This window comes from Acomys russatus, chromosome 8 (genome assembly GCF_903995435.1).
Source record: "Acomys russatus chromosome 8, mAcoRus1.1, whole genome shotgun sequence".
In the NCBI taxonomy this organism is placed as follows: Eukaryota; Metazoa; Chordata; class Mammalia; order Rodentia; family Muridae; genus Acomys; species Acomys russatus.
In genome coordinates this window covers 26,062,346-26,134,434 of record NC_067144.1, presented here as the reverse complement: position 1 = coordinate 26,134,434, position 72,089 = coordinate 26,062,346, and the positions used below count along the sequence as shown (strand labels likewise).

Here is a 72,089-nt window from a genome sequence, read left to right as displayed (position 1 = left end):
AACCAGGAAAATGTGCTTACTGTCTGAGGAGACATCATTTGGCAGAGTGGGGGTGAAGTGGAGCCGCTAAAGCTTTCTGATTTCATGGGTTGCAGGTTAACAGGTTAGACCTGAGGATTTGAAGGACGCTATTGTAAGGAGCTGGTTTGCAACCTCCAAAGATGAAAGTACATTCTTACTACTGAAGACACAATGCACTTCAGACACAGAGGGCTCTTAGCTGAAACTGACCTGTATGGCTCCTCCCTGAAGACTAGCTTTCATGGTACTGGAAGTACCACTCAGGCTTTCAAAAGAAGGAAGCAATCAGCAGTCCTACCAAGCTACTGTATCCTTAAACCCCATCAGTGACCAGCATATCACAATTGTCCTAAGGGTGCAGTAGTGGCATGTATACCTAACTAACATCTCTCTAACCGGACTTATGACTCACTCAGCAACAGGGAGACCATGCCTGTTACTGGAATCCTAGCTTACTACCCTTGGCTAGAGAAGTCGCGGATACTGGAGAAGAACATTCAACCATCACTTTACTAAACCAATACCATCACAGACTACATTCTAAATTCTTATCCTTATGCCCACAGGTAAGTGCAGTCCTCACCGTCACCAAGAAAATTTCTGTTTGCAGCAGACCGGTAACATTACAGAATACCAAAGCCAATAAAAACTATAAGTTATGAAGTTCAGTTTCAAGGAATACATCTAAAAACCAACTTCTGTACCTAAGGCCTAGGAAACATAGCAGAAGTGGGGTTGGAAAGAGGCAAAGGTTCAAGAAGTTTGCTGTGACTGCCTCTCCTCATAAAGACAGATGCTACACCCATAAAGCCTCACCAGCATGGCTGCCGAAACATGAACAAAGTAAGAATAACAAAACCTTCACGTCAAAGTGGATGGGGAAATCTCAATAGACTTCAACTGGACTGAAAGGAGTACAGGCAACTAAGGAATGCCGAGAGTAGGAGAAATAGTCTTACCCACTGAAGAGTACAACAATTGGGTACCCAAACAAATGGTTAGTCCTGAAAGCATGCTTGCAAGCAACATTATATGGACTGTTCAAGTTATAAGTAGGAATATTTATGGATATACATATATACATGCAACAATTAATAAAAAAAATAGGCGATGAGTTTGAAAGAAAGCAAGGAGGGGTATATAAGAAAGGTTGGAGGGGGAAAAGAGAAGGGGGTATGGTGTAATTATAAGCTCAAAAATGAAAGAAATGATTTAAAAAATAAATACAAATTAGAAGGCTTTTTAGAAGAAAAGGTTGGTAACAAGGCTGTGAGTTGCTGGTGTTATAAGCGTGGTAGATGTGATGAAGCTGACTCCTTTAGCCAAGGATTTAGTCGAGATGTTCTGTCCTGTTTGCTCCCCTTTCCCAATTATTGAATTAAGATCAAACAGCACCTTCTTTTTTTCTTGTTTTCTCCCTTTTCCGTTATTCATCACAACAAAAGGAGGCAAGAGACAAGTCATGTATACCACATGCACCTACACATGAGGTGAAAAGGAAAATTATCTTTCAAAATGTGCATACCGATGTGTGGTATTTTGAATGTAAGGAATAGCAGGTTTCTTTCTGTAAATGTAAAATGAGATAAGAAATCTCAGACACTAACAGGATGATCACAGTGCCAGCCCATATTGTCCCTCTTGTCATCGACATACCAGCAATTTCCTTGTCACACAGCGTTAACATGTACACATTTCAGTAGTTACTATAGAAGAATTCCCACATACTATACTGGAACAAGATATTCAGGCATGTGGCATTAATGCAGACAGTCTGGTGTTTGGGATTTTTATCAAGTAAAAGAAACCAAAGCCAGATGTAACTAGGCATTATTTGTTAAAAACAGATTTTCTCAATCATAGTGGGTTACTTTGAGTATAGACTCCCAAAATATGAACCATTAATCACTAAGAAAGGGATAAAAAAACGTTTTCTAACATTTTTCAAGCTATTGCTTCCTCTGGTCTGGGAATAAAAGTTGAAACTTGGTACATAAAAATAGTCACCAAGCTTGGGCATTTCTCACTCATCCACTTTACATAACATGCATCATGGGGGGGGGGGGATAAAAAAAAACCAAACAAACAGCAAACACCCTCAGCCTCCTTTTCCTTTTCTTTCTTACAGCTTCCATTTTCCTCCATCCTGGGCACCTGGCTGCCATTTCCTGAATGCCAGTGTGATTAATGATTGCCAGAGTTAGCAGGTGGGAAGGTAAGTTCCTCTGTCTGAGTCTGACATTAGCCAGTAGGATTTCTTGTTATTTCCTGTAACGCTCCATTCAGCTGATCACGGAACGTTTAGATACAATGAGAGAGGCACTTGGTATTAGTTCAATACAAAGATCTGCATTAGAGATTCTCCAAGACTCAGCTGAAAGCATCATTTGTGAATTCATTTACCAGTCTCCCTAAAACCTCAACCACAAAAATACTGACAGATTGCTTCCACAGCTCATGTCTTGTGTTTTGTCCCCAAATCTAGCTGCTGGACACTTACTAGACAGTGTGAAATTTCACAATAGATCTTCCCTAACATTGGTGTGAAAATTGGCTTCATTATGCTATAGACTGAGGTAAATTCCTACCGGGTTTGTAAAGAAATCCTTGCTTCCTTTTGTGCAGTGTCCTGAATTGTGGCGGGCATGCTCCCTGGAGCAGTTCCCATTATTTGGGGACTATTTTCAAGTCAGAAACCAGTGGTGTCTTTAGACTGACTGTTCTTTTCTTCCTGTGGCAATGTGTCTTTTGGTCATTTTGCCTCTCGCTAGAGCCCAGCAGGTGGCCGTGGCAAAATGAGTAAAAATCAATTCTATTTTGTTGGTTGTGGGTAATAAAATAAGTTATTGTGATGATGGAGAGGGCCTGGAAGTTCCCGGCTGTAATGAGGTTTATGGATTATCTGTGCCTGGGTGATCAAGGCTCACCTTTCCGCTGTGGGGAGCTGGGAGATGTCTACGGAAGAAAAAAAATCAGGCATTATAAATGTGTTTTGCTATCACCCTGAGTGTTCATTTTTCTTTAATCATAAAAGCAGCGGTAATAAGAGCTCAAGCATGACATGATATGCAGGTCTGGAATAAGAGCAGAACTTTCCCTCTCCCACGTTCTGCTCCCAAGAAATAATCTGTCTTGGGATGTTCGTATTTTTAAATTTCTGGTTAATAATCTCTACTGATACCAATAATATTCTTTTTTCTTAGAGAGAAACCAAAGAACTCATGCCACTTAAACTACCCTGTTCCTCCTCTGTTTGCGCTTGTTTTAATATTTTACCTTTTCATTGGCTACTTTTACAATTCTAAAAAAGTACTATAAGTGCTTATGAAAATATATTTAATATATATTTCATATATATAGTAGCATCTATAACTCACTTGTATATATCTACCATAGGTCATTTTTTACTTTCTACCCTGTAAGATAAATATGAATATTTTTTGTCGATCTGTACATTGTTTATGAATTTTATCTTAAAAAGTCAAAATTAAACAAATTGTATAAATATTCATCTAACATAATGCAGTATGGATGGACCTATGCAGGAGCTAAAGTTTTCCTTGCATGAAAAACAGAACCGTCTTAGGAACAGTTCTAGTAAAATGTCTAAAATCATGCTGTTTTTTAATTTATTTTGTAAATATATAAAGAATCTTTAGTACCTTCATATATAATGGATATGAAGAGTTTCAGCATTTTATGGATTTTATATTATTAAAACAATAATAAAATTTCACTTAATTCCAAAATTATTTATGCTCTGTAGCGGGAGTTCATTCTCTTCTTGGGAACAATGGTTTCCCATGTTCTCTGACTACCTGCTTTGATGTGGCTTAACCATTTTCTGGATTTATTTCTTCAAAACATTGTCATGTGGAGTTTAACTCCACAGTTCTAGAAACCTTTATACTGATCTTTCCTGAATCTTCTTTCAACTTTTACTGCTTTCTCCAGAAATACTATCTAATTTATTTTGAGATATGTTGGACAAAAGATTAGAAGTTTTCATATGCCTGAAAATGTAGTGCCTTTGCTCCCGTATCATGTTGACATTTGGGCTGGGTATGGTATCATGTGTTTCTGTTGAGCATATGTATGAGTATATGCATAGGCACCCATGTGAACGTGTTTTAGAACATTTCCTGTATTGTTATTTGGTGTCTTGGGTGATGGATTAAGGGTTGATGACAATTTGATTATTGTGTTTGTTAATAATGCCCTTTTCTCTTTTGCTCTCAAAAGTTTAAAATGCATTTCCCCCATCTTTGAAATTTGAATTTTTTGTTCCCCTTACTCCACATTGAGCCAGAGCTGAATGTGAAGACTTAGATTCCCTTTACTTCTAAATGATGATGTGTTACATTAATTTGAAGTTTGCTCTTCTCTTCCACAGTCCTTCTATATAACCTCTTTCTACCATTTTATATATTGTTTCAGAATGCTAAGGAAAAATTCAGTTCTACTGTGGCCTACTTCTTAATCTGTTTTCTGTTGCAATAAGAAAGCGCCTAGGTCTGGATAATTTATGCCCAAATGAAGCTTATTAGCTTGTAGGTCTTTCTGTCTAAGACCATGATACTGTCACCTGCTTGGTTTCTGAGAGGGCCTTAGGGCATATGTTTCACATAATGAGTGAGAGTACACATAAAGATGGAATGTTTGTGAGAAATGGAGAGGAGATTTTTGTAACAGCTTATTCTTTCCTAATTAATTTAAGTCTAGCTTGTAAGGCCTAACACAATATCTTGAGAAAAACATGATTTCACCTGTGACCATTGTATCTCCCCAAAGCACCTTTCAATAAGCCCTATCTCTCTCTTTTTTAAAAAAAAATATTTTATTATTTATTAATATACAGTGCTCTGCTTGCATGTACGCCTGCACACCAGAAGGGGGCACTAGATCACATTGTGGATGGTTGTGAGCCACCATGTGGTTGCTGGGAATTGAACTCAGGACCTCTGGAAGAGCAGGCAGTGCTCCTATCTTACCCTCTGAGTGAGCCATCTCTCCAGCCTGAGTCCTGTCTCTTAAAATACCCAGCACACTGCAGAACACACATCCAAACATGTCAGTCTTTGCAAGACATGTCACATCTGAGCCCTTCACTTACATTTTAAAGAAGGCAATTATACTTTAAACTCCTCAAAACTCTTTATTTACTTTTTGTAATTAATAACTCTGTGAATCTCTCTGAACACACTAAATAAAATATTTTCAAATTTTGAATCATTGCTTATTACGATCAGTGATTTAGTACTTCTCCTATTTCGATATAGATGTGTTTTTTTCTCTCTCAAAATCTAAATCTCATCAGTTCTAATATATCCATTCATCTGGACACCAAGATTTTTAGTAATTCTAGGATCAAGATACATCCTTGAATTAATAGTATTTCACACCTTAATTGAAGTATATTCTTTTCAAATGCCCCATGAAATAATATGCTCAATTATAGATATCATTTTTGTTATAATAAAGCACCATCCCATGGGCTGAGGTCTCTGAGTGAATAAAAAGGAAAAAGTGAACGCCAAGATTAATCTCTCTGTCCTTCCTGATTATTTATGTGAAGTGACTGGCTGCCTCACACTGCTGTGGTGGCTAGGGCTACTGTCTTCCCACCATGAGCCAAATAAGCCCTCCTTCCATTCCTCCCTCCTTCCCTCCCTTCCCTTCCCTCCCTTCCTCCTTTCCTTCCTTCCTTCCTTCCTTCCTTCTTTCCATCCATCAGATATGTCACATAAACATTAATTCACTTCCCATTCTTAAGTCTTCACCAGTTAATTGGCATCAGATGTTTTGAATTCAGCCAGATCTCCATACCACAGTGACAGCATTTTCTTTAGTGTTTTGATTCATGCTGTCCACTTTGACTTACATCGATATGATCAGACTGACCTATACTCCTTCTTCAGTTAGCTTAGATCAGTAGTTGTCAAACTTGTCTGCACATTGCAGTCATCATGAGGGCTTCAAAAACCACTGACCTCTGTATCTCACTCCCAGAGAGTTGGTTTTTCTTCTGGTCAGGGCTGGTTAAATCTAAATTGTAGCAAAGTTTGAAAGCTATCAGCCTAGAGCAGCTCTGAAATTGAAAACATCAACAGGAAGCAGGATATAGTATCGATCGAAACTGTAGCCAAATAGCCTGAGTTTATTTCCCAGTTTTTTCCACTTAATATTGTGTGACTTTAGGCAACTGCATTTCTCTGTGTATCTGATTTAAATCGCTGCAGTAAGGCCAGTTTCCTTGCAATTGGAGGAAACTGCAAATCGGGCTGTAACTGTAGTAATGGCCCATGAGATCATTATATAGATCTAGTACATTGATATTAAACAGTACTTAGGTCATACTATTATGTAAATGTAAAATAAACACATTGCCTACTGGACTTCATTCTTACCTCTTAAAATCTTAGTCCCTTACTCTTCAACAGTCTGAACACTTTGTTTTCTCAGTCCGTCTCCAGCTTCATCATTTTCATAAGTATGCTGGACTCTGTAGTCTGTACTCTTTGCAGCATCCTTAAGTTCTTAACCCTATTGTTTTGTGGAAGATACAGCCACCCATGAACTCATCCTTACTTCTCTATTCCTCAGACTATTGAATATTGTTGAGGGGGAAAAAAATGGCGTCATTATAAATTTAGTGTCTCATACCCAGTGCTCCACACCGGAGCAGTGTTATTGCGACACTTTTTTCATATGCCTTTGCTGGATTCTTCCTTACAACGAGGGTTCATTCAGCCTCTTCCTACAGACTACTTGGGAGGGCTACTCCTCTCCATCTTAGCAAATAGCTCTGTCTTCTGTTTCTCTAGCAAAGACGCCAACGATCCGTTCGTGCGTTCAGTCTTCCTTCTCCTAGACCCAGAGCAAGCATACCTTCTGCCCAGGAAGAGTTTATTTTCCCTCACTTCCTCTTCCTGTCTCTCCTCTCTCTGTGCTTTCATGTTCCTTTACCTGGATTACTTTTCATCTTAGTCATAAGCATGTCTAAGCCTCTCATGGAGAAATCTAACTTCTCTAAACACCACAATCTCTATGCCCCCCCCCCCCGCACTTCATAGCTAAACTCTTGGAGGAATGGTGGACACTTAGCTCCTTCCTTACCTCAGTTCCCCTCTCTTTGTTCCTCTGAAATTAAATGACTCTGTCAATGAGCCAATAAAGTTTTATGATGACATAACTTCTAAATTTATTGATTTTTTTCCCCAATTTTCATCTCACTCACTTGGGTTTGGCAAAGGGTATATTTTCCTGTCAAATGGTACCTTTTCTGCCTTCTAAAACATTGTTCTCCTGTGTTTTTTCCACCTTAATGTTCCTTTTCAGACTTTTCCCTGGGTTTACTCACTTGTGCCTTATTTACCATTGCTGTGCCACGTCATGCCACCTTGGCTTCCCAACTCTGTATTTCTCCTCTAGCGCATTGTTTTCAGTCAGAAGCTTTCTCTACAGCCTCTAACTTGTCCTGACCCCTTGTTTCTTTAGATACAGTTGCCTACCACGATTTTTTTTCCATCTGGAAGTTTCTGGCAATTGCTAAAACTGAGGGGTGTTCTTTCCACCCCCCATACCAACCTTGTCTTCCTTCAAGCATTATTGAATTATTGTAGTACTTAGCATATGACTACCTTAGTGAGTCACTTGTAATACTAAAGTCTGTAATCACTCTACATCATCCTCGCTTACTTCACACACTAGGCAAATCCCTGTTGCCAGTTGCTTCCACTTCTGTAGCCATTCTCCTCTGCTCCCTGCCCTGGCACCTGTCTCTTGTATTGCTATATATAAGTTCAGCATTTGGGTGCTCCTATCTTTGACTTATTTTTCTACATTTCCTCGTGTCTTCCAATCCTTCCTTTATCACAATTCTTCTCAAGGCTCATGTTAAAGGATGTAGACACTGAGCTATTCTACAATTAATGGTAGAACACTTATTTTCTGATCTCCTGTAAATCATTATGGAGAAAGATGTGGCCTGATGTGAGGTAAGCATAAGACCAGCTACATTGAGTGTTCTGAAGCCCACCCTGCATGTGAGGAAAAGCAAATGACATTTCCTCATAGTGGTGGGCTCTTTAACTCCAATTTGAAGCCACGGTAGTTGCTTGTGAAGGAAAAATAAAAGATTGAAATTTCAAGAGATTACAAATCCACACATGTAGCTCTTATTTCTAGTAAATCAAATTGTGGCTTTTAAGATAAGTTCCAAGATTATCACTTGGAACTCAGCAGGTGCACAGACTCTTGGGCCTTCCCCACATATGCAGATGTAAGGAATCAGGGATCTGATAGACAGATGCTGGTGATGTGTTGGATGAAGCACCCTGAATGGTTCTCAGCAGGTGAAAGTTGGAGAACTTCAGGCCTGGATTCATATCTCCCATACAGTGGTACTGAGGAACGGCTTCCCTTTCCATCTGCATCCAGCACTTTTCATTCCATAGTCTTTCAAAGCACTCACAAGTCCAAAATCAGTCCCTGGAGACCAACTAGAGAATTTTCAAGGAGTTTGTTTTGGATAGGGCCGTGAGGAGTCTAAGCAGGACCAGAAAATGATGAATATTCTAATTAAATATAGGCAACATAGGTGATAAAGGAAATATGTGAATCTGGCTGTCACTTTTGCCATGTCCCATAATGGCATGTATTGAGTGAGCACGCATCAAGTATTTTCTGGCATATTGCTCTTGATTCTACCTGAGGCTCTGTGGCCAATAGTGTAGTTTAGAAGAATGGAAAGAAGCTATCTCCTCGTGCTTGGAACAGCATGGTAGATGGTTTATATCATATCATCTGGATTAGAATTCACAATGGAGTCTCTTTGTTGTGATTAATATAACATCAGAGTGGCAATGCTGACATGATCTTTTATAATGTTCCCCAGTCACCTGACCCTAGCTGGTTTCCCTAAGAAGGCCATGTAACATAACCTAGTCCCTTTACCTGGCTTTCTCACAAAGTATTATGACCTTATTCTAAAGGGTTAGGCCTAAGCCCTGGGCCACAAAGTAAATACAATTGGTAAGATAGCTTCTGTTTTAGATTCAAAATAACCTCTTACAGTTGCTTTTAGAGCAACTTTTCACTTGTGTGTCTAAGGGATATGACTGTGGGAGTCAAGGTTTGCAGGGGAGCTGTCTTTCTAAGGCTGGTGAAGCATGTCCATCTTTAGGAGAGTGGACCATTGCAGGCATACAGAACACTGGGCTCATGAGCCTGAGAGGTCCGGGAAGCAAATGACACACCACGGAGCACTTACATTTCCAGCTGCAGTGTTAGAATCCCCGTCCTGGTTAGCAGTTCAGGCTTTGGTATCAATGACTACAATTTGTTGCACAAAAAGGAAACTGGAGGTATGGGCAGGTGAGCTGCCTCTGTGTCTGGCAGGTTATTGGGAAGGGAGCTGTATATCTCCCGGTGCTGGAGAGCCAATACAGAGAACACCAGCCTGGGGTTCCTTATGTAGAAATGGTTACTGAAGGCCACATGGTTATCAATGTGGGCTGGATATCTCAGTAAATTTTCCATCTTCAACTCTGCTAAAACTGGAACATTCTCCTTGAACCTAATGAATGCCAGCCAGCAGGGTAGGAAGGCATTGAGGGCAAGGTGGGGGAGTGGGGGCCGGGGATGAGGAAACATTAGCTATTTCCTGAAAAACAAAATTTCCCTACCCACTCTGCCATGGGAACTGGTGTGAATGAAAATTATCACAATAGCAGAAAACTTCAAAGACAGATTTATGGGGTTCCCGGAAACCAACTGCTTATGTGTTCTAGTACAGGTTATTAGATAGCTGCTGTCGTCAGAGGAGCCCAATATTCCACAAAAGACAGATCGTGCCCAGCTTATTCTCACGGACGTCATCAAGAACAGTCACAGTGAGACAGTGGGAAGAAAGGTCCAGTGTCCCATACGTCTTTCCTGGACAACTCCAGTTGGGGATCTTTCAAGTTTAAAATTTTCCCAGGATTACTGAGGCCTCTCAGTGGAAATAACAGGGCTGGGAGCAAAAAGTGCATTTTATTATGGGTATTGGACTACCAGAGATAATTGTTTAACATTGTTTATGGATGATATGTATCCTGTAGGTAAAACTCCCTAGACCAGAAATAGATATATCTTGGGCCAGATTGTCTTCTGTGATTTGTGTGCGTGCGCGCGCAAGCGTGCGCGTGCGTGTGCATGCATATGTGTGAGTGTAGTATATGACATTAGAGATTGAGCGCAATGCTTTGTACATGCTAGACAAATGCTCTGCCATATAGACAAATACTCTATCTCCGTAGTCCCCCTTTTATTTTTATCTGGACAAATGATTTCTCTAAATTGCCTAGGCTAGCCCTTCTCTCACTCTACAGAAAAGGCTAGCCTTAAGCATGAGCTTCACAAGCCTCTACCTCACAAGTAGTTTGAGTCACAGACCTTATCCAGCAAGCCTGGCTGGACTGGAATTGCTTGAAATGAAAATGGCTAGTGGCCATTTTGAAAATCACTGAGTTGGTTATAGCCCAAATGGAAAGCACTCATGGCATCCCTCTGTGAACTGGAAACAAGTGTGACTTGCTTAAAATGACGGGCCCACTCTGGGGAGAGCATGAGGGCAGAATATGTTTCCCTTCTTCATGATTGGACCTTTGATAACTACAGGAAATTCAAGACACACTGTGATACTCTCTTTCTTTTTCAGGGTCTTTACCTTGGCTATTAGTAAGTGAGTAAGACAAAGGCACTTGCCACGAAGCTTGACAACCTAACTTGATCCTCAGAACCCACATGATGGAAAGAGAGAGCCAACAGCCACAAGAAATCTTCTGGCCTCTACACATATGCCATGGTACATGCCCCTCATAAGAAAGTAAAAATCCAATTAAAACTTCAAACATGTAACTTTTTTTTAATGAAGTGAAGGAAAATAAGAAATAGAGAATGGAAAATTAAACAAAGAGTAACATTTTCTGACTTTTACTGAGATGTAGAATGTGCACTGTGGTCAGGATGAGAACACAGTGATTTATTTGATGACTCGTTTGGATCTGGAAGGATCCGAGGGAGAAGTTTCCAAGTGTTGGCATATCTCTGAATAATGGGTGTGCTCCTTTTAGTATTCCTTACACAGGGCTGAGCAGGAAAGCAGTTCTGAGAAATGATGCTGTGATTCTCAGCCCACAGTTTGCAGAGCTGAAGACATATATATATATATATATCCATTGCATAGGAGGTCCCCTAAAACTGAAGCCTCGGGAATCTCTGTGGTCTCAACTTTCACCAAGTTTATAGTTCCCCAAATGGTGCATGGGCCATGGAAAGCACAACATATAAAGATTTGCAGGGCATGGTCTACTATCTGAATCATATCTTCTGAAAAACCGGGGAAAAAATTCAGCCTTCCATCCTCAGACAGAGCAGTTTCCTTTCACACCTCTATTTGTACAAGAACCATGGCATTCTCCTAGGCACCTGCCACGTCTGGTCTAAAGCATCTATTAAGCACCCAATAAATATGGAATGTATAAATGAATGAATAAACAAGTAGGAACCTGAAACACAACAAATATAATTTCTTTACCAAGAGTATTATGTGGAGCTGAGACCAAGGCTGATAACTAAATATAGAATATTTGGCCCCTGTCTCCTCAACAGCCTGCCACAAATTCCACCTCAGATGAACACTTTTTTTTTCTTTGTTTTGCATCAAATAGCTATAGCTATATATAAAGCGAACGCCTGGTGAGTGGGTGGAGGATGGTGTTCACTCTTATTTAGTGGAATGTGAATATGTCAGAATCACAGAAAATAGAAAAAAACGAGGTTTATGCAAAGCTGTCAGTTTCCATGCCTGTGTTTAAAATATGAGATGGTGCCGAGATGGTTCTCTTAATATTCGCATCCATTTTTATCACATCAAATATGACCATTAGCAAATAGTGTTTGAATGGTAGCTATTTCCTGACTGACAATAGCCATCCGGTGGTGCCCACTTCTCCATATGCTTGAGACTGATAGAATTCTGATAGTCTGAAAAACAGTGGGAGGAAGGAAGTAATTAAAACTGAGGGGAAGCTGCGGGCAGGGGATAGGCACCAATTTTATCTCATGCAAGAATATCCCTGTACCTATTCTTTTGAAATGTATGGGTGGGGCAGTAATCTTATTTTTAAACCTATTTTATATCCTCAAGTTAACAAGCAGTCTTCCTCGTAGGATATGTCAGAAAACCCTGAGCGTGAGCACTGGTGTTTAAAATAAGATTATACTGTTGATTAAGAAAACAGGAAAATGTTAGGTCTGAATTCTACAAATGTAGAGAAACTAGAAACGCAGACAGTGCAAACCTGAGTTCTGTATCTCAACCTTACGGCAAGTTCCTCGCTTCCCACCAACCCAAGCAGCACTTGGCTGTCAGCAGCCAGTCCTCTTACTTAGTCTGGCAGGGCAGGGCATGGGAAGTGGGAAGGAAGCCTGATATCAGAACCTCGGAGTGCTGCAGAATCTTCTTGGGCAGCAGCTTTGCCTAGGAAGGGTGAGAAAAAGAAGGTGGTAGGTAACAATTTGTGAGCACTGAAATGCCAAAGCAGGATGCCCTACATTGTATTGTGTGTGCATGGTGTGGTGTGGTATGGTGAGCTCTGCGTGCGCGTGTGTGTGTGTGTGTGTGTGTGTGTGTGTGTGTGTGTGTGTGTGTGTGTGTTGTAGGGTGTTGTGTGTGTTGCATCCATCTTGCTGCTTTCACAAGGTTCTCACACTGCCATGGGAACTCCTCAGATAGAGCTAGGCTGGCAAGTCAGGGACCTCTGCAGGTCTATCTTCTGATCTCCATCCACCAGTGCTGTAGTCACACTCGCCCATGCCCTGCTTTTAGTATGAGTGCTGGAGGCTCAAGCACCCTGACTCTCTGAGCCATCACCTCAGCCCCTAAAATTACAATTTTAATTTGAAGGCTAGCCAGTTATTAAGAAGTAATTTGTTCATTAAATTCCTGTCCTGTTCTTTCTCGGCATCTGGTTAGAGGATACGATAATCTGTAACCAGTGTGGTAATGAACATAAGGGGCTGATATGGTCTTCAGGACTCAGTGGTCTTCTTTATTGTGCACAGACTGAGCGGAGAGGGATCTAATCCCATAGCAGAAAGGTGTCCCAAGATAATGTCTGGGACCTCACATGCACTATTCATATGGTCTCCTTCTACTCTCCTTGCAGCCATTTGAGTTTTATATCATTCTGTAAAACCACTGAGCTTTTGGACTTTACCTGTTGTAGCAGAGATGTAGCTGGTACTTCCATTCCTTTCACAAATATGACTCAGATGATCCCATTTACCATGTTCTCGAATGTTCTTTGTCATTCTTGGAGCATCTTCCTGCCATTGCCCCTCCCATTCGGGGCATGCAAGTAATCTATTCATTCAGAAAGTCACAAATGCACTTGTGGCTAGAATACTAATGACATTTTAAACAGCTGAAGGATCAACAGAGGTTTTTTTCTTGTTTTGTTTTTCAGAAAAGGTAAAAGAATTGAAGGAGCACAATGAACAATGTGCTTTGTCGTTATGACAATTTATTCCCCCTCAATGATATGTACCTGTATTTTTAATTAAATTTCAAGGCCCAAGTTCATGCAGCCTTCTATCTTGCTCTTGAAAACACTTGGATTTAATTAGAGTAATGGGGCAATTTAAACAGTGTTGAACTCTCAGTCTAAAGCAGGGATGTTGGAATGAGGTATTAACACAAGTGACCCAGCTCTTGCACACCTAGAGTGTAACCCTGGGGACTGAACACTGGATAAGGACTAGAGAAGAAGAAAAGCAGGCGTTCTGGGGGAGAATGTCCTCATGTTCTATTTGTTTGATGTTCAGTATTTGGGTTGTTGTCTATTGTTTGTTTGTTTTGGTGGTGGTCGTAGGAATTGAACCTAGAGCTTTACATATGTTAAGTGGGCCCTCTCCTCAAGCTACATCCTCACCCCATTTCCTTTTGAGTTTGCCGTGAAGTCTTACTCAGGCTGGACTGTCACTCATTCTGTAACCCAGGCAGGCCCCGAATTGTGATCGCCTTGCATCGGCCTGCTCCTGTCAGGATTGTAGGCCTGCATCACCAAGCTCTGCTGCGTATTTGAATGTTTAGCTATGCAGCCCCCACATTCACTTGGGGGAGTAGACTAGGTCACTGGACCCCAGTCTAAGGCAAGAGCCCCCTCTAAAAGACTAACAGTCTCCCGCATATGTTTTGCCTAATGCTTGTTATCAATCTGCCTTTTCTATTGCCTCTACCCAAGGACGAAAGAGGGATCCTTTCTTCAACAAGGATGATCATCCGCTTTCTACACATTCTCACATTTCTGCTGTCTGTGGGTTACGTAGCAAAAATTCCACCTAAGGGTAGAACTTCTCAGGCAAGATGAGTGAAAGAAATAAGTGAACTTGTGCATACAGCTGTATCCAGAGTTCTGAGCCTCAGAAACAGTCAGCCATAAGATGGCCACTGGCTGGCTCAGACAGGAAGAAAGAAAGTCTGTCTACTTGGCTCTGTCAGAGTCTATTGGTGAACTATTAGAGTCAGAGATACAAAGCTCAGGTGCCTCTCCAATTTCTGATTTCTGAGAGTGTTCTCCCAATTGTGCTGAGTGACCCCTCATCTAGGACATGTTAGGCATCACAGGCAATTGCTAATTTGTGCCTTTGACACCTCCACTTCCTTCCTCTGATGTCTGTGAGTTAAGCTTGCCTTTCTACAAGCGTACTTCCATTCCTCATGCATACTGTGGTCTGTTGTTTCTGCAAACAAGATGAAGGACCAGCCCTCCTGACAGTTTAAGATAAAAATTTACTAGAAAAATACAACTCATTCTAAATTACATCATTCCTAGCAAGCACATACTCTTCCTTTTTATTTACTTATTTACTTATTAACTTATTTGCTTATTCATAATGTTGATGTTGAACTTAACTGTATGATGTACATGAGCTAATGGAATGTAAACACATTCTACCACCTTCTAGAAATATTGGGAAGCATCAAAAAGAGTCTGTCAATTATTTTTCTTGGTTTTTCTTGCTCTGAAAATGGTACCATTTGCACAGAGATTTTTGTCATTATTCTACTCAGGAATTAAAAGACATATGGAACAGAGCCAAGTGGAATCAAGCAGAGACAAGATGTCTGTAGTCAGCACTCCATCATGTTGTCTGTTGCCCCTAAGAGTCTAGGTTTGTTTGTGATAGAAGCAAAGCTGATAAAGTATGAATGACTCAGTCATAAACACTAGAGAAGATTCTGTAGAGGACAGGTCAATATTACTGGGTCAACCTCTAGGGCTTTCACACTGTACCTACTCTGATATAATAGTCCTTTCCCTGTTTCAAAACCCTAGGGTACTCACAAGTTCCTGAAACAAGACTGTGGCGATGCAGAGGAAGGAGAGTTTGTGTCCTGGTTGAGACTGACAGGGACTAGCTTGAGACCTCTACAATGAGCTACAACAATGGTGAACACCCATTGTCTGCACTTTCAGCAACTCAGCACCTCACAGGTAGGCTATTTCTTATGTATACTGCATACAGCCACAGAGATAAACATGGCTTCTTATTCCTCCTTTGTTCTAATTGTACCCTCAGCAGATTGGCTTCTTAGAGAGATTATTTACAAGATGCAAAGTCCCTTTAAATTCTGCCCCTGTTGGGTCTTCATGTGGGTCTTTCAGCAACTGGAGTGGGGCCCTCTTGGACTCTGAGGCTTGCCTTTGGATCCTTTTCCCCTAACTGGGCTCCCTTGTCAGATCTTAGTGGGGAAAGGATACACCTAGTCCTGCAACAACTTAATGTCCCAGGGCCTGTTGGTACCCATGGTGGACTTTCTCCTTTGAAGAGAAGAAGGGAAAATGAGGGAAGGGGTGGGGGTGGGGCTTGGAGGAGAGGAAGGGGGACTGCAATCAGGATGTAATGTGAATGAATAAATAAATTAAAAAAAAAAAATGCTCCTGAGACTCAATGGTGCTCTTGCACATGAACCTCTGTGCTCTCTGAGAAGCTTCTTAGATTCTCTAGTTCTTACTTGAAGCCTTTGAACTATTCTTTCTCCATGAGTTAAGCAGAGGTCAGCCTCTCTACCTGCTTTATGCTAGTCCCTGCTCTGGCTTAATTATACTGAGGGTTTTAATCCTAGCTCTTAGCTTTATTCTGGGAGGTTATCTGGTTTTCTCTTTTTAATCTTTTTCCTTCTTTTTCACCCAATTAAGCAACCTGTGCCATTCTACCACAGAAAGGCAGTTCTATAAATATCCTTTGTGTATTTTGGCACACTTGGGGAGCATAAAACTTGAGAACCTTTCGCTCTCTCCTGTATCAAGTATGTTTGTTGTAGTAAACAAACAGCCTTATAAAACAGAAGCTACAAGTCAGCTGAGGTCAAAGGGTAGCTATCTTTGTTGTCCCTTAGAATAAACATAATGTCTTCCTTTGGGGCAGAGACTGGGTAAGTTTGCTTTTAGCCTACTACAGAAGACTGAGGTTTCCTAAGTTCTGTGTTCCTTAGATGTGACAAACCCCATTGTGTCCACCCTACAGCATTTCTCTATGGCTTCCTATGTCATTCCAGAGATCTTACAAACCACTGGATGAACATGAATCTTGTGCTACCTGCTGTTCAGTGGGTAATAACTCTTTGTCTCTCTGACAGAGTCTCAGGCTTCTGTCAGCATCTATAAAATAAACTCTTGCATTTTTAACAGCACTTGACATATTTTTATCTCCTGTAAGCTATAATTAGTAATAAACTAATATGTATAAGTACACATGTTTATGTTTACCATATATCTTTTTAAAAACAGGGTTATAAAACAATATATCCAGGATACACACCATCACTATAAATTTCTTGCCCAATAAAAAGCTGTTGAATGACCGAATGAATTTAAAATTATAAAAAGGATTATATACTATCTGCTATAAAATGTTCAATACTTTTATACTTGTTGGTTACTGCCAATACTCTAAGTAGATGAGAAGAAAGTCAACCTTAACCTCAGGTGTGCAAACCAGCAACCTAAATCTAGTCAATACCTCCCAGCAGTGAATGTGCTGGCTTTACAAGAACAGATGAAACATTTCATTCCTGCCTGTCTGACATTAGGGAGACGGCATTTTGTTTTGTATTCTTTGACGCTCTCATGTACGACTTCATCAACACTGAATCTTACATACCCATTGAAGTGTGTGTGTGTGTGTGTGTGTGTCTGTGTTTGTGTGTGTGTGTGTGTGTGTGTGTGTGAGAGAGAGAGAGAGAGAGAGAGAGAGAGAGAGAGAGAGAGAGAGAGAGAGAGAGAGCTGCTATTTTCAAGGAAGTACTAGGCCTTAACACTTTAACCACATAAGTTTTTTAAAAATCCAATAAAATAAAAATATTAAAGGAAAGCTGGGTGTAGTGGTGCAGACCTTTAATCCCAGCACCCAGGAGGTAGAGGCAGGAGGATCTCTGTTTGTATAAGGCCAGCCTGGTCTATGTAGTAAATTCTAGACCAGTCAGGACTGCATAATAAGACTCTGTCTCAAAAATAAGAAATAATAAATGATAGAGTTCTCTTCACATTAGCTTAGATTTCTCCTTGCACTGCTGCTTTATGAAGAATAAAAGAGATCTGGCTAGGAGCATGTTAACATCCTAGTTTTAAAGCTGGAGCTAGAAGCCAGGTGTTTTGAGTCTCTATTGGCAGGTCTTAGATAGACCAACCATGTATGGACAACTATAGATATCCTTTAGTAAAATGTACCAGACCCAGAAGAGAAGAAAAAGGAGGTGCAAAGAGAAGAGTACATAGAGATTGTGGGAAAGGGGTTGGGAGTTGCCATGGCAGCTTCAAGTCCCCTCCCCTCCCCCCCAACCCCCCAACCCCCAGAAAATTAGTTCTGCCTTGCTTAGTGGTGGAAGACGAGCACCTTTTTTCTGTGAGTCTCCACAGAGGCAGTGGGTGGTTTTTAGATTAAATATATACCCTTGTTCCAGGGTCATAGCTGGAGAGTTGGCTCCCCTTTATTTATTCAGGAAGCAGCGCATTCCCGCTGAGTGTGACTAGGCTTCCTGCAACTGTGACGCTTAAGCACAAGAAACCCACTGCTTCCTAAAAATAATCACAAACCAAGCACGTTCACACACCAAACATTTTACATGTAAACCGGCTCAGCTAAATTAGAGTTATTTTACAATAGTTGGATTTCCATGTCAGTTACTTTAGAAGATGGCTATAAAACCAGAGAAAGTAGCATTGCACAGTGGTGTCTATTGGCCTCCAGAGCCTTGGCTAGAGGGTCCCTTCCATTTGAGGTTGCTAGTGGAGTGTTTCAGGGATCTTTACCTTCATGTTACTGTAACTTGAGGCCGGAGTGGGGTATGTGATCATATGATTGTCTGATCTGGCTAATTAATTCATAAATTGAATAGTCTATTGTGTGGAAGTTACTATACAAAATGATAAGGATATGGGGATAAATAGTCAGAAAAAGAAAAGCCACCTTATCTGCAAGTTTCTGATAGAGAAGAGAAGGCCTGAAGTGACAATTTCAAAACAGGGTGATAAGTGTTGTAGCCATTGTCGAGGAAGCGTACTTAGTTGCAGAAGAGGGGATACCATATCTATAGATGCAGGGAGTGACTGAAGTCAAAGGAAACAGATGATGTGTCACCTCACTTTTGAAAGACCTAGTAAGAGTTTGTCAGTTATGAAGCATTACAGAGTTTGTCATGGAAGAGAAATTATACAAGCTGAAACTATAAGGCAGTGTGTTACTAGTGATGTGTTCAATTTAGAATACATGAAAATGACGGTATTGGTAGGAATGTGTGTGTGTGTGCCTGCAAGCACATGTGTGCACATCCCTGTGTGTAAGAGTGTGTGTGTAAATGTGCGTGACTGTGTATGTGACTGTGTGTGTGTGCAAGTGTGTGTGTGTGTGTGTGTGTGTGTGTGTGTGTTCAGGAACTTTTTCAACACCAGGGAGCGGCTGTGGTATAATTGCAAAGATTGTAACCCATTAAGACATGGCATATGTTCTGCTGTCCTCATAGATTGGTGCCTTCCTCTGGCAGCACATGGGAGTGGGTGCAGAGACGCCCCCAGGCAGACATCATGTGTAGAGAGAGTCTAAATTGGAGGTCCCCATTAGGTCCCTGCCCTTGGAGATCAGGGAACACTTTCAGAAGACAGGGAAGAAAGATGGTAGGAGTCAGAGGGGATGAAGAACACCAGGAGAACATGGCCCCTTAAATCAACCAAACAGGGCACATATGGGCTCACGAACACTGAAGCAGCAAGCGCAGGATCTACATAGGCCTGTACCAAGGCTGCTGCACATATGTTATGACTGTTAGCTTGGTGGTTGTGTGGGACCCCCTGATGCTGAGATGGGTGCATCTCTGACTCTTTTATCTGCTCTTGGGACTCCTTTCCTCCTATTGGGTTGCTTTGTCTGGCCTTGCTATGAAGGCTTTTGCCTTATCTTATTGCATATTGTTTTTGTCATGTTTAGTTATCATCTCTTGGAGGTCTGCTCTTTTCTGAAAAGGGAACAGAGTGGGATGGAACTGAGGGGAAGGGAAGCTGGGAGGAGTGGAAGGAAAGAAAGCTTTCGTCAGGATGCATTGTATGAGAAAAGAGTCTATTTTCAATTAAAAAAAAAAGGTGATATGTGATGCAGACCTGACAGAGTTCATAGCTAAGGATAGGACTGGAATTGTAGTTCAGGGTAGAGAACTTGCCTAGCATGAGTAAGGCTTGGCTTCTATTCCCAACACTGCAAATATGGGATATTTATGAAAATTGTGTGTTAGGAAGACTCTATAAATATGGGAAGAAAGAAGGGATCAGGTACTTGAGTGGAGTTGTCATTTACTAAAACAGAAATAGAAATCAGCTCATCTGAATAAGGTGAATTGTAAATGTTCCTGGATTCTCTGGGAAAGATGAGTGACTAATGACGGCTTTTCCTTTCCTTCCTTTGTGTGCGTGTATCCAAGTTTATGTGTATACAGTTACATTTATGTTGAGAAGGTATGTGCACACATGTGCATGTGCATGCAGAGGTCAAAGGTCAACCACAGGTGTTATGCCTTAGGACCAATTCATCTTGCTTTTGGAGACAGAGTATTTCACCAGGCCCTGGGCCTCCCAGACTGGGCTTGCTTAGGGCCCGGGAGCACAGGGACCCTCATGTCTCTGCCTCCTCAGCTTCAGCACTATAATCATATCACAGTCATACCAACACACCCAGATTCTTACCTAGGTGGGAGAGAGAGAGCACAGGTCCTCGTGCCTTTTTGGAAGTTATTTTGCTAACAGAGATAGCTCTCCAGTTCCCTTCTCCTCTTCCCTTTCTTCTTTTCTTCGCTGTGCTGGGACTATGCGTGTTAAGCAACTCTTCTATCAGTGTACTTATCCTGCATGCCACCTACTGACAGTTCCTAATGTGAGTCAGATCTCAAGAAGTGACACAGACTAAAGCCATACATTTGGGACTTAAGGCCAGTGATGGAGAAGTAGATCGTGTCTTTCGGGCCATAAATTACATGGTACAAAATTCTATATTGGTGTTTCTTAAGCCTGAGTGTATATACAGATTACCACAGTTTGAATTTGAAATGTCCCCCTTAGACTTACAGACCAGTGTGCTTGAACACTTGCTTGCTACATAGCAGCTCTGCTTTGGGAGGTTGTCAAACCTTTGGTATTTGAGACTTACCTGGATCTGGGAGTTTGGCAGCAGGCTTTGACTGCTATGCTAGCTTGTGGTTGGCTGTCCAAGTTCTCTGCTTTCTGACACATAAAAACATGAACAAAACACGCAAAAGGCCCCAACTACCAAGGACAGAGCCTCTCCAGCCACTATGCCTTCTCTACTATGAAATATAGTCTATTCCCTAAGACTGGAAGCCGAAACAAATCTCTCCTCATGTAAGGCACCTTGGTCAGTTATAGCATATGTCATGTTGTCATAGCAACAAGAAAACTAAGTAATACACAAGGCATCCGAAGAACCTGTCAAAAAATAAATTTTTATTTACTGCTTATAATCACCATTTTAAGCAAGATTTCAAATTATCCTGCCTAACAAGTGCCTACAAAAATGGGACAATCAATGTGGTGGTTTGCATACCATTTAAATACTTTGTCCCCAGTTGGTGGAACTGCTTTGTAAGGATTAGGAGGTGGTGTGGCCTTTTTGGAGGAGGTGTGTCACTGGGGGTGGGCTTTGAGGTTTCAAAAGACTGGGCCATTCCTAGTTGTTACTGCCTGCCCCCTCTCCCCCTCCCCCCACCCCCACCTCCCCACACCTCTGCCCCCCTATCCCTGCCTTGTGCTTGTGGATCAGAATGTGAAGCCATTGGCCACTGCTCCAATGCCACACTGCCTGCCTGTCTGCTGCCCTGCTCCCCACTACGATGGCCCTGAACCCTGAGCCCCAAAGAAGAGCATCTTGTAGTTTGCCTTTGCTGCTGTAGGTGTGCTCTAAGACCACCACAGATGCCTCAGTTTGCCCCCAGTGAGACCTCTGATGTCCTTCCAGAACTGTAAGATGTTAAAGTTGCATTGTCTTCAGCAAATACATTTTAGTTCATTTGCTGCTGCTCTGAGAGGAAAACAAAAAACAAAACAAAACAAAACAAAACAAAACAAACTCACAAAAGCAGTCATTAGTTACTTGTCTTTCCCAGATGTTCCACAGGCATTTAAAGTTCGCCTTTTTCAAAGGAGCTAATTTCTCATTCTGTTTTAGGATGTATAGCCTTCCCTAAGCTCTCCTGGCCATGCTGCTGCATCACAGCGATGGAAAGGTAACTAAGATACATAGACAAGATGGTAGTCGAGTAGTAGCCAGAGAGGTCAAAGGAGCACAGAGGGTGAAGGGGGCAGGGCGGGGGTGAGGGTGGGGGAAATATTACCCTGGAATTAGCGGAAGAAAGTTTCATTAAAAGGGAACTGAAGGATGCTAGTTAGAAGAATAGGCAGTGACTGTGAAGAGGACAGGAATAAACTGTAGTGGTGAGCTAAGTAAATGGCAGGTGAGGAGACAGAGCTAGTGTGGACTACTTCTTGTAAAGAAAACAAAGCAAAACTTGTTTATCGTTGGAGAAAGATGGATTTGGTGATAAGAGAGACACAAGGTTGGCAAAGTGGCATTAGAATAGACACAGCATGAAGTCTGTGGTAGGCAGAGTAACTCCCAAAGGGACTTAGCGGGAGTAATTAAATTGAGGCTTGAGGTGGGGACGTGGCTCTGTACAACCTAGATGTGTGCACTGTGGATATAAAAGTCTTTAAAAGAAGGCAATGGGGACAGGGTCAGGAAAGGAGATGTGACAACTGAGATTGAAGTGCTGCTGCTACTGCTGGTCAGAGGTACTAATGAAGGCTGAGAGTCAAAGCACGTGCTTGCTCTAGGACCAGCACAGATACCTCGGTTCTGGTCCACTGAGACCTCTGATGTCCTTCCAGAACTGTAAAATAATAAAGCTGTATTGTTTTCAGCAAATAAAGTTGTGTTCATGTGCTGGGCTCTGAGGAAAAAAAAAAAAAAACCCACAAACCCATTTTTGAGTATGCCAAGGGACAGAACTGCTGGGAAGAAGGTGACCTCTCCTTACCCTCCACATGACTAACAACTAACGTTGCATGATATACCAGGGCCATCAGAAGTGAACACCCAAAGCTCCCAAGCCAACTAGTTCAGTGGACACAGGAATGTAATTGAAGGGCAAACAAAGGGTCATGACTGAGGAAAGCCAGCAAGGTCTGTTTGTAGAGACTCCTACTGCGCCTCCAGTCTAGGACAGAAGCCCCTGTGGACAGGGCTTTGAGACCCCCAGAAGAGGTAGGCTGTGACAGGATCATGAGTCAGTAAAGAAGGGTGCCAGAGCGGCTGTCAAGAAGCCTTTGGGGCTGTGTGTTCTACACTTAAGGGAGCCACACATGAATGAGGATGTCAGTCGGTCAGGAGAAGGGGTAACAGTTCTGGAGACACAAAGAGTTTTCTCTATGACTTCAGGTTGGGCGTGGGGCTATAGAAAAGGCAAGCTCAGGAAACTCTTATGTACACCTCTGTCTGTGACAGAGGGGTCATGTATAGCGTACATGAAGAGAAAGTGATGTAGCCTGTAGCCTGTAGCTGAGTGTTGGTTCTCTTATCCATTTTAAATGCTTTCAAAAAGGATGTTTTGCTTTTATGTGAAGTGTGGTAGGGGGTTCATTGTGAAGGCATTCCTAAACAATTTCCATGTTACACCGAGCTCTGTTGGATGCTGACAGATTGGGGGTCAGAGACCTTATCCTTGAGATTTCCTGGAAGGTTCCAAGGTCTCCTCTGAACTGTAATTAAACTGAAATAAAAATTGAGAGAGAATCTGGTCCCTTAACGCACCCCCGCCCCCAACACACACACCTTTATCTTATCTTATAGCTCTCTGCCTAAATTTTCTCCCCTCTGCATCAGGTTCACGTTAATCAGGAGACCTCTTTCTTCTTGCAGTTCCCTAAGGCCCTGCCTCACCTATAAGAGAGAACCTGGCTCCGGGATGCAGGAGACTGCTTCTGGTTTCCATGGAGACCCTGTTTGATGTCAATGTCGGCTCCAGGCCGGGAGGGAAACCAGGGTGTTTAAAGGATGGAGAGTGGGGGAGGGAGGAGGGATAGGAAGAGGGAGTAAAGCGGACGGTAAGGTTGATCTAGCCTGTGTTCGAGGATCCAAACGGGGAACAGAAAACTCCATCTGGGTTATTCATTCTCCTTTCACTTTGAGGAGAAATCAAAACGGAAGCTTTGGGGTGAGGGAGGTGGCAGAGGGCTGTTTATCGCGCCTGTGAGAACTATCCTGCAAGGGCTCCTTTCTGATATCAGGGTGTAGGGGTGCTGAATTACTCAGACCGCTGGGAGTCCCTGCCCTTGTGGGTGGCTCCTCCCCTAGCAGCTTGAGAATTTTCACTTCTCCATAAGTCAATTCTTAAAGGCTTCCACTGCTGTGAGGGGGCTGCGCCTCTCTTTCCTTCTCCACACCTCCCCCCCAGAGGGTAACTAAATACAAACCCTGGCAAAATGCTTTTCAAGGCTTTGGGCTCGGGATTAACCGCTATTTATTAGCAGAGTCTCTGTCTAGTAAGAGAAAGGGGGCTGGATGGGGGAGGTACTAGGGCAGAATACATGCTAAAATTGAATTGCACAAGGTTCAGATGACGTCATCTCGGATAAAGGTCTGACCCAGTGAATGTTAAATGTGGCTGAGTGACTAAATCCTCTGAGAGAATCAATGGCGGAGACCTCTGTGAAAGGGCTGTGCCTCTTGTTTAAAATATTAAGCATGTGGCTCAGCTGATCTCTGGCTACAACTCCCAGGGCGCTGGTGGAATCTCAGCCTTCTGCTGTAATCACTTGAACACTACTTACTGCCCTAGATAACTGCAGTCATGTGACACTTGAACAAAAAAAAAAGTGTGAAAAGAAATAAAGAAAAGAAAGAAAGCCATCACAAGCTATCAGAGTGTCTGCCAGTCTTAGGGAATGAAACCAAGTCAGTCTGAATGTGCTAAGGGAGTGAGGGATGGAGGGATGGAGGGATGGATTTTTCTCCAAGGTACTGATATTCTGATGGGGAGGGCAAGAGTTCTTAAATGTCCAGATGAGCTGGGTAGAAGTCATTAATGACATGGGAACTCCCAAGGAAGGTTAAATTAATAATAATAAAAAAATAAACAAATAAAAGAAAGGCAATTTATATAGAGGCCTTGAAGTTCCCAGCACTCACACTGATTGGCTCATAATAGTCTTTAGTTGTAGCACACAGATATACATGAATATTTCAAAATTCTTAACAAATAAAGCACTTGTTTAAGATGAGGAAGAACTATGTAAGTAGGGAAGACTTTGCAGACTTCTTGGAACTAACTGAGGCAACATTAAAATTAAAAAAAGAAAAACTAACATTCATGCTGGTCAGAACTGTCTTCAAAGGAGTGGTATAGGAATAAAGAGGTGAGTCCCACAATGCAACTGAAATTTCTTCTCAAAGTAAACACAACAGCAACAACAACAGCAACAACGTCATTTATGGTCTGAGTTGAATGCATGCCAATCAGTCATCAGCCTTCCAATTTTTGTTCCAGAATTAGGGAGTTTGGGGGGAAAACGTACATGGCAGGCAAAAAATAATTCTTGGCTTTGATTTAGGTGGAAAATATCTATCTAGAAGAATAAGAGAAGAAAAACATACGTGCTCAAATTAGTCATGGTTTCTGTGTCATTAAGATATTAGTTACTAAGGTTTTGTTTTCAGTTCTGTTCACTAAGGGACATACCTATAATAAAAACATCTCCCAAGAGTTTTGGCAATGTATCTGAATATTAACAATTTTAGATGAAAAAACTCATAGGATCACAGAATGCCACTAGTCAGCTCCTTTTAATTGTTTTAATTTTATTTTTCCTTCTTAGTCACATATGCTGACAGCAGCTTTTTTGGACATCCAGTTTGCTTAAGGCCATGTTGGCAGGATTCCAAATCATGGGCTAACCCCTCTGGCTTCCCAATCTCAAACAGACACCCCCACTTATTCATGCATCTCAATGAACTTGAATGTTTTCACATTTGTGTGTGTGCGCACGTGTGTGTGTGTGTGTGTGTGCGCGCGCGCGCGCGCACACGCGTGTGTGTTTTATTACTGGTCAATATTGCATGATGGTGTCTAGAAATGAGCATAATAATAAGATGAGTGACTAATTGGCATGATTAGTAGAAGAAGCAGAGAAGACAAAATAAAATGATAAAAGAAGGAATGCCCCCCAAGCAATAGCAAGATGGAGGACAAAGCAAATAAAGTAAAGGGAAGAATGAAGCAGAGTCGGGCACCTGGTTGCTAAGCCATGACCTGCCAGTGATTGACATTTGACTTCACAATAGCACATTTCAGACTTAGAAGGAATCTGATGACCATCTGGTCTACATTCTCATTTCATAGATGACAAAGCAAGACCCAGGAGGACACCAAACATGGCTGGAGATAAAGCCAAGGCTTCTGACTGCTGCCCAAGTGATAACTTCACTATGTCATTTCTTCTTCCTGAGTGGTTGATTGAATCCAAAATTCCTTTGGCTTTAATACTTTTTCCATTTTCCACTTTAGCAGTATGTTTATATTTGTCCCACTTCTTTCTAGCTTACAAAGTGTTTTAGCTTACCCAATCCTAGTACCAATTCTGAGAAAAATAAATACAAACTATAAAATGGCCCACATGGGACTCACCTAATACATACCAATTTTCATGTGTGTGGTGAATGAAAAATGAAAAAAATTATATTGTTCTTACTCTTCTCTGTTGTGACATCCATGAACTCATTGTGTTGGTTTTATTTTAAGTACAATCTCAAGCGAGCAAGATAGTTCAGTGAGTAAAGGTGGTTGTGTATAAACCTGATGACCTGAGTTCAATCCCTCGTGCCACCATAGGGGAAGGAGATAACCAACTTCTGTAAATGGTCATCTGACTCCCACATGTACCCTAGGGCACAAGTGTAGCATCCCCTAGTCACACAAAATAAATATATACAATGAAAATTTTAAAGTAAATGGGAGGAAAGTGGCGCCTGATGGGACAAGCAGAGAGAGAGAGAGAAAGAGAAAGAGAGAAAGAAAGAGAGACTGCAAGATTAGTCAGTTAATGATGACTGAATTTGTATGGTTTAAACACTTAGCACTCAATGACAGTGCTTCTAATTCTTTTGTAATGTACCTTGGAACTTCAAGAAAGTTCTCTTTCAAGATGATGAATTGGATTCCCAGAAGAAGACCTGACTCTGGTGTTGGGGAAAGAGTTGCTCCTCCTGACTATGATGAAGCCACTTTAGAGGCCCAGCCACTCCAGGCAGGAGAGCTTCAATCATACTGCCATCCAGTCATTGCTGACATGTCTTGGCAGCTGGCCTGCCCCTAATGGAATGTGTCCTGCAGCTGGGAATTAGGTCATCAGTAATTCACTTAATAGCATTTTATGAGTGGGCTCTGACACAAAAGTGTGATCTGGCCTTACCAGCAGGAGCTTTTGCTGCTGTGAAGGGAAGAAAGGAGGTGATTCTATTGTGAAGAAGCAGACTCCATTTCCAGGAAGCAATGCAGGAGTGTCAGGAGCATGGGTATTTCCTCACCCTCTCTCTGTTATCAGGGCAGTTTTGTGATCTTGGGCAAGTCACTGGTTGTTTCTGGACCTCACTTCCTTCATGGTTTGATGAGATTTTGTCTGTGTGTGGAAGACCCAGGATCCTTTTGCTTTAGGTCTTTTCTTTGATGATGTTCCAGGAAGGAAGATGGTGGGTTCCCTTTTCTGCCTCTACTATGCTGAGACCAGGGAAGCCCTGAATTGTATGGTTGGCTAATTTGTCTGGTCTAAGTATTCTCAATATGGCTCATTTGTTGTTACCAGTGGTATACAACTAATTATGAAACTTCCTGAAAATTGATTATTTAGCTTGGATGAGCTGAGATGAGCCATTTCTTAGAAATAAATGGAGAATCCTCAGTAGAGAAGTGTCCATCCTCATATATAATTCCTAACTTGAATGCCCATGTTTGCCACCACAGTGCTGACTGCTCCCAGTATGTTTATGAAGCCGCTAGACTCTTGTTTTCTTCTGACCCATAGGACCCTAACACTTTCCCAATATCTTTCTCATGGATTATTCAGAAGGTCCATTGTTACACAGGGTCTGCGAGTTAGCAACAAACTGCTGCAGGCCTTTCCTCTTTTAACATTTTTACTAAGGTGAGAGAAATCTCTGTGACTCTGGAATTGCCTTATCCAAGGAATTTAGAGAGATAAGTGCTGAAGTCAACACCTGGAATGGTCAACACCTCAGTAATATGCACAAAAACTGTTTAATCGATAGCTAGCCACAAAGCATTTACTTTACATACTGAGCCAGCACTGCAAGTTTTTGTGAAACTCAAGAGCGGGCATAAGCTGTGATACCGCCTTCAACTTCAACTTGGGAAGATAAGCTTAACATGCACAAATTAATGAAAATCAGTTAAAACATTTTATAATTAAGTGTTTAATGATGTGCCCCCAAATTATAAATGAAACGGGAGTTCATTTGAAGCAAGCCATGTCCAAGCTAATGTAATGACAGCACTATAGGATAAAAGATGCCCTTGATGTTAGGGTTGTGTTCCCATGGTCAGTAAGACACAGGACAAATTCATCCCTGGGGAACTGAACTTAAAGGCTTGGTGGAAATGAGTAGGTTGATATAGAAATGGAAAATAGTGATTGGTGAAGACGAAAATGAACCTGATGTCCTAAAACTGGGTCCTGGGAGAATGAGATGTCATATACGAATGGTCAGCCCACACATGACAATAGAATTCTGACCTACAATCCCCACAGCCACCATCTTAGGATATGAAGACACCCTCTGCAGCAATGGGCCAAGAACATGCAGGACTCCATTAATGACTGTCTCTCTCTTTAAATTGTTCTTCTTGTGTCCATCCCCACTTCTTTCAACTGGTAGTCAATGAAGGAAAGGCATAAAGACTCCTCACACCAACCACAAATGATGTCCTAGCTCCAGTTAGAAAGCATCTATGTGTCCATGTGCTTAGCCTCCAGTCAGAACTACCCAAAACCTTTCCCCCCCCCTTTTTTTTACAATAGTTTTATTTCCTCCACTGCCAAACACAAGTGCTGGCAGCTGGATCTCTTGCTATGCAGCATATTGTGAATACATTTCTGTTTGTTCTCATCAGAGTGGCCCTTATTGAACTCCACAAAACCTTCTTGTGGTTCTACTTGTTTCTTATTGAAGGAACAGAGAGAGAGAGAGAGAGAGAGAGAGAGAGAGAGAGAGAGAGAGAGAGAGAGAGAGAGAGAGAGAAAGGAGAGAGAGGAGAGAGAGAGAGAGAGAGAGAGAGAGAGAGAGAGAGAGAGAGAGAGAGAGAGAGAGAGAGAGAGAGAATAATTTTAATGCTCCTTTTAATGCTCCCACCTCTTCTCCTTCTTTCCTATAGTCTACACTTTATTTAGACTTCTTGGCTTTCCTACCAATTTTTGTACAAAGCCTATATTGACAAATATCTGGTCTCCTAAATTCAGAGCCAGAAGTGCTCTTAACTGCTAAGCATCTCTCTAGCCTCCTAACTTTTTTTTTTAAAGCAAAATGTCCATGTTCTCTTCTATCAGTTTCAGTGTATCTGGTTTTATGTTGAGATTATTGATCCAGTGGGTTGAACTTGAGTTTTGCACAGGGTGATAGGAAAGGATCTATTTGCAATTGTCTACATGCAGACATCCAGTTAGAGCAGCAAAATGTCCTTTGCTAAGAAAAGTCTTTAACAAAAGTCTTAAGTTTAAAAATACTTGGCCTAACATTAACTAGGTATGTTTCATATATCTAAATGGCTGATCAGATGTTTTCTGATCAACCCAGAACAACCACACTACTATTGTGTTTTATGATATATATTTATGATCAAATTAAAAAACACAGCTCATTTGAATAGCCATTAATACATTATCTCATACAAATCATGGACTCTATTGGAGCTAGTTAGAATTCTGAAAATCATTTATTCATTTCCAACTGTTTATAACACCCCTTGGATGATGATATAATCATTTTGTTATCACTTAACCAGTTCCTGGAGTCTTTTACTTTGTGCTCTGAAAGCCTAAGGGAAATTCCTTTTTGGCTTTACAGGCAGAAATGGATCATTTTAGGTATTTAGAGGAACTTGATACCCTCCGTAATTTGTACTAATGGGTACAAAAGTTGGTAGACAGCTGGCAGTGAGATTTTATGATGGAACATCTTTTTTTCCCCTATGCTCACCACATGATCAAAGAGATGGAGGCAGAAAGAAGAACAGGCAGCTATAGCATGATTATGCTGCTATTCTCCCTGGTTTTCTCTCATTCAGTCTCTTGGACCTGATTCTTGAGTAGACTTAGAAATTTGGTTTCCTGTCTCACTCTTAACTGATCTCTGCCCATCCTCCTTACGCATTACTTCTAGCTTTATCCTCATGTACTTGCTGCCAGCAGCCTGGGAGTCTTCCAATTCCTCTTGGTGTGATATTAGAAAGTGTCTCTTGGTGGTGGTTACTCTATGTTGCAGCATGTATGACCTTAGGCAGATGTACGTTAAATGCAGCCAGAGGGGCTGGACCTTCTTCACTGAGGAAACTTCTCCTTGAATTGAACATCAGTCAGTCATCTATGGCATATATCTGCAAGGTATATTTTGGGTCACAGTGCTGAGGTCAGGTAGTATTCTGTAAGAAATATATCAAACAGCAGAGTGTTTCCATACAAAGTAAGCTTATTCACTGCCCACCCAACAATCCAAACTTGATACCATTTCCTAGCAAATGGCTTTTTTCCATCTAGTGATGTGGAGCCAAGCTGTCTTCTGTGTTGTGGATCTGCCATCCTCTAGGGGGATTCAGAATGTAGATGGGGGATGATATAGACTACTACTACTTCTAAAAAGAACCTAAGCAAGAGAATTGGGGGTGCACAGTCAGCCTCAGCTATGCAGTGTGTGAAGTCATCCTGGCTTCATGAGACCCTATCTCAAAAAACCAACAGCAGCAGCAGCACCATCAAATGGGATATCCTACTTCAGACTGAGCACTAGGGTCAAGAGTCTAAAAACTTCAGGTCATCTATGAGCCGTTCTCTGCTATGGTGACACATGTTCCATTCAGAAGTATCTTTGAACCAAACCCTGTTTGCCCTGAGATGCCTCTACAGTGACATGTCTCAGGGATTGAGCTCGGCTCCATCACTTCAGCACGCTCTCGTATCCTCTGTGCCTTTATGGTCCCCTATGACAGCTCAGGATTCTGATTTAGTTAATGACAACATAAAGGACTAGGAAAATCATCTGCCTCTAGTTCCCTCAGCCATGGAGGTGCAGGCCTATCACCTGCTTTTATTAGCAGCTAGTCATGTCTCCACTAGTGATGGAACAGAAAAGACACTGAGAAGCAGACTCTCTCTCCCTGAATTCCTAATGGTTCTCCTATATGCCTTTGCTCATAAGGGAGGCATTTTGATATTTACAATATGATTGGATCAGATGATATGAAAGATGAATAGTATACTATACTTGTATAAAACTCATTTCTCTTTATTTCCCATATTAATAGCTTGGATATACGTTATGCTATCTCTAAAGAAGAATGAGCTGGAATTGTCTGTGAAATGATACTTTATCCATTCTACATAAACTTCGAGCATTCAGTATATTTAAGTTATGGAGAACATAAGAGCAAATGATTCAGAGACAGCCTTTGTAAAATTTATTTTTATTATTTTAAATATGTGTATGTGAGTGGGTGGAGTATGTGAACATGAGTGAGTGCAGGTGCTCTCAAAGGGCAGAGGCATCAGATCCTCTTTGGAACTGGAGTTTCAGATGGCTGTGAGCTGCCTGGATGCTCCATGGATGTTCCATGAGTGCTAGAACTTGAACTTGGGTCTTCCAGAAGAGTAATCAGTGCTCTTGACTACTGAGTCATACATGCTGTCTTTGGATACAGTCTTAGTCCCAATAGAATATAAAGATTATCTCAGGGGTACTAGCATAATGTGGAGCTTTAGAGCAGTCTTGTCTCTCAGCTTTACACACTGCTTCGATCCTCCCTCTGTCAAGTGCCTCTATACTTCATTGGAGAGACATTAGGGTGACACAGAGAACTGATTTTCTGAGCAAATTCCTTTGGTTTTTAACTAACTCTGGATTTTTAACATACTTAACCAGCTTCAGAAATAGTAGATAATGACATTAAATGGGAGCTGTAATTAGTGTTAGTATCATGTTCTTTAGAAAATGGTTGGGGTGGGGGACTGGTCCAGGTGACAGTTTTGACTTGACTTTGTCCTTGAAAAACTGTCAGGCATCCATAACTCTCATGTGCTTCTGTTGACCTCTTCTATTCATGTCTCCAAAGTCTGACCTTGGGCAGTAGTAGTCGTCAGCAGATGTTTCTGGAGAGGCATGAGATCTGCAGACTGACTTGGGCAAGTGTCAGAGTGCAGCTCTATCATGGCTGGGTTACATAATGAATTTCATGAGAACGAATATCTGTGGCACTAGCAATGAAACATAGTATGGGGGATGCCTCTGGCCTTTGTGGAGCACGACAGACACTGTTCCTCACCGGTCCTTCTAAGGACTTTGTAGAACTTACGAAAGGATTAAGGAGCAGAGACTGGAAAATGTAAGTTAGGCAAATGAAAATGACTATTTTACTCCTATTTCCACATACTCTGTCTTCCCCTGTACTGTAGCTGCCACTCTACCCAAACAAAGAGAGGCTTCTAAATAAATGATTCATGAGGATTACAATCTCAACATGAAGATGCCATGCAGCTGTCGCCAGGGACTGGGTCATTGATCAATCTAAGCATTTGGTGAGGGCTCTTCTGTGTCCAGAGTTGTATGAGATACTATAGTAGGAGGTAAGAAAAATTTATAATGCTGTCTTCACCCTCAAAGAATTTATAACCCCCACGTGGGGACAAGACAAACATATGAACAGTTACAGAACAATTCAAGCCCAAACTGTCTGCCACTGAGAATGGCAGTTTAAACTCTAGCCTGACCTCCTGACTGCCTGCAGAGAGGCATTGTGGGGAAAGGGAAGGGCATGGGTTTGCAGGTTAGCTGACCTAGATTCAAATATTTCTGTGCTGTTTAGTCATCAAGAAGACCTTACATGGTTTCCTTCATCCCAGTTCCAGAGATTTCACCTATTAGATGGAGAAAATGCATTCTTGTAGGATTGAGTGGTTGCACAGTGGCTTAAAATACATCAATTTTTTGAATGTAGTAGACTCACAAAAAGATGGATGTGTGTTCTATGTCCACATAACTGTCCGTCCTATGAGAATATCAGAGGTAAGGAGTTTTAAACTGGGATTCTTGTCTTCTGGCTTCCAATTTCTTTAGCCTTTGCTTATGATAAAACGTCTTTTTAGTTATCAGACTTGAAACCTATATGTTAACTTTAAACCCCATTATTTCTGTATCTAACATACCTCAATACTCTATTTGTTCTCTTCCATGTTATTTTAATGTCCTTTTTTTATCCTAGTGTCATGAAAGAGCTGTAGGAGTTTTGCTTGCTGCCTAATAGTCTACTGCGACAATGATCATAACTTAAATAAATTTTTGCTTATGTTTTATGAAATAAGGTCTTATGGCCCAGGCTAGATTCAAATTCTGGATTCTCCTTCTTCTACCTCCCCCAATGCTGAGATTACAGGCATGTGCCAGCATGCCAAGCAATCTCCATAAATTCTTAAATGAGCCTTTATTAACAAAGTTTATAGACTCCAATTATTCTTATTTCTATTTCCTTTGCTACGGGATAGTACTGGGCTGATAAAACTCATCTGTTACCCAAACACAATAGCCTTCTGGCTCACTGCCTTCCAATATAGTGCATTCTTTGTACAACTGTCATAGCTATTTGGATTGTAGATCCAATTAGACTCTTTTTCCCCCAATCAGCAATTTTCAACACTTCTCAGTTTTGAAAACTGTACTGAAGGTGCTTAACTTAGCTTTCTGAGATGTCCCTAGGATTTTCATATTCTGTTACTCCATCTCAAGCTCTGTACCCCAGAAAATCACTTTCTGGCTGGTCTTTGAATAGACTATAAGAATCCACTTAGGTCTTTTCCAATATGGGACATAAGGGGAAATGAAGACTGCATCACTAGATATAAAGTAAAGATTTTCTCAAGATTAATTACAAAGTTTTGTTCCAAGATATACTGCTTCTCATAGTAACCAGAACTAGAGAGTAGATGCTGAGGACAGGCCTAGTGTAGATTTTAAAAAATGATGGAAAAGAAAATGCATCTTTTGTTGCTTTTTTCAGATAACCAGCCAAGGGAGTTTTTAAAAATCTAAGCTTATCGAGCAAAGTTCTGCAGCTAGTGCTGTTCCCTGCATTCATTAACAGGTCTAGTCCACCCCAGAAATGCTCTCTCTTTTGAGAATTCTCACATCTATGTCAACACACAAGAGTGGACTTTCCTGATCACCTGATGTCTTTTTAGTTCTTTTAAAAATTATTTATTTATTCTCTTTATATCTTGATCACAGCTTCCTATTTCCTCTCCTCCCAGTACCACCTCCCATCTTTTTCTCCCTTTCCTCCTCATCTCTTCTTTTCCTCAGAATAGAGAAGACACCCCCACCCTCTACCCCCCACCCCTGCACACCAATGCATTCTGGCATATCAAGTCACATCAGGACTAAGTACATCCTCTTTTACTGAGGCCAGACAAGGCAGCCCAGCTAGAGGAACGTGATCCAAAATCAGGCAACAGAGTCCATGTCAGAGACAGTTCCCATTCTACTTTCTAGGGGGCCTACATGAAGACCAAGCTGCCAATCAGCTACATATGTGTAGGGGGCCTAGATACAGTTCATGCATATTCTTTGGTTGGTGCTTCAGTTTCTGTGAGCCCCCATGGTCTAGGTTAGTTAAGATAAGGCTGCCCACTCTCTTTTTATCTCCAATATAGTACTTGAAGTCCTAGCTAGAGCAAGAAGACAACTAAAGGAGATCAACGGGATAAATATTGGAAAGGAATAAATAAAAGTATCATTATTCAGAGATGACAAGATAGTATACATAAGTGACCCCAAATGTTCTACCAGAGAACTCCTACAGCTGATAAATACCTTCGGCAAAGTGGCTGTGTACAAAATTAACTAAAAAAAATCAGTAGCCTCCAGTATACAAACAATAAATAGGCTGAGAAAAATTAGGGGACATTGTCTTTCATAATAGCTACAAATACTATAAAGTATCTTGGTGTACCTCTAACCAAGTAAGTGAAAGACTTGTGTGATAAGATCTTCAAGTCTCTGAGGAAAGAAATTGAAGAAGATATCAGAAGATAGAAAGATCCCCCATGCTCATGGGTTGGTAGGATTAACATAGTAAAAATGGCCATCTTACCAAAAGCAATCTACAAATTCAATGCAATTCTCATCAAAATACCTACACAATTCTTTACTGACCCTAAAAGAACAATTCTCAATTTTAAATGGAAAAACAAAAAACTCCGAATAGCTAAGACAATCTGTACAATAAAAGATCTTCTGGAAGTATCTCCATCTCTGATTTCAAGCTGTATTACAGAGCAGTAGTAACAAAAACTGCATGATACTGGCATAGAAATATACTGGTAGATCGATGAAATTAAATGGAAGACCCAGAAATAAACCCATACTCCTATGGACACTTAATTTTTACAAAGAAGCGAAAACCATAAAATAGAATAAAGAAAGCATCTTCAACAAATAGTGCTGGTCTAACTGGATGTCTGCACAGGGGAGAATGCAAATAGATCCATATTTGTCACTATGCACAAAACTCAAGTCTTTTTAGTTCTTTATGCCAGGCCTTCCAAGGTTCTAATTCCCTTCTGTTCTTACTTGTTTCTACCTCCATAGGTCAATACCCTTCCTATGCTCTTGCTTAATATAAGATGGGTTAGTTTCTCATCCTGGCAACCAATGAGTCCTAACTAATGTGGTAACTCAATTTCAGATGGACAGTCTATCTTCTTTCCTCACTTACTAACTGAACATCTATTATATGCCAAGTTCTCTTCTATTAGCCTCTATACTATAAAGAGGAGGTAATGGGAGGCAGAGACAGACAGATCTCTGTGAGATTAAGGCCAGACTGGTCTACAAAGTGAATCCAGGACAGCCAGGGCTACACAGAAAGACCCTGTCTTTACACACGCCCCCCTCCAAAAAAGAAAGAAAAGATTGTGATGAGATGTTGTCTGCTGGACATAAATACACAATAAATAGACATGTCAAATAAATGGAGGGGAAGGAGCATAGTCATTCTAAAGAAGAAATGGCTCAGCTAGCTTGAGCCAATGCTTTATCAAGTAAGGAAAAGAAGGATGCTCAGGCAGTGGGGACAGGATGGGTGCACATGGGTTGGAAGCAGCTGGAACATGATGCATCCTGGGACAGGCCGGTAGGTTTCTACAGTGTGTGTATGTTGTACTCATCCATGCAGGGAGGAGTAAAAAGGATTTGAGGCCTGGATCACATATAAAGGATATAATTTGCTACACAATTGTCTCCTCATGGGAGTAAAGGAACCATTGGAAATTCTATGCAATTGCCTTACAAGCTTACTCTCATTAGTTTATAGACAGAAACTTTGAACTGCACACTCCCAATCCTTTTAAGTAGAATCACATGAAATAGCATTTGCTATTGAAAGCATTAGGATTCAGGTGAAATGATATCTATGCTTTCCAGGAGTTGTCACTTTGGATACATTCATAAAATTCTGCTCTTCTGTACTGTAGAGCTTGTTTAGTTTATTTTTAATGCTCTTTTTCTAGGTGTCTCTGTCCTTTCTTCACTCTTCTCTTCATTTCCTCCCCTTTGTTCCCTCCCAACCTATCTTTTTGTGCATTTTTATAGTTGTGCATTTTAATATCTTTCATGATTTATCTCTCAATATAAATCTTTTCCTAATTTATTTTTATAGTAATTATTATAATTAAGCCTTCATAGAAACTACAAAGAAACCAGTTTCATTGCAATTAAAATTGATATAAGGCTAGAAGGGATATAAAATATTTCTATGGCAAGTCAGGGCCCAAGAGATCTCTAGAAAATAGAGTGATTCTCAGACTCAAAGAAAATGCAGGTAACAATGTTAAACTGTTTTCCTTCTGAGATTCTTAAAACTGGATGCACTACAATAGTAGGGAAAATGGTCTCAGCAGGGAAGCTTATAGCTATCAGTAAAGTCAATGGAAGTCAGCAGCCTGCTGTGGCCTTCCCCCACAGTGGCTATAACCTTAAAAGCTATATAAAGAATTATATGATAGCATATTAATATATTCAAGTGTAAGCTCTGGCTACACATAGCTCCATATTTGAGAGCCAAGAGGATCTCCCTGGCCATTCAGTGTGTATATATTGATTGCAGACTTGCATCCAAGCCACTGGACGATGTAAGCTTATGCAAGGCAGGGACCATGACGTTCTTCTTGTTCTTTATAACATATATAGACAGACCTCCTGGTAGCTGTTGACTGATGGAACAAAAGAATCCATAAACGCTGTGATGATTCAAAGTCTATTCCAGGCTAATTGCAGGAAAGCTGTATTAGGTTAAAATATTTGGTAATTTTTAATGAAAAGTTTACATTAATGAAAAGAATAATATTGAACTCATCTGTTCTGCCTGCAAATCTGGAGCTGACTTTAAAACCCGGAGCCACCCATATGTCAGAATGAAGTGAGTCTAGCACAAAGAACTCAATAACTAATTATTTAGGCCTCTTCAAAGTCCTGGGAAAAGAGATGGGGAAGATATTATATCCTTATACAAATTAGATTTTCTGATTAAAAATATCAACCATAGTATTAATTTATCTTTAGTAAGTATATCTCCAGGCTGTCTCTTGCTTTTCAGGCTGATGTTGAGCCTGATGATGTCCCTCTACCACTGTGATTATATAAAGTTCAAATCAGGTTATGTTGGGTGGGGTGGTGCACAATTTTGATTCCAGCACCTCAGATAAGTTAGTTCAAGGCTAGTTTGGTCTGCAGAGCAAGTTCCAGAAAGCCAGGACTACAGAAGGAAATCCTGTCTCCAAAAAAAAAAAAAAAAAAAAAAAAAAAAAGGTTTTTAAAAAAAGAGTTATGATTGAGTCTTAGTTACTTCTCTATTGCTGTGTTAAGATATAGCATGAGTAAGGCAGCTTATAAAACAAAGAGTTTATTGGGAGCTTACAGTTTCAAAGGGTACATTTATGACCTTCATATCAGAGAGCGTGGCAGCAGGCAGGCGGCATGGCACTGGCACAAGAGCTGAGAGCTTACGTCTGATCCACAAGCAGAGATGGTGTAAGTTTTTGAAACTTAAATCCCATCTGTAGTGATGTACCTCCTCCAATAAGCCACACATCTTAATCTTTCCAAACATGTCCACCTACTGCTAACCAAGCATTCAAGTATATGAGCTTATAGGTACCATTTTTATTTAGACTACCACAGATTTAAAAGCCCGAACTCCTTAGTCAGACAAATTCTCTGAAGTTGTCCAAGTTGTAGACTTCTTTAGTCTGTTCAGGAAATGGAAATAGTAATAGTTTTTTATACTGTATAAAGGATTTTTATGAACATGAGGCTCAAAAATATAGGGACCTGTAGGGGAATGAAAATTTTCCCTCTACCTTCATGGTTTGATTCTAGAGTCTATAAATAGAAGGATAAGTGAGGAAATATGGTTATTTTTTATGGATGAGAGCACCACATGGAGTACAAGTGAATATCTGCAAATCTAGTGAGATGTAGAAGCATCTACCCCTTCTTTATAAAGCTGAAGCAAGGGAGATGTAGGCAACTTGGGGGCAAGGAGCTTACATGGGGAGTCACTGAAAATTCCAAATAGCCTTGTTAAGAGCTTATTCACAATAGTTCACAGATGCCAAATTCGGATGGCGTAGCGCAAACCTTTTCAAGTGGAATCCTACAAAATAGATCTTGCTATTGAAAATATTAGGGTTTCGATACAATTCTGCCTATGTCTTTCTGGAGCTGTTACTTTTGATTGAGACATAACTGAAGATGAAGGATGGGCTGTGATGACCCCTGCTGATGCTGACCTCCAGTCTCTTCTGTGACTAGATTCCAAGCCAAAGAGCCCATGGAGGTGAGTTCCTACTGAAGGATCTGCCACTAGGCTGGTAAAGAAAAACCAGAGAAGACCTCCTCTCTTCTTGTGTTTGCTGTTCTTGCATGTCTGCCAGCTGAATTCAATAGTGATTTCTTTTTCGTATTATTTTTTTGAGATGGGTTTTTCTATGTAGCTCAGGCTGACCTTGACCTTGTGAGCTTTCTGCTTTCATACCCAGATTATAGACGTGTACCACGTACTTCACAAAATGTCATTTATTGGAGTTGGCATTCCCTGAACTTCTTCAGATTCTTTTTTAGCATAGTTATGGAGCATTTGATCCATAATTTAATGCATAGTGATTGTTCTGTGTTGTATTTATTACTTTTTGATCTGTCACCTTCCCACTTCTCTTTCCCAACAGTATTCATGCTTATACAAAATCATAGAATTTCAGAATAAAACATGCCCTTACACATCACCTAATCTCCCCACCCCTATTTCCCAGAAGAGTGCCTAAAATCAAGATTTCTTATTGCAAGTGTTGGTTGCACCTGCTGCTGGGGGCTGAAAATAAGAAAGACCTCCCCATGCCATAACTCATCGAGAGCCATCATTGCAGCCTTCGGTGTGCACACTTATTGAGTATTTTGTACCAAGCAATGGCTATACTTTGGGGATAAAACAAGCATATAAGGGTATAGATCCTTTGGGGAAGCACTCACAAGAGAGTGAAGTGGGTAGAGATGTGTAAATTGATTAAAATGGAAAAGGATACTAGGGGTAAAGCTGCTGGGTGCCAATGGGGCCTTCAGATCCCTTGACTCATTTAGAAATTCTGGGTTTTAATACATCTTTCCCATAGTTCACAGGTAGTTATATTTGTTTGTTTGTTTGTTCATTTGATTTTGTTTTTTATTTTTTGCAAAACCTCCTACAGTCATGGTATTTGAAGAAAATAAACATTAACACTTTTGGGTGTCAGCTAGGACCCACTCAATACTTCTATTAATCCACTTTAATAAGTTCTTTGGGTCAGAATTGATCAACACTTATCTATGACTTCTTTACTTCAACAAAATTATGGGTTTCCATTTGAGAGAGGAAATAGATGACACAATGGACTCAGAACAAGGACTCATTTGTCTTGGATCTGGTTGTACCACTGACAAGTTGGATGACAATCACTCTTCACATTGATTTTATTTATTTTTCCCTACCAAGATCTCATGTCTTGCTGCACTGTAAGATGGCAGAGGTCAGGTCCAAGTCCGTGCTGTCATGTGTCTCAGTAAAATTTGCTGGTTACCCATTGCAGAAGCAGTTTTCAGAAAATTGGTAGCTGATGAAGATGTTTTAGATAACTGGAGGATAGACAGTGCAGCTACATGCACCTGTGAAGTGAGAAACCCCCTGATGGTTGAGGCCAGAGCTGTATATGAAAACATGGCCTCCCCATGAGTCACGGTACATGGCAGGTTACAAAAGAAGACTTTGCCACATTCAATTATATACTATGCATGGATGAAAGCAACGAGAGATTTGAATAGAAAAAGTAATCAAGTTTAAAACTGCAAGGTTAAAAATTGAACTACTTGGGAGCTATGGTTCACAGAAACAGCTCATTATTAAAGGTCCCTATTATGGCAACGACTCTGACTTCCAGGTGGTGTACGAGCAATATCTCAGGTGCTGCAAGGCCTTCCTGGAGAAGACTTAGTAGCTGGTCCAGCCCATCACCATCGAGCAACTCACTCAACCAGTGCCATGCCCAAGGGTGGTGACAGTCCTTAGCCCCATGTCCCTCCTGTCTTTTCAGCTGACTCTACTGTATATCTTTAAAATAATTGTAGGTGAAATTAAGTATATGTTCAGAAGAATAAAAATATTTAAGTAAGAAAAAACCCCTCATATCCCAAGTGATATGATACCTAGAATGACAAAACATTTTCACAATGAATATTAATTGCATATGTCTGTCTATTCTATTGGATACAATTATGACATTTCTAAATATGCAAATTTACCAGGAAGCAGAGTAACAAAATAGTATTTGAAAGAATTTTAATATCTCTTTTGTGTCTGAATAAATATGTTTAATTTTTCTGCAGGCAGAACAAGAGGTGTTTTTCTTTCTTGAATATATATTCAATCTGACTACAGTTTCAGTATTCACATGAGAAAAGTTAGCGTTTCTGGAAGTCAGGAACGTTGACAATACTGATTTTAAGAGGCTGTCATTTTGAACCCTATGATGAATCACTGGGCATACCTTATTCATTCATTCATGAATCCATTTGAAATTGGTACATTGAATTTTGATGTGCCAGTTGAAGGCCAGGCACAAACGATGCATGGTTGAATAAACACCATGTCTAGCATTTAGTGAATGAATGAATAAATGAATCTATGAATATTTGTCTCTGCCCCATTGAGGCCCTCTCATCATCATTGTAAGGGAGACCAAACTATTGATAAATGACTATGATGCCATGTGATAAATGCTTTAACAAAATGTCGTTCAAGCTGCTATGGAGTGTAAGGTCTTAGCCCTACCTGATAGCTGTGCCAGGCCCTGCTTCCATGGGCAATATTTAATGGGGCTATTAAGGAATTACCAACTCAGTCCCCAAACAAATTATGAAGAGTGCCCTTTATTCTGGCTCATTTTATTCCAAGATTAAACATTTTTGAGTTACTTATAGCTACCTGGTTCAAAATTTAAGAGACACAAAATGGTGTATGTGAAAAGACACTATCCCAGACTTGACACCCAGTAATTCAGCTATTTAGCTCTTCCCTTGGTTAGAGAAGACAATGTTATCAGCGTCAACAGTTTTATCTATGTATATACATATATGACTATTTAAATATATCTATAAGAATAATGTCACCATTACATTTTGCCTTATTATTGTGATTGTATTATGTAATAATACAATATCACATATTTGACTTGAGAAGCTTGAGAAATAATCTTCTAGTGTATGTTTAAATAACCATGTTGGCATTTGGTTTAATGTGACATTGCATTTCTAGATTCACTTGGGAAATGTGCCATCTTTATAAAAATCTAAGTTCCTCAGGAACATTCCAGCTCTCCTCCCTTCATGCCTTCTTTTCTTGTGTGGCAGATGATCTCCTGCTTTATCATTCAAGTCTTATTACATATTTCTTGTGTTTTAATCAGTGAATACTTAGTGTTCTACCATCACACTAAAGCTATATGTATGTGGCTTACTCTTTGGTGAGTTACTACTTACTCTTTAGATGAAACATCACTACAATTCAATCCAGGAGCCACATGTTTCTCTTTCTGTTGCTATCATTTGCCATATATAACCTGTTTTACTCAATTTGTGCTAAAATACCTTATAGCTAAGCCTTCCTCCTTTTATATAGGTGCTGTTAAACATTTCTCCATCATCTGCATGTTCAGGTCAATGCTATGTCACAATGGGAGGTGTTGTTTCTACCCTGTAAGGCTGAGATGCTCATGATATTTAATTATGATAGCTCAATGAGAAAATGTATGCAAAGAGTATGACTCAATCACAGACATAGAGTAGGTATTCAATAAACATCATGTACGATTATTGACGAGAAGGCATTGCTGGGAGAAAATCGACAGTACTCAGAATACTTTGCTCATTAGAATTTGATTATATGGAGGATTGCCATCTGTTTCTACAAAAATCTGTTACTCTGTAAGTTGTGAACACTCCACAAAAATGGGCTGCTTGTTTGCCTTGAGAATGGCACATCTCATACTCTCATATCCTGCAAATCCTCTTACTTCCTGGGTTAATGGAGTTCTTCACCAACTTTTGTGATTTAGTCATGCTATTTAGATCCCCCCTTGACTGGTAAAGGAAGACAGATAACCAGTGGAAGCAAAGAAGATGAATCCAAGCAGGAAAAAAGTGGTGCTGGCAAAGCCAGTGGAACAGGTCCTGAGGGAACAAAGACCGAGTGCCGGGATTGAAGAGCAGAGATCAGAAGGAGCCACCACTGCTGCTTTAGTGCAACGGTTCTGTCACTGCGATGAGTGGCTTCCCCTGGGGCAGACTTAAAAGCAGCCCCACGGGTCAATGTCATTAGAGATGAAGATGAAAAAGCTTATGGAGATGGAGACACAAATCTGCAAGAACGGTTTTGGTTGCCAAGGCCATTTCTTGCTACAGCTAAAACTAAGTTGTAGAGGATGCTACAGTCTGCTCCATTATGTGTGATGGTTCCTATGAAAGCACGTTAGTGATAAGAAAATGTACTCACATCATGCTGACTGATGGAGTAAGCTCTCCAACTGAATCCACATACTTATCCATCTGGGATTCTGAGGGTCATCGGTACTTTGTCTCCATTCCATGGTTACCACACTACCCTGCTTCTATCATGATATTGGGAGAACAAAAGTTAAGAAAAACTAGATACACATATTAATGGAATGATTTGGCACTCCCAATGTTCACAGTAGCTTATCTAAAAACCTCTCATGCCCCCTAAAGTCCTGAACTTCTACTAAAGTTTATGAGGAAAAGTGCTGAACCTGGAATGGGTAGAACCATTTCCTAGACCTGATTCTGCCCATTGTTCTGGGATAAAACCCCCAGTGTCTTAGTACTTCACTTTCCCTTCTTCTAGCTGGATCGTTTAATGACCTTGGCTCACACATCCCATGAGAAGCTAGCAGAAGCCACAGGTTCTCCACCCATAATTCTGTGCATGTTGCAATGCTACAGACTAGCAAGAATTCACCACACAGATGCAGACATCCTCTGCAGAGCTAGATATGTATCCAATATACAAACTGTTTCAGAAATGGAAAGTTCAGGTCCTCACATGCATGTGGCAAGAGCTTGACCCACCAAGGCATCTCCACAAGGGGCATTCTCTTGCTGTGCTTCCTCCCTTCATAATCAGGGCTTCTGTGTGTATTGAGGAACATATGCTAACAGTGCGAAGTTTCCATTCCGGGAATTGTTTGGTTGTTCTTGAGTCAGATGGCATCAGTTTGGCTGGCACTCCCAGCTAAGGAAAAAGAAAAGTCAACTCTGTGATTCCCATGTCCATCTTTTCATATCTCTCTGTGCACATGTGTATTCATACACAAACACACATGCAGACATAGACACACACATGTGTGCGTGCATGCTTTGGCATGTAATTTCAGGAGGCTCACAGATAATTCTCTTAAATTTATTCCACGTACCCCAGGTTAAGGTTACCTGAACTAAAGGCAAGCAAGATGGTCTGGTCATGTAATCCCAGGAGGGGATAAAACCAGCAGGAGAGTGGAGGTCGATGGATGAAAAGAATGGATGGGTGCAGGAGAATCTGGAATTCAAGGCCAGACTCAGCCTCGTGAGATATGGCCTAAAACAAAGAAAACAGGGGTTCCAGAGTTAAATGACATTATGTTGTTCCTAACAAATATTATCATTCTAAGCAAAGCATTTTAACCATCACTAGCATTCAGACCCAGTTTGGTGACTCTTTTCTATAGCTTTCAGACCTACAATATAAGATCTTTCTTTTGTTCTATTTTCCTCCATATCTTAAGGGTAGAGTTGACAGAGTCTGGCAGCTATCAGGAGAAGTTCAGATGATGTCACTCTTTTCACATGGGAGATTGTTATGTTCCAGAGTAATATTTCTAAAGTCCAAGGTGGAAGTCTGGGGTGTCACTGTGTGGTGGCTTCAGCTGAGAGTCGAATGTCTGCATTGCGGTCTATGTGCCTCCTTAATTGAACCTCCACCTCTGTCTTGGGGAAAGTGAGACATCCTACCCTTCATGTTTCATCCGAAATTGTATCTCCGCACATTCTTATTTAACCAGAAATTGGTCTCATGTTCATGGTCATCATCATTAGCAGTCCATCTAATACTGTTCAGCCCAGTGGTCTCCTTCCCTACCCCATTTAGCTATTTATTCCAGAAACACTATTTGGTAATGGATCACATTCCCTGAGTGGTCACTGTGTGCTGACCATGAAGCTACAACTTTGAAATTTCCACCTCTTATAATTTAGCTTCAGTTGCTTCTTTTCAGGCATCTGGAGGCAGAATTCTGTTTTGTGATGTCATAAAATGAGCAGGAAATGTGTTTTATTGCCCCAAAGCCTCCAGGTCACTCTAATTGCAAAGAATGAAGGCCAGGCAGCACTTGATTGGCTGTAAAAAAAAAAAAAAAAAAAAAAAAAAAAAAAAAAAAAAAAAAGAGTCCTCTATGTGGGCCCTATCAGCAGGTAACTTCTTTAATCTGTACTGCGGATCCTGGAAACGTTGCAAAAGGAGATGGGTAAAAAATAAATTTAAACATATCTGTGTTCACCAAGGGTCCTCCTTAGAAATATGTGTTTTCCAGTGTTCCTGTCTCATGTTTCCATGTAAGTGGGTGTATCTCCCTCTGCAAAGAGGCCAGGGTCTCCGAAAATTAACTTGGCTTATGTGTGTACAGCTGAGGTTCCAACTAGACATCCTTGTCATCAAAACTCTTTCCCCACAGCCTCAGAATGGCTAAGAGATGGAAGGACAAGCACAGCCCTGAGGGAGTGAGATTATTTAAGAACGTCTGCTTTGAAGCTGGTGGACAACAGTGCACCTCAGGCGGATGGGTAGAGTCTGCTCTGTTGTTCGGATTTCCTGAGTTAGACACCAAGTTGCCAAAAGGTTGGGTTAAAAGCCTGGTGAGAAAAGTAAGCTTTGAAAAACAAGGAGAAGGATGCTGTGTGCCTGTTGAAACAGTCCCCTTTCTAGTGACGGTTTCAGATTGGGAGCCACACTCCTTTGTGATATATGCTGTACACCATTTTGAACAAATACTTACACTTACTTTTCAGAAGAATTTGAGCCCTTTTTTTTTTTTTTTTACCTCAAGCTTTTTTAAATCACATCTATTCAAGTGATGCATAAGCTTCAGAAAATGCGCTGCCCTTTGCAAATGAAGTCTTTCAGGAGGGATACTCTCCTGGTTACAGATTAGAGTCTTTAAGTCAGAGTGATGAGAAATGATTTTAATTAAGGAATACCCCCCAAGTCTTCCCTAACAGCTAATTTGCTTGCAAGTAGGAAAAGCTAAAACTGAATGAGGAAAAAAAAAAAAAGGTTCACACTATTTCTAAAATAGCTTGATATATTTGGAAGTGAGATTTCATGAGCGTGTTCCTGTGCAAATGTAGAGCGCCAGAAATCCTGTGTGAGAGGAGTTTAACTGTGTTGTGGTTTTCACAATCATAAAGTATCAGAGGAAATATACGCAATAGCTGTACAAGTTCTGCGTGTGTCTCACAATATGCCATTATGATTGGTTGTGAGTTTCCTCCTGATGGGGTATGTGGAAGTAAGGATTGCATTTTTGGGGAGGGCGGGGAACTCCAGCTGCTATGTTTGCTGATAGAGTAAGGTGGCAGATGGTAGAGTCTTGAACATTTTAGGTCCGTAAGTGTGTAGCTAACTGTACTTGAGAAATAATCCCTCAGGGTATTGCTATTTGAGAAAGGTGTAGGCAGCCTTTGCCTCCTTGTATTCCACGGTGTTGCTTGAAGGTTGGTCCACAGAACAACAGGTAGTGCCTAACGTTAAAGCTGGAATGCAGTTACTATGGAAACCAGATGCAAATTTAGATCTGTGTGTCCACTCTGCACTACATAATAGAAAAAAAAAATGTGCTGCAGTAGAAACGAAAGAATTGAAATAAGATTCGCATTCGTGTCTCCTGGGACTTAAACTATCTGTTAATACTGTACTATGGTGAGTAAGTTATGATTTTTCAGACTCAGCTTCCAGTCAGATTTACAAAGATGATGATATTAAGAACGTTTCTGAGATGCTTGACATTTTCCTCATCTTCCAAAATTCCCCCTCGTCAGTACACGTCTAAGACACTCTATCTTTGAAGTATGCAAAAAGCTGTAAATGTGTGGATACCAAAAATAGTTCAATACGTGCTTACTATATATAATTTATAAGATACAAACAAGAAATCCTAGTATTCATGGTCACTCAGGGCAAACCATCAGAACTATGCTTTTGGCTCTGGAGACTAGGCTGGTCATAGCCACTTACTATTGACCCAGTCACCAGGGGAATGGAAGGCCCTGATTCCCACCTCTGGAGGTAAGAAAGGCATTGTTCATAGTAGCAGCAGAGTGGGGAAGGAGTAAATACCCCAAAGATAAACCTACTGCTGTTTTAACAGAACAGCAAATGGAAGGCTGACAGCCATGACTTCCCAGCAACACCCTTTACCATGATGAGGCACAGGAGGGTGTGGCACTGTTCAATGAAACAGTGAAAAAATAATCTGCAATAAATAACCAGATTGGTAATAAACAAACTTCCTCATTCAGATTATTGGGAAATAGTCATTATTGCTTTTTACAGTCACAGCACAGAATTAAATAAGAGAACTAGCCAGATGTGAGTCACACCTTAGGTTATAAGCTCATTCTACAGGAAAGTATGTACAAAACCAGAAATGTAGAGAAATCTCAGTGGATTAGTTATTTCCAGGTTAAGGAACACACTATTTCCCTAAACGTATATAGTATGTACAAAAAATCCCTATCTATTTAAATAAATGACATTTTCCCCAGTGATAGGACAAAATACAAGGTTTCTTTGCTGTCTTGCCAAGTGTTACACGGCCAGGAACTCTGATACAATTGAAACCATCAGTCACAGCAATAATGGCTGCAGTACCACTTTACATCCACCTAATATGTCTGTTTATAAACCTTATGTTCTTCTCTATGCAGTGGAGGTAACACAGGAGGGGAGAGAGAGACGAAAAAAATGACTGAGTTATACATGGATTGCTATGGAAACAGGAGCTGACCAATCAACGGAGAGTACTCGGAACATATGCCTCCTCTTCTCTGCAGACATGATGAATTGATGTCCGGATATAACAATCCTTTTGGCTCTGATGCCACATGTAGTGATAGTTCCTCAGCATCCATTAAAAGATAAATGTCTGCTGTGTGTGTGTGTGTGTGTGTGTGTGTGTGTGTGTGTGTGTGTGAGTTTAAATCAGACGTGTGAGTTCTTACTCTTGAAATTTCCAGCCTTCATGTGCAGACACATATTGTCTTTCCCCCCTTAACATAGTCTGTACATTTCTCACACACCCTCTGAGTAGGCCTAATTCTCTGATGTTCTCAGCCTCCTGCAATCCATCTCACACTCCCTCCCTTCACCTCACTACCCCAAGCCACCTCAGTCCAACTATACTGTAGCAATTTCTACAACATTAAGAAATATATAAATGAGAGATAAGTCAAACCTCTGCCTGATTTTAGAGCTAATAAAAAAAAACAGTTGAAAAATATGCCAGAATCCGAAAAAAAGAAGACAACCATCAGAAATATAAATAAATAATCATCATATTTCTATGTTGAATTTAGTTAATAAAAACGCCTGCTTGGGGGAAAAATAAAGAATGTTAGAGAGCCTTCAAAAACAGCGCTGTTAGTTTGAAAAAGTATCTGAGTTTCTTTCAAGGCATGAACCCTGGATCTGCACATGATGTCAGGCTCCTTTGACCTTCAGTGAATTCCTTATCCAGCAAATTTTCTCTACAAGAGCTTCCATGAACAGAAAGGGATGTGGGCTATGATGATAAGGACAAAACCAGGCCCTCTAGTCCTTGCTACAATAGTTGCATGAAAAGATTTAAGGGACTGGCTTCCATTGAGCAGATTAAACAATAAATATTGCCTGCTGACATTTAAACCTATCTCTAGATCACATAGTAAATTTAGGAGGATGATTGAACACCAGCCTTAGAACACATAAGGTCCAACTAATTCACTGGAAGACCAATGTGCTGATTTGATAATGCGTTCAAGCTCTTACTGTCTGGCTTCATTCAAGAACTAAGCATTCTAAAAAAACAACATTGTGTGTGTGTGTGTGTGTGTGTGTGTGTGTGTGTGTGTGTGTGTGCTCAGAGGTTTCTAATTATAAAATTCCTGCCTTTCTCAGTTTCTTGGACCATTCGGTTAAGTTGAACCTAGTCTCCTTATTTGCTTAACATGCATCCCATAGATCAAGGCAGTTGTTGGAAGTGTCTTTGAAGCTTAGCCTTGTGCTGGGTATTTTGGATCCAACAGAACATGTGTGACACACTTGATTTCCTCCTTTCTTCTCTGGCAGTCCTCTCTTACCTCTGGAGCTACTCAGAGGTTCATTTTCCTTTTAGCAAGTCCTACTCTTTTACCTGTATCATAAACAACAGGGATAGGCTTCTACAAGTTGAACTACAGATAACTATCTCTGCATCTTGTCACAATAATTCATTGCTTTAATGAATACCTAGTGAGCATTTACTCTTTTCTAAGCATGTCATGAAGGGTTGGCAATTCAACAAAACATAAGGAAGGAGCAAAGATGACAATATAATAGAGAAAACAGATATAGTAAAAGAGAAATGGATAAAAGTGAATACATTGTAATTATTGCCATGCATGAACCAAATAAGAAGACAAACTAAAAACATAGGAGACCTGCTGTTGAATGAGATGGTTGGGTAGACACTCAGAAGAAATACTTAGGCAGCAATTGAATGGTGAAGAGAAAATAGTCTTGTGAGTTTTCATAGGACAGATGTTCCAGGTGAAGGGGACAACTTGAGTTATGATGAGAGGACATGGCTGACAGTTGTAACTGAACAAGAATACAATACAGAGTGCTATGAAAAAAGTTCAGGGAGAAGCATCTTATAGTAAGACAGTACCGGGGAGTGGCTCTTATAATTAATTTTAGGTATACTTTGAATGCATTGAATTATTTAAAGCAAAAGATTGATGTAGCATGCTTTACATTTTGCTATTACTCTTGCTAGTAAGAACTCCTCTCCAGATCTAGCCAATGGACAGCGCATTCTCCACAGTTGTGTGGAGAGCATGGACTGACTCAGACATGAACTCTGGTGCCCCCTATTTGACCATTTCCCCTTGGTGGGGAGACCTGGTGACACTCAGGAAGAGACCTGATAGGCTGTGATCTTATAGTAGGGGATGAGGTCCCCTTCTATCACAGACCTAGGAGAGGGGAATAGGCTGGAGGAGAGAGGGAGGGGGAACAGGAAGATACAAGTAAGGGGATACCAATTGAGATGTAATCTGAATACATTACTTAAAAAATAAATTAAAATATCACATTTGAAAAAGAAGAAGAAGAAAGCAAAATAAACCAAGAGTCTGGTGTAGTACAATAGATGCTAGCAGTTAAAGCCACTGACAGAAGTGGATGGGAGTGAGTTGATGTTCTGTATAATCATCACTAAGTATCCACAGCAAATTGGCTCTGAGAGCCCCTGCAGATATCCAAATCTGCAGATGATCAAGTCCCTCAAAAAATATTTACAAAGCTGTCACACAGTCTATATGTTTAAAATAATTTTATAGTACTTATGATACTTAATACAACATAAATTATATTAAATGATTGTATCCTGGGAAAAGGGGGTCTTGATTGAGGAATTGGCTACATCATATTGACCTATGGTCTGGTCTGTCAGGCATTGTCTTGATGACTGATGGGGGAGGGCCCAGCCTGATGTGGCAGTGCCACCTATGGGGAGGTGGTCCTGGGTTGCATGAGAAAATTGATTGAAGTATGAGCAGAGGAGCATGTGTGTAGGGAGCGTGTACGAAGCATCCTTTCATGGTCTGTGCTTCATTGCATGCCTTCAGATTCCTGCTTGAGTTCCTCCTCTGTCTTCCCTGATGGTGACTGTAACCTATAAGCCAAATAGAGACTTTCTACCACAAGTTGCTTTTGGTCATGGTGTTTATCACAACAACAGAAAAGTAAACTAAGCGCTGTGTATAAACATTTCTTCCTATATTCGAAGCATAGCACATGCAGGTAGAATTGATCATTCCTCTCAGTTTACCTCGCTTTTTTTTTAACCTTTATTTTTTTAAAAATTTTTATTAATTTATTCTTGTTACATCTCAATGGTTATCCCATCCCTTGTATCCTCCCATTCTTCCCTCCCTCCCATTTTCCCCTTATTCCCCTCCCCTATGACTGTTCCTGAGGGGGATTACCTCCCCCCATATATGCTCATAGGGTATCAAGTCTCTTCTTGGTAACCTGCTATCCTTCCTCTGAGTGCCACCAGGTCTCCCCGTCCAGGGGACATGGTCAAATATGAGGCACCAGAGTTCATGTGAAAGTCATACCCCACTCTCCACTCAACTGTGGAGAATGTTCTGTCCATTGGCTAGATCTGGGTAGGGGTTTAAAGTTTACCACCTGTATTGTCCTTGGCTGGTGCTTTAGTTTGAGCGGGACCCCTGGGCCCAAATCTGCCTATCATAATGTTCTACTTGTAGGTTTCTAGGACCCTCTGGATCCTTCTACTTTGCTATTCTCCCATGCTTCTCTCATCTAGAGTCCCAATAGGATGTCCTCCCCTCTGTCCCAGTTTCCTGGTAAGTGAAGGCTTTCATGGGACATGCCTCTTGGGCTAGTATGCAGATATAAGTGAGTATATACCATTTGAGTCTTTCTGCTTCTGGGTTAACACACTCATTATGATCATTTCTAGCTCTTTTGTAATCTTTTTTAAAATTATAATTTATTTACACTACATCCTGATTGTTATCCCCTTAATCTTTCAGTTCCCATCTTTCCACCCTTTTCTGCCCTATTCCCCTTCCCTAGACCTCTGATTGTGGGAGGGCTCCTCCTCCATCATTTGATCACAGTCTATCAGGTCTCATCATGGTAGCCTGCATGCCCTTCCTCTGTGTGCTCCTAAGGCTGCCCTGCCAAAGGGAAGTGATCAAATCACAAGCACCAGAGTTCATGTCAGAGGCAGTCTTCTCTCTCCCACCTCCCTATACACATGGAGCATGAGCTGTCCATCAGCTACATCTGAACAGGGGTCAAAGTACTCTGCATGTACTGTCCTTGGTTGGTGCATCAGTTTGTGCAGGCCACCCCCTCCCCCCATCCACACCTGCTGGCCTTGGTGCTCTCTCTCTAGAGCTCCTGACCCCTCCAGGTCCTTCCATCCCCCCTCTCACCCAGTTCACCCCATTTCAATGCTACCATTATAGATCTAATTAATGTTGGCCCTTGACCGCTTAGAATAGAAGGGTAGATGCTATCTGTAACAATTCCTTCTCTTGAACCCTTCTCTCCTTGCAACATTGGAATATTCTACATTGGACATTGTTGAAATGCCTGAATTTTATTCATCCACTTTGTGTGTTATTGTTTAAAAATATCTGTATCTTTCTTAGACCTACCAGATTCTGTTCTCTTATCTTTTGCCATGAAGATAGACTCAACATCTAAATTCGATCATCTCTGCATCCTGACTCTAAATATTTCTTTCCCAATACCCATAACTCGAATATACAAACACTTTACATTGGAATCCAACCTGGATTGTGGTCTTCCTCCCTCATCATCCTCTACACATTAGGTTGTTCCTTTAATAATGAATCTCCTGTTGTTTTCAAAATGCTATTACCACATTTTTTTTTTCAAATATTTTGTACAACACTTTAAATCTTCTTCCTTGTTGTGTCAAATTCTTATTTACATTTCAGGGCCTTATCCCACTGTTTTCTTTCTTAGAATCCTCCCTGATTCTTTCAGACACTGAGACTTAACTGGCTCTCTACTATCACAATCTTTCTGCATCTTACCATCTGATATCTATGTGTCATTTACCTATTAGACCTTCATCTGACAGTGTGACCATAGGAATAGAAGCATTAGAATATTCTAATATTTAAATTGTGGGCTTCTGGGCCACTCCTGTAATTTCTGCATCAGGGTGTATTTTAGTGAAGCCAGAGACTCTAGATTTTTGGCTCACCCCAAGGAAATTTTATGAGTACTAAACTTCACGAATCACTGAAGTGAAGTATCAACCCCATGGGGTAAAATCATCTTGCACCTTTCTGTTATCGTCACCAATTAACACACAGGCCATGCTCAACATACTTTCTTTAATAGATAGTGATTTCAAACTAACATATATTATTTATCTAACATACCATTATTCACTCAACACATAATTAACTTTGATTAGTACTGTGTTATTAGCAAGTTTCTAACAGTTTGATGTTTCATGCGTGCTGTGTGGAGGTTTTAAGAACACGATATAACATTTCAAAGGGAAAATTAGACTTTTATCCCTTCACACAATATTTCCATTCAGGAAAGGTATTTTATGTATTAACTAAGAAATGTACAGGCAATAAAGAAATACTTTAAACTCTAGAAATGCTTTAAAACACAACCCCAGACACGGATCTTGGGGTTGAACTTCCCCTAGAAGCAACACGGGGTGTACCCAGGATTGCTGTTACATTCACGTGCCATCTATCTGGATTTTTTTTCTCACTCAACAGCTCCCCACATGTACATGTTCCATGATAGTTTACTTTTCTTTTTGTTACCATTTCTTACTGAAAATGATGGCCTATATGCTTTAAAAATAAAAATGCCCCTTTTCCTTTAAATTGGCTTGGCTTGCCCTAATTCCATAACCAGATTCTTGCTTCCATCTTTATGTCCAGCCCAGCTCCACTACCTCTTATCTTTTGCTAAAGGCCCCTGTCATCACTGTCCCCCATGACCAATGAGTTAAGTTTCTGTGTGGTTCAGAGAGCCTATGGGAGTTAAAGGCTGCAGGAAAAGTCTGAGTGACAGAAACTAGGGAATAAAAATCCTGGAAGAGAAAAGACTATGACCCCAGGGTTTTCTCACTGAGCTTTAGAGCACTTTGGTTCAGTGGTTGAGGAAGCCTGAAGCTACAGCAGAGAAGAAAAAGACATGGAAGAAAGACCTCACCAACTTGAAAATTCACTTTCCAGGCCATTGCATTAGAATCAGGGAAAACTACACAACAGTCAGAAAAAGTACAAATATGTTTACTCTTTCAGGATGAAAAATACCCAGGGGTTTATATTCTAGTTGCATAAAAATAGGGTAAAATCTTAAACCAAATATTCCAGAAAATGGTCCCCAAACTCTTGAACCTCCCCCTTTCCTTTCCTGCCGTAGTGTATGATATCTTTATGAGTCAAGTTCTTCATGCTTGCTTCTAACCTACAAAGGTTAAAAATAAAGAAAAAATAAAAAGCATTTGTGTCCTTGGAAAATCCAAGTAATCAAGCTTCAAGGCCAATAGAAGAATCCATATCCCTAACATGAACGCAGAGGCAAGAAGTCTCTTGCTGAGACCAACACCTGCCCAAAGCTTTTACTTTTAACTGCTATTGCCTGAAACATAGCAAGTAACACAGCTTTCTTTCATTAATAACATAAAAATAATTTTCAAACGAGAAATAATCAAGGAAGAGAGGGAAAAATCTAGATTCTCATGTGTTAAATATTCCCAATCCATGTGTTACCCACATATTCTCACAAAACTGTGATGTAGATAATACGTAGTATTCCCCAATTTATACAGAATAAAGTCAGACTGAAATACATGTCAGGCACACAGTATTTCTTGGCTGGAATGACAAAACGTTCCTATTATTAGAGACTACTGATAAAATCTGATAAAGGTAGATAGAGTTGACCGATAGAGAATTGATGGATTACAATCGACTGTACTTATTAAACTAAATTTTCTTGTTCCTTTTTTTCACTAGTTCTGTCTCTTGTTTTTAAATGAAAAATTGTTTTGATGGTTTCTTTGTCACTGCTATGTTACATGATTCTATTCCAAAACCATTCAGAAGAAATATTTTTTAAAGGACCATCACTTAGGTGGGTATTGTGAGCAATTAAAAACATTTGGACTACCAGATGTAGCCAGTTCTCCTGTAATTATGATCAAGTAGATTAATGACTTGAGAGTCTTCTTGCAAACTCACTTAGGGTTGAGATTTTCTTTAAATTATATGTCCATAATAGGCTGAGCTCTCTAGATGAGCACAACCAATGGATTGTTTATGTGTTATAGAAGGGGATTTATTGAGTTAATGTATATGAGAACTATGAGAAGTATGGTTAGTCTAACAATGGCCGTCTGCATGTTGGAGAGGCAGGGAGTCCAGTGGGTGCTCAGTCCAAAAAGTGTGCCTGCGAGCTCCCTGGACGTCACCAGTATTGAGCTTACCTTAGAAGCATGAGGAGGCTGGAGTCAGATGACAGTGGAGGGTGGCAGAAGCAGCATTAGATACATTGACTCAGAAAAATAAAAGGCTACTTGTTTTCAGAAATCTTTTTCTATCTAGGCCATTCATTGAAAAGTACTACCTACTTTGAGGGTGCATTATCCTTTTTTCGGTTAATACTCTGAAATTTTCTCATAGAAACACCCACAGATGTGTCTCCTAGGTGATTAAGAATATAGTCAAGTTGATAATCAGAATTAAATATTAGAATGTTATTCACAGGTATAAACATGAATCTTATACATCAGTTATTCATCCAACAAATACTTATCAGCTACCTCTAATCTTAGCAGAAGAGACACTAGACATATTGTAGAGCTCTGGGTTTTAGATTATGTCTACATGAACAAGGGGGAAGATGATGAAGGATGGTTCCAAATCTTATCTCAAGTCTTCACACACACACACATACATGTACATGTGCTTACCACATACACATGAAGCAGATAGAAAAAAAATAGTGGATGATATCTCTTTTAATGAGAAATACCATGAAAGAGAAATGAGAGTAGGATGATAGGAGCTGAAAGGCTAAGAGATGGTTTATGGTGGTGGTGGTACCCTGAGTGGGAATAGAAAGTTTCCCTAGAAGATTCTGATTGTTGAATGGAAATCTTAGCATCAGGAGTAGGCCACCTCCTACAACTTGTTGTTCAGAGAGTGCCCCATGGCTGCAAAACAATACGAGTAATCGTGACTGCTGTGGATTGCCGACCAGAACTAGATGGTGAGAGATTATTGTTGAAGAAAACACATGCCATGGTCATAAGGCAGAAATAATCCAGGTGAATCAGTCCAGACTACTTCCTCCTGCTAGTTAGCTTTCACTTTGCCAGAAGTGCTATGCATGCTGCCGGGGAAGGATTGTTATGAATAGTTTTACTCAGATGTGGATCCTTCATACAACACTTCTGATCTCCCAGGCAAGATATTCCCGCTGGTACAATAGTGGTGTATCACTTATGGAGGTAACCAACCAACCCTATGATTTGGGTTTAAGACTCATTCCATATTTGGAAAGGACTCACATCTAGCACTATCAGCCCAATTAAAAGCCCATGTCTGGGGAGGCCACTGGTCCTAAATGGGGAAGTTGCTCCCATTGTTTTGCTAAATGGACATAGCATAGCTTCTAAATAACCATGTTTATGCCTACAGATTAATGCTGCTATCAGCTTTGGTCAGAGAAGCTTCTTTTAGCAGTTATTAGTTTTAACTGCAGAAATTTATAATTGTCATGGTGTAGAGAATAAAATGACTACTCAGCTATAGATGAGACATCTATGTCAGCTCTTCGAAGAGTTAGGGAATATCTCAAAGGGATTGAGAGGAACTCACAAGGATTCACCATTCTCTGGAGATTTATAGGCAATTAATGGTTGGTGGGAGAGGAAAGATATCTTTTTCAGTGATGTAGCTACTGGTAAGGCATGCATGTTCCTGTAAGTGCTCACCCATGTTCCTGTAAGCACTAATTTTTAACAGAGCTTACTGAGTCATTAAAACAAAGTAAAGAGGAACTAGGGAGAAGGAGATCTGTCAGAATAGGAGCGGAGAGGGGCAAGAGAGGTAATGGGGTTCAATAGGATCAAAATGTATGATACATGTGTGTATGTATTATGTACGTATGTGTATGTGTAGACATGTAGGTATGTATACAAATATACATGTGAAAGCATGAGAATGAAACTGTGTATGATCAATACGCACCAACGAAATCATTAAAAATAAAAGGGGAGAGGGAAAGGTGGACATGAGAATTAAAAATAAAGAGGAAAATGCTATTGCTAGTTACAAAGAAAATGGTTCCACCCTGAGAAAATGAACAGCACAAAGGCCTCAGCTGAACTTTGCCTGCAAAGTTTGAGGAATAGTTGAGTGGAGTAGTGTGGAAAATAGAAAATCAGAGGTACTGGGGTGTGGGGGGCTTGCAGCCATTGTTAGATCTTTTCCAGTATTTAGAATGAGAGGAGAAGCAATTGTAGGATTTTTAAACAGAGTGATAGGATTGGAATTCTATTTTTAAATGATTGCTTAGGTGTTGTGAGAAAAGCATGGTGGGAAAACAGCTGGAGCAGGGAGGTCAGAGTAACCTGTTCAGGATGCCACAAAAAAAAAAAAAAAAAAAAAAAAAAAAAAATACCCATAGTGGAATGGCTTACAAATAATATGTTTGTCCAGGTTCTTGAGGCAGGAAAAACTCAGATAAAAACACAAATATATTGGTGTCTGTTGAAAACACATTTCCAAACTCTAACACAGCCATCTTCCCTCTGACATGTGGAAGGCACACGACCCTCCCTGGGATGCTTGGAAAGATAATCTCACCTGAAATAATCTTAAGAGATGAAAATAAGCACCCTAGAGGGAAGCAGGACCAAGAGAGGTATCTGCACTGCATGAAAAATTAACCCACTGCTCATTCTTGAATTAGTCTTAGTACTGATACTGTGCTTTGGTTTTCATTTTAAGATGTGAAGAATAAATTTTTGTAAGCTTGTAGGAATGAATACTCTAATAATAATTGACCCTCTGATAAAAGAGGAAACATGTTTAGGTAACATTTACATGGGAGATTGACCTTAAGGCCACAAACCATGGAAACAAAGAGAAAGAGAGTTGATTGGCACAGGCTTTTTACCAACTGGTGAAATGAATAGGATTCACTGATACCATGATAGACAGCTGAGGAAACTCTAGCCTCATTATTTCTGGGATTTGACAGTAAACCGGGAAGCAAGGTCATACGATGAGCCTGATGACAGAAAAGGAAGTGGTGGAGGCTATACAAAGAGGAGGAAGAGGACATATGCAATGTAGATGCTGCTTGGCTCACAGCTATTTGATTTAAGTGTTTTCAAAGCTCCAGTGGGTGAAAGTAATGCATATTCAATAGACACCTCACGTTGGATTTTGGATTTTTATCTTCTCTTGGTGACATGCAGCATGGTGCGCTTGAGATCCCAAAGGGGGGGGGGGGAACTCTAAGTCTGAACAAAGGGCTGTGTTGCCAGATTATCATTTCAGTCCATTAGGGGAATTAAAGGGGCCTTTTTAAAGACCCCTCTAAAGTCATCTATTTAAGTTACAGTACTTTCATCATATAAAGGTTCTACCTGTTCATGAGCCAAAGGTCAGCTGTAACTGCTAGAGAAAGTGAGAGAATGGACAAGGCTGAGAAGCAGGGGTCCCTAAGGATGATAAGGAAGCATTTTCTGTATTTCCCTCCAGTCATGGTCAGCTATGTGATGCAGATAAGGAGTAGAGGGGAGAGAGAATCAACCAAGGATGAAGGTTTGTTAAATAGCTATCGTGACAAAGAGACGGGACAAGGAAGTGAGAAAGCATGTGGCCATATTGCCTTATGGCAACAGACACTACTCGACAAAGAGCTTGGAGGAAGGTGAAGGTGACGAAGGGTGGCTTGATCTGACAATGACCAGAGAATGTCATAAGTGTGGTTCTAGAGGCAATGCTCCCCAAAGATGGAGGCCACAGCAACTTCAAGCTGACCAGGCACCACCAGAAACTGCAAAGGGCCAAGGAACTGAAATGAACAAGTCTGTGTGTGGATACTTACATGGTAAAGTGTTGCTGTTGGAGCAATGTCAAAGACGCTACACTCTAAGTGCCGACATTCCTAAGAGACTCGCGTTAGACGTTAGCTCAGATGGAAGCGTGGATGCCAGGATTCCATTTTGGGGGTTTATTTTACTTGTAAGTGTAGCGCTGTTTGGAAATTTGAGGCACATTTGGATCTCACTTATCTTTCTTCGTCGAGTTCCTGTTTTCTGTATCTTGTTTACATGCACCTCCCAAATTTTCATTTCACTACCTCTTGATGTTGCCATATTTTTTTCTTCTCTGCTTTTAACCATCTTTCTCAACATCCCAGTGTTCTCTTTTCACTCCCTCCCCAGAATTTTTTTGTCAAATAGCTCAAGACTCACGAAGGAGAAAGTGAAGATTTTGTGACGACCACAAGTAGAAAAATGGATGGGGGGGAGGTTGAAAAAGAAAGGAAGAGAGAGAGGGAAATGCAGGCGACACATCTCACTGGCATTGTCTCCTGAAGTCAGCCTACTCAGCTTCCCACGAGTCATCCTTCTGATGTCGTCATGGTGCATTTGCATTTTGGACACCGTGTAAAGTTGCATGCATGAGGCTCAATAGCTAAGCATTACCTGAATAGATACAAAATGCTCTGTGAAGTGTGCAAATGGGTAAGGGAAAATTTGATTACACATTCTGAAAATGTACTCCAAGCTTCTAAAATGGATGCCTTTCCACAGAATAGCAGCAATAATGATGATTACTGTGGCATCTACTGCAGTAACAACAAATGAAAAATCAGCTCCTTTCATGACTGAATCGAGCCCTTAGACTCTTGCTATAGCATAGCCCTGCTTAATAATCAGCAAAGCCTATTATTATCTACCTTACCAGGGTTGTATATAGCAGAGAGCTTTCCAATTAGCATTTAAAAATATTTAGGGTATAGACAGTGACCTTAATTGCAAAACATCATTTTATGAAAAGAGACAGGAGGTGATCATGGGACAACCAATAAATACACATTTCTAAATGCTGAGTCTGGTGAGCAGTGGATCCTGATAATGGAAATCAAAGATATGCAAAGGAGGAGGTATTTTTAAACTGTAATCGGCTCTATAGAGTGATTGTAACTAAGCATTTAAATTAAACTTTTTCTATGTCCCAAGACTCTACTTCAACTAATCCGGCATTTTTTGGCAGCAATACTAAGTAAGACACATTCAAGAGTAAATAACGCATGGATCTGTCAAGTGGAATTGCAAAGATTTTTCTCTCATTTTCTATTATAAAAAATAGCAAGAAGAAAACAAACAACAAACAAACAAACAAAAAAAACCAACGGCAACAACAACAAAGAACCTTTCATTTCTAGTGATAATTTTGTTGTATTGTTTCTCTGACATCATTCGTTGGACTATAAACAGCAGTCTTTCTGGGCTTCATTCTTACATTCGTAGCTATATTCTCAGTAGGGCAGATACTACTCAGAATTAGATTTTATCAATACTTATCTGTCAGATCTGGACGATTGGATAGTAGGTGTTAATGTTATCTTTGTATAACTGTGTTTGTTTCTCTTGGTTTATTTCTTAGCATGGCTATCGCACAAGTAATTGAGACCCTTTTATGTTTGTTTATAAGACTTTACAACACAATCTTGAACAGTTTAAGTCTGTTCTTAACCCTCTATGCTATGCTGACTCCATCTTTGCCAAAATCGCCAAGTTAATTGTTTTTTTTTTTTAGTTCTTTCTTTGTTCCAGCTGAATCTTCATCTCTCCTACACTTCTGTTTTTTACTTAACCCCCTACTGAATCCCCTACTTCCCCTTCTAACTCCTCTCCTCGCTGGCAGGAAGTCCAGCCCTATTCTCTCCCCTGCCCAGCATTGGCTGTAAGCTGCTTTATTGGTATTCTCAGAACAAGGCTTGCAACCAGATATGGGGGGCTGGGTCACAAAAATTTGAATTACACAATAACCTTATGCAAACAACCAGGCGTCTTATTTCAATAATTATATACTGCCCATCGTAGTGTATACATATTTGTAGCAAGGACTTCTTTCCCTAAAGGCAGGAGAATAATAAAGATACTCAACACATTTTGTGAAAGTTATGTTCTTGTTATGGGATTCGGGAAAGCAGAGGCCGTGCATTGCCTGTGTCCTTGCTACTGAGTACATTGTCTTTAGACTACCTGTGTGCCACCCAGCTCTTCCTAAAAATGCCCACCCTCACAGACTCTCACCTTAGCTCAGAAGTACTGAGACAGAATCAGCATGTTAATGAGATCCCAGGTGGTTCAAATACACATTAGAATTTGTGAAACTTTGATCTGCGTGATTTCTTTGTAGTTGTGGAGAAATAGAAAAGGCGTGCATAGGAATAATGCAATAAACGTAGCATCTTTTGGTTTATTCAAATGTATTTATGAGTACTTTGCCTCCACTCATTGCTATCCCAGGAGTTATAAACACAACAAGGAATGATTGTGACTCTGTACGTATGAGGATTACAGTTGCACAAATACTTTTCTAGAGCCCAGCACTGAATCAATTAATTCAGGGTTTCAAAAGATGGGAAAGAGCTTTGAGAGGTACATAGATATGCATAAAGTATATTCAGATAGTTTATAATCGTGAGATATATTCCCATCCCTTACAATTTGGTTAATGTCAACATGATCAGCTAAGTCAACATGATTTTCATTCACAGACCAATTCAGAAGGAATAAGAATGTAATATTATGATATAAATTATTAATATCATTGCAATTAGAAAAGAGAAAGCCTGCTACCTAAAAGACTCACTGAGTTATTCTTCAGGAAGAAAACCGTGATAGTTATTGAAATATATGGGACACTCAAGGTGGACTTCAGGCAGGAAGCAATTCCAGATGGAATATTTAGAAAGATCTGAGTGATGTGAGATCTGGCCATTTAGGAGACATCATGTTTCTTGACAGGTAACGGAGTAATAGCTAAGAGAAAACAGATGGGGGTATCTCTACCGAGATTATGATTTTCCAAGAGCAACCCATGGAATCAGAAAAACACTTAAAGCATCAAGACATATAGTAGGACCAAACCTATTTCCTAACACAGGCCATGGTATGGGAAGATGCAGCCCAGTGAGAAAGCAAAGACGCAAAGGTCAGGGTGCAGGACATTCATTCCCAATACTTTGTTGACATTATAATGTAACATTGGCCATTGAAGTCCTCTTCCTTCCCTGGTAGGAAAACAACATTTTCCGTTTCTCATTTTGTTCTGGCAAGTATATATAGGTCTCATACAATGTTCCTTACTCTTCCATAGGTCTCCCCACTCTATACATCCAGCATAACTGCTTCTCTCGCAGAGAAGAAATGAAACAATGTATATGGTTGCTTGTAAAGTCCACATTGTGCCTGAAGTGCCCACAGATCCTGGTTTTTCCAAGATAACCACCTTAAAATGTTTTGTCTCCCACTCTCTCTAAGCATAGTTTTTGTATTTGGATTGAGAGGGGGCAGAAACTGAAGTCTGAAATCATGTGGATGTGAATTCAAATCACTGTGTAAGTTACCTATCTTTTATAAGACTCAATTTCCTGTATTTGTAAATGAGGCTAAAGCTTGCTTTGTAGGAATTGTTGTAAAGATCATGGATAACATGCAAAAAGCCCAAAAAGAAATACTACAGAAAGGGTGGATTACATGGTTGTGCTGGCTAGTTTTGTCAACTTGATACAAGTTATAGTCATAAGAAGGAAGAAACCCTCAATTGAGAAATTGCTTCCTTAAAACTGAGCTGTAGACAAGCCTGCAGGGTATTTTATTAATTAGTGATGTGTGAGGTCAGCCTATTGTGGGTGGTTGCCCCCTTGCCTATTGGTTCTGGGTGCTATAAGAAGGCTGAGCAAGCCCTGGGGAGTAAGGCAGAAAACAATACTCCTTATGGCCTCTGTAATAGCTCCTTCGTCCAGGTTCCTGGCCTACTTGAGTTCCTGCCCTGGCTTTCCTCAATGAACTGTGATTCAGGATATGTAAGCCAAAAAACAAAAAACAAAAACAAAAACAAACAAACAAACAAACTAAAACCTTTTCCATCCCAAGAGTTTGGTCATAGTGTGTTAACACAGAAATAGTAACCCTAGCTGAGATGGTCATATATGAAATTAATCATGTATGCTTCATATATATGTTTAAATATCTTTTGTTAACCTCATCTACACAGTAATTGTACATTTGCTGTGCTTGATGCCCACTCTCCATAGAATCTTCTCTTTGCTTCAACACTGTTCTTCCCACTCTTATTTTATACTGTACAAGTATCTCATGAAATAATATATATCAAAGAAAGATCATACATACAATGGGATGAAGGGACAGCTCTCTGTGTAGCACATATTTCCACCTCTGCCTATGCACTACCACCTATGCTTTGAAGAGAGAGTTAACGTGTAAATATAATTAGACCAATTTCATTCTTTCTCTGGCCCATTCTCTTCCTTTTTTTTAATGGGGCAGGAAAGTGAAATGATATTTATAGCAGGTCCTCTATGAATGTAACATGTGAATGGCTGAATGATGATACTGCCTCCATCTACTGATCTCTAAAGCAAACTTAACCTGTCACTGTAATATGCATAGAGTGATGAAAATATTTTTAATTACATAGGTGCATTGTAAGATGAGTAGGTAGACCAGAAGATGGCACATGTAGAAAAGAAGCCCAGGGCTGGTCACCAATGTGACTTTTGTTTGCTTATTATGAGGTTTTATAAGTGTCTCTTGGCTTGTAATTCCCACTCCAGGGCAAGCCACAAGAACTAGAATTTTCTTCTAAAAGATGTAGGAATTCTAATCCTCACCCACAATTCTGAGTTCCCCTTGCCTGAGAATAGAGCCCTCATTCCAAAGAGGTCCTGTCCTGCGCCCCAGAAGTTAGAGAACTTCACAGGGATCAAGAGGAATGCCGAAGCAGGCCAGCACTGCTGGGTTTCTCCATCAAGTCTACTAGCACAGAACCATACTTACTTCAGCCCTGGCCATGCAGTGGACGTGCTGCTATAACTTTGAAGCAAGGGTTGGGGTTATCAAGGTTTGGTGAGCTTCTGAGCAGCGGAACACCTGAAGGCTCAGAAGAAGGCAGCATTTGTTATGTCAAGGTCAGTTGATGTCCCTGGGAGGCCTGCTCTTTTCTGAAGGGAAATGGAGGAGCAGTGGGGGGGGGGGAGTGGGAGGGTTGGGAGGAGGGGAAAGAGCCAAGGGAGAGGTTAAGATGTAGTGTTATGAAGAATAGATAAAATAATAAAATAAAAAGGAGGTGAGAACTCATCAACACACTGGAAGGGTGACACACTCAAGATCCAGGGGACAAACGAGCCTCTGCTCACAAAGCTTCTGGGCCCTGTCCTGTGTTTCTCCTCATTTGCTTGCATGTCGCTAGGTAGACTATATCTTTTATTCAATCTGCAGTGTGACAAAATAAAAAAATGTTCATTTATAATAAGCCAACTGTTTCTCCAAGTTGTGTTAGCAGCTCTAGCTACAGAATCAGACATGCAGGCACAGAGGATAAAGGGGAAAAAAGGCAGAGAAGATAAATCACACTGACATATTTACCTTCACTCCACTGTAAGCATCATTTTTTCCATGACAAATATGACTTTCATAAGAGCTTTGACTGCACAAAATAGAATAAGAATGACAGAGAGTGCTGAGAGTGGACAGAAGAACTTGAGAGAGACCTCACAGGGAACAACAGTTGGTGTGCAAGCACGAGGACCTGTGAGTTTGGTTCCTAACATCACGTCAGAAGCCAGGTATGGCCACACGCCTGCCTGTAACCCCAACACTGTATGGGGTGAAGATAAGAGAATCTCTGGGGCTTGGTGGCCACCTAGCTAGCTCCAGTGAGAGATCCTGTCTCGAGGGAATAAGACAGAGTGTTGTAGAGCAGGACACCTGATGTCCTCCTCTGGCCTCTATACATGCACACATAGGCATGGGCATTCTCATATGCACATAAGCATACACTTAAAACATACATCACATGTACACGCATACACACACCTTCATATATAGGAAAAAAAAGTAGGAAGCCGTTTGAAGAGGATGAGCATCAATCAAAGCAGTACGGAAAACTATGATGTAGATAAGGAGATAAAGGGAAAAGGCATTACTTATTGGAAAATCCATCTGAAGCTAGTTGGTAAGAAGCTCTAAAAGTCCAGACTTACAGTGACTTCTAAACAGGAACAGGCTGAGCCCTCAGCACCAGGTTGACAGTATGCCATGTAGTCAAATTAGAGGACACCCAGCAGTGTCTGCTTCAGGGCTGCTTCTGAGGCCATGGAAGTCGTGTGTGTGGGTTGTGATGTGAGGGTGGATGAAAGAAACTGCCTGTGTTTCCTTAAACACTCTAGGGATAGATGAGCGGGCACTCTGTGCAGGCTGTCGATATCTTCTGGTTTCCATACTCATTACCACCCTCAGAGATGTGTGATCCATACCTGTATACTCCCCTACGTGACTTGTAGACATGGCATCATAGCTAAATTTTTGAACACTTAGATGCTACGAATGGAGTTACTAGTGAACAGAATACATTGCACACACTGCTTTCTGTATGGGAGGAGGGGGCTTCCCTCACAAAAGGGGTAATTTAGAAGTCCTTTTGTACCGGAGTTTAAAATAACAAACAAGACATATCCTGCCTGGACCTTGCTGATGTGCACGCCTTTAACCTCAGCACTTGGAAGGCAGAGGCAGGCAGATCTCTGAGAGTTCAAGGCCAGCTTGCTCTACAGAGTAAGTTCTAGGACATCCAGGGCTACAAAGAGAAACCCTGCTTCAAAAAAGCAGAAACAAACAAAAACCCCCAACCAACTAACCAACCAACCAAGCAAACAAAATAACCTCATCTTGGACTAGTCTCAAAAGCTCTAACATATGCATATATGTATAGAACTTTTCAATCTGCGTCTGCACAAATGTACTTAATTTTAAGATATTTATGCCAGGCCTATTTATGTCAGTATTTATGACCTTAACTTGCTTTGGAAAAGCATTACACTTTTAAAATGCTTCACTACTACCTGTTTTTTTTTTTTTTTTTTTTTTAATCACTTAGCTTCTTTCTGTGTTTTCTTGGGTTGCTTCTCCCTTCTGGAAAGCTCTCTTGCTTTAATGTCTGGTACATATACTTGGTAAACAGAAAGTGACTGAAGGCTGAGATCTACGTAGACAGAGTATCTGCTGTAATAGGAGAAGGCTTAGAATTTATAATTAGAAGTCTATTTCAGGTTCCTTCAGAGGACTGCTGCAATTCCTTTCAGGGGTGTCTTGACTGCCTGGAAATTGGATGTCATTGAGGATTTTTTGCCCTCTCTTGTTTCCTTGGCAACAGGTTGGTGATGCAGCAGCTGAAATCCGCTGTCTCCCTGGAGATCCTGGTGTGGGCAGGTGGCAAACCACTGGTAATGGCTGCAGTGAATACCAAATTCTCTGAATCTTTTCATTTCAGCCCTCATTAAAACGTTCTGTGAAGAAACCTACACAACAGAAGAAGGGCTTTACAATATAATTATTGACAGACTCTTAAGTGAGGGAAATGTTCAATGTGTTTTTTGAAATAGCTTCCTTTTGCACATGCCTCTCAATAGTGAGTCCTAACATGTACATGTTTCTGGCAATTATATACAACAATTCTGTGATAAAGTAGTATATTGAAAACTATGTTCTGTGTTAATATAAAGTCTGAATAAAGAGGGGAAGGGGGGCATGGTCAGTACCCTTTCCACCGGACTCATGTCAGACATGGTCCTCTTTGGGGAGACACATCTAACGGCCACTCTCCATGCTGCCAGTGTTTTTGTTTTTGTTTTGTTTTGGTTGTTGTTGTTGTTTTTCAATAGTGTCTGCAATCCTCAAAGAAAACACGGCGGGACTCACCTTCATCCATCAGTGTTCTTGCCTGTTACACATGAGAAAGGGGACAACCAGGGAGGAAAGATGAGCTGGGAAGGAAGCACCACTTAGGGGAAAGCCTACAAGAAAACTGAGGGGACAGACAGACATAGCTGTTAAACAAAGATGGACAAGAGAGCTGGAAGGCAGATGGACCTTACACCAAAGTGTAGACAGCCCAGCTAGTCAGGACCTTGCATAAACATGGCACACAGGTACTATCCAAGAACAAAGCCAGAAGCAGGTTGGTGCAACAGGTGACCAGGGAGAGCAGAATTAAGGGATTCATTTCAAAAGCATATTTGGAAACGGAGCCAATTTTTTTTAAACATAATTGAATCTAACCATTGGCTGGATTGACATCAAGAATAGATTGATTAAAAAGAATGAGCATGGATTTATTTAACCTGAAGGATGTACAGGGGCAAAGACAGCCGAATAAGCAGCCAGCGTGAGGGTCAGCTGGTGTCTGGAGCACAGCAGGGCAAGGCTATGTGGAAAGGGACGATGGTGTCAATGGACAGAAGTGTTGGTCATATACCATCGACGGAAAGAGTGTGCCAATTAGAGGTATCACAACCAAAGAAAATGCAATGAACATGTCATCTAGATCCGTGATAAGACCATACCTCATTCTAAGAATCATGGCCAAACTTACGAATTTTGCATTGCCTACATTATCACTTGTAAATATTTTGGTGTCAAGTTCTTTGTGAAGCCCAGAAAAAAAAAAAAAAAAAAAAAAAAAGACATGCTCAGGTAGCTTGGTCTCCATCCTTCCATTCCTGACAGAATGTTCAAGTACTGAAGAATAAATATCTTGGGGAAAGACTCTTGTGCACAGCATTTTAAAAGAACATACTCACTGACCTAACCTTTGGATCCCCCACCTGATGCGAGCAGCACAGTGCCAATAAATCAAAGTCATAGTTTTCCTTGGAGTCAAGGCCAGAACACGTGCCACCAGAATATGAAGAATAAGAAAGAGCAGTGGATTCTCTCTGAATTGATGTAATAACTGGCTAATTACACTATCTTCACGGTTAGGTGGGCCATGTTGAAAGAACACAGAAACAAAACAGAGGCAGACATGCCAGGTTTAATCCTGCTTTCAGCCACCTGGCACCTGCTCAGCTCTGAACAGAGCACACTAATCATCCAAGAGATGTCAATCCAAAAGCCAACGATGTGTAACTTATTTCCTCACCTTTCTAGGGTGGTGGCACAAAGAGTAGCTGACGTGTTGTAGTGTCAGCTTCTGCAACGTCCTGGCCCAGAACCCCATATATGTGCCGGTTAAAGCTTCCAGTCTTTGTTTTAAACCTGCGGTTCCCTTAGATTGCAGGGCCAGAGCAGCCTTGTGAAGAGTCACCCTGTGAGATCTCACTCCACAAATGGGAACAAACCACCTTTGGATGGTGAAGTTGCCATCCTCCTGCGCAAGTATTCATTTCATTTGACCTCTAGAGACAGTGGCTTGACCTAATTTAGGGGCTTTCCATAAGAGTCAGGCTTCTGGCCTATGCTTTTGATTACAATAGTTGTCTTCCCGCGACAGTTGATCTTAGATGCCAGTTTGACAGCAGAGAAGTGTCTAAAAGACTAGGAAACCCTATTTCTCTCTCGGTGGTGTCTTGGGAGAAGACCCACCCTGAACATAGATGGCACCATCCCATAGGCTGCTTAGGGAAATAAAAGGAAAAGAAGAAAACCAGTTGGAGAGGGCTTTCCCTTCCTGTCTACTTCCTGGTGGACTGGCAGGATAAGAACTACTCTCTTATGCCACGCCCTCCTCCTTCTGATTGGCTAAAACCTGTGAAACTGACTCCAGGCAAATCCTTTACCTTGTAACTTGTTCCTCTCAGGTCTTTGGCCACAGTGATGAAAAGGCCAACCAACCTACCACCTAAAAAGAACAGTGTCATCTATTACATCAAATGGTGGCTTTTTTGCATATTTCAAATTATCTTTTATAAATGCAATCTGTGACACGCTTCTGAATCGGTTTCTCTGTATGTCTACCTTTATCTCTGTCACTAATCCAGTGGCCTTTATGGAATGTGTTGAAATAGAATAGAAAAGGGAATCACTTTAAACTCACCTTTGTGGTCAGGTATGTTTTCACACACAGCTGAGGTTGATAAAACAGGAGAGACAGTCCTAACCCTTAACAGCAACAGTGGGTGACAACTGAGCTGACACTCACCCCAGCAGAACAAGGCAGAGCCTGTGGGATGATGAACCAGAAACTCAAAGCTTTTGTAGGATAGTAGAAATGGATTCTGGGCACTCAATAGCAAAAGAAGGACACAGCATCTTCGGTGTTGATGAGCACAACAGGTCTTGGCCAGAAACCCAGGCAGAAAATAGGAGCTCAGAACACAAGAGGCAGCCTGAGATGAGGTGAGAAAGGCCTTGGTCTCTTGGCTTTGTGGCAGAATTCTGCTCTTCATGGGAATGCCTCAGACATTTTCGTTGGGAGGAAATCCATGGGGCAAGCATCTCAGACCTTGGCAGCCTTAAGGAGGGAGACCATTCACTTGACTGGAGAGAAAGAAAGAACAGCAGTGGGAGGCAGATGCACCCAGTGCCTGTGTAGGGAGCTAACTGAGATAAAGCACCAAGATCAGACAGCATCCATCTGGGAACGTTTAAGACATTTGAGATTATGGCTTTGAGACTCGTTTCTAAAACAGCCTCTCTGGAAATTGTTGCTGTGAAAAGGTTCCCCCACCCCACCCTCCTCTTCCAGATCCTTTTTATCCCTGGAGGAGAACAACCCATACCCAAAACAACCTCATAGATCCACCTGGCTACTTGCCAACTTGTATTTTTTTTCAATTCTCAGGATACTCTATAGGGAGAGGTGCTTGCAAATGAGAACTGCAGGGGGCCAGTATGGATCCTATGCAGCCAGCTCATACGCCCACAGTTCTGCACTACTGTCACAGGTAGCACAACCTGTGGATACAGAGATAGAGGCAGAGGTAACTAAAGGCAAGAGCCAAGTAATACCCAAGTGCCTGAGCACAAAGCTTGTTACACACATAACTTTACGCTTAGCCCTCTCCCAGCCTTATTAATTCAGATACGGCTTCACACCTTCAGTTTCTTTTCCCTAATGCTCAAATTGACTTTACACTTGAAATAGATGGATGAGCACATGCCGTGTGGAAGAGACCTCCACGGAGGAAGCAAAAACAAGCATAAGGCAGGGCATCATTTCAAAGGCAGGCCAATGGCTGCAGAGAAATGGCTCAGCTGTTAAGAGGACTGTCTGTTCTTCCAGAGGACCAGGGTTTAATTCCCAGCACCTACTGACTATCAATAAGTTAAGTCTCAGGGAATCCAATATCCTCATCTGGCTTCTGTGGGCATCAGGCACACATATGGTACACTGTCAAATATACAGGTAAAGCATTTGTACAGTAAGTCAAAGGCAGATCCCTGATACCTCCATAACTAAGGAGAGACCAGGGTGAAAATGCTGAGGACTGTCCAGTCTTGAAGTCCTAGGAATACTTTCAAATACATGAAGTACTTGATACTTTCACGTGTCAACTCTAATGCCCTTAGTGTGTCTTCATCCCAGGGAACATTACATTTGACTTTGAACCCATTTAGCAAAATTGGATTGTTTTGGTGTTTTTACACCATGTCCAAGCTGAGCTGACAATTATCTAAAGAAATGCTCATTGTTTTTTCTTTCTCAGTTTTACATTTATTTGTGTGTGAGGAGGAAGGGATGTTCATGGTCACGGCACACATGTGGAGGTCAGAGTCTGACTTGTAGATGTTAGTTCTCTCTCTCTCCACTGTGCGAACCCCTGGGATTGAACTCGGGCTGGCAGGCTTCACCACAAGTACTTTCCCATCCATTGAGGCATCTTGCTAGCTCTTAAATTTACATCTTAATATAGTGTTCTGTTCAAGAAGTGCAGCTTTTTAGAAGCAAGGGGGTATGCAGAGAATAAAGTGTGAAATGATACTTTTTTTCTAAGCCTTCAAATGAGCTGGAATGGTTTTCTGATTTATGAGAGAAAAAGACTTAACTTTGAAGGAATGTTCATCCTTTGGTCAACATCAACAACAAAATCCTTATATAACTCTGCCGTTACAGAAATGCTAAAGAGGGATGTCTGTGTTGTTCCTCTAAAAAAAAAAATAAATAAATAAGTGCTGTAAAGGGAGCTCTCATCTAAATGCAGATGCTTCTCAGTGAGAAGCCAGGGGTGAATTGTAATGTGATTCCAAAGCAGAGAAATAATCCTTCATGGGCTCCTAGAAGGACAGGAGGGATGGGCTGAGGGTATATTTATTTTCTCTGTAGGAATTTGGACTATATCATACCCAGGCTGTTTATGCATATAAGACTGAGTGAGACTTTGTGTTTGATACGTGTGCATGCGCCCTTGGATCTTCATCCAGTGCACTGATCTGAGTTCTAGAATGTGGAAAAGCAACAAGATGAGGTACCAAGAGAAGAAGTGGTCAAGGAGATGGCTAACTATAGAAATCCCACAGTCATTCCAGCTCTTCGGAGCCTGAGGCAGGAGGATCACAAGTTTAAGACGTTCCTGGACTATGATATAAGCCTATCTGTGTGAGGCCCTAAAATCAACTACTTTTGAAACAAACACAAAGAGTTGACAACCCCTCCCCCCACCTCTACTCTGATAAACATAGAACAAGAGTTGTTAGAAATCCTGCTAGGTATGTAGCTGAGAAATGAAAGTGAAAACACGTGGCCACACACACAGAACCACACATTTTTCACAAATGCTCACCGCAGCATGATTTGTAACATCCCAAAGTAGAAGCAATCCAAGCCTTTAATCCCAGCACTGCAAGAGAATCTCTGTGAGTTCGCTGCCAGTCTGGTCTACAAAGTGAGTACAGGACAGCCAAGGCTACACAGAGAAACCCTGTCTCGAAAGAAAAAAAAAGTGTATCCATGGGATGGAATGAAATTTTTTAACGAAAAATTATAGAGTTCCATGGATGTGTTATGAATTACAGAGCAACATGGATGAGTCATGAAAATACTATTCTAAATGAATTAAACAAGTCACAAAAGGCCATGTAGTATATGTTCCCACTTGCAGGGAAAGCTGAGCACCGGCAGATCCATAGAATGCCAAGTACTAGAAAATGTGGTGGGGACGAAAACAGGAAATGAGTTCACCAGAAGTGGAGACATTCTACAATTAAATTGTGACTAAGCTTCCGCAATTTGGTCAATATATTAAAAAACCCAAACTGCATAATTTAACTCAGTTAACAGTAGAAACTGTGAATTAAATCCTCATTTTTTTGAAAAAGCACCAATGGCTCAGCATTTGAGAAACGTACTTAAATTGGACACAGACCACTATGATGTGCTGAGTTGCAGCCAGGGCTCTGGAACCAGACTCCCTGAACTGGACTACCAAACCTGCCTTTTAACAGCTACAACAGACAGAGGGCAAGCCACATCACTCTTCTGCGCCTCAATTTTCTCATCTATAAATTAGAGATATAATTCTATATAAAACACTTAATTATTTATTTATTTGTGTGTGTGTGTGTGTGTGTGTGTGTGTGTGTGTGTGTGTGTGTACATGCCATAGCACATGTGTGGAGCCAGGTCTTTCCTTCTACCACGTGGACCTAGGAAACAGAACT

At 40.8% G+C, this 72,089-nt stretch overlaps 1 pseudogene; it reads left to right on the top strand.

Moving 5' to 3' along the window:
• Window positions 1-40,004: 40,004 nt before the first annotated feature.
• LOC127193102 (low molecular weight phosphotyrosine protein phosphatase-like) lies at window positions 40,005-40,475 on the top strand (annotated as a pseudogene).
• The last annotated feature ends 31,614 nt before the right edge of the window (window positions 40,476-72,089 follow it).